General features: G+C 37.9%; 2 protein-coding genes across 2 annotated transcripts; one reads left to right on the forward strand and one right to left on the reverse strand.

Annotated features, from left to right (window-relative positions):
* Window positions 1-11,871: 11,871 nt before the first annotated feature.
* Window positions 11,872-36,556, reverse strand: LOC135623907 (uncharacterized). Its single transcript, XM_065127369.1, has 7 exons — window positions 36,451-36,556; window positions 34,538-34,639; window positions 33,693-33,827; window positions 33,524-33,613; window positions 32,784-32,933; window positions 13,017-14,644; window positions 11,872-12,910 (listed from the first exon to the last, which is right to left on the reverse strand). The coding sequence occupies exons 1-7, from the start codon at window positions 36,511-36,513 to the stop codon at window positions 12,019-12,021; spliced, it is 3,060 nt and encodes a 1,019-aa protein (XP_064983441.1). The 5' UTR covers window positions 36,514-36,556; the 3' UTR covers window positions 11,872-12,018.
* Window positions 36,557-37,421: 865 nt separating this feature from the next.
* On the forward strand, window positions 37,422-38,255 carry LOC135622022 (mannose-specific lectin 3-like). Its single transcript, XM_065123653.1, has one exon. It carries the CDS (start codon window positions 37,422-37,424, stop codon window positions 38,253-38,255), a length of 834 nt encoding a protein of 277 aa, XP_064979725.1.
* Window positions 38,256-72,089: the final 33,834 nt, after the last annotated feature.

Here is a 72,089-nt window from a genome sequence, read left to right on the forward strand (position 1 = left end):
AAATTGTTATATTGAAATATTAATGTAATTATGAATGGTGATATGATATCATGCATGTAATACTTCAAGTTATGATAATGATGCATGCAATGATAAAATATTCATGATGAAAAATTGTCTTGACATTCATAACTTGATTATCCATCATTTGTCATGATTTTGAAATCGTTCTAAAAGGAAAAGAGAACTACAAAACTGTATTCTCTCTTTCATTTTTACAATGACAAAGGGGGAGATAGCTAGCTTGTACAAGTCAAGAAGATGCAAAAACTTGATTGCTAGCTTACCTATTTTAAGAAGCAAAGATTGCTAACTTGCTTATTTCAAGAAGAAAAATTGTCTTCTTGAACATCACTATCTTGAATATCTCAAGAAGCAAAACTTGCAATTTGCACATTGCAATAGGACGCAAGAATCATGAGCTTACACAAGAAATTTATCTTGCATTTGCTTTCGAAATATTTGCTAGCTTATATATTGTGAAACTTGTATATCATAAAAATTGCTAGCTTGTTGGTCTAAAGAGAAGCAAAAAGTTGCTATCTCAAAAGAAACAAATGTGCTATCTTGCCTATCTCAAGAGGCAAAAATGCTAACTTGCGCATCTAGCAAAGTGAGCAAAATTTTCAAGAAGCAAGAGTTGCCTTCTTGAACATCTCTAATTTGCTAGCTTGCATGATATAGAACTTGCTATCTTGAACATTACCAAAAGTGCTATCTTATATGTTATAAAACTTGAATATCTAAAACTTGATAGCATGAATGTTCTAAGCATGATGTAACACTTGCTAAATCTTCTAGCTCCATGATTGCATGATGATAAAACTTGATATTATGATTTTCATGCAAAGAGTTGAACCAATATCACACACAAACACTTGATTGTGATACTTCTCCTTTTTGTTGATGACAAAGGGGGAGAAGTATGTTGATGAAAGTATGTTGATGACATGACATGTGACGCATAAGTTTATGCATATGTTCATGTTGACGTATTGCAAGTATTCATGATGAATATTGCAATGACTTGAATTCAGTTTGAATTCAAGGTTCTATCAATATGGCATATTGATAGGGGGAGTTTGTTTAAACTCCGGGAGTTAAGTTTAACTCCGTCATCAAGTGGTTGTCATCAACAAAAAGGGGGAGATTGTTGAATCTCGTATTTTGATGATGAAACTACTTGATATATATTTATGATTTAATCTGCGTTTTGAGTGACGCAGGATGCTTTGATCAGGATGAGACAATTAAAGCAGGAAAATCATGTTGTGCCGAAGGAACGTGTCAGAAGATTGGACGTCGGGCCGGTGGATCGGTCGACGTCTCGACAGAAGGCTTTGGGCCGTGGACTCGGGCATCGGGCCAAGAAGAGCGGGTATTGTGCCAAGGATATCGGAGTTGCGGAGTCAACTGGCCGATTGGGCAATAGGCTGCACGAGAGGACGATGCGCCGAAGAATCGGACGAAGCGTCGAGGGACCAATGACATGTCGGACAACTTGGTTAATTGCTTAGGATTAATTGTCTCGATCGAAGTTTTGTTTTGTTGTGCAGGATTAACTACGATGAGAGTAAGACAAGCAGCAGGTGTTGCGCCGGAGTCAAGATCATGATCACGTTGGGAGTTCGAGAGTTCGACGGAAGTTCGGACGGTCGTCGGAGGTTCAGCGAGAACAGAGCCGAGAAGTCCAGAAGCTTGCCAAGCGAAGCTCGTCGGAACTCGCCAAGTGGATCGTCGCAAAGTCCAGGAGTATGCCGGATGTCCGCAGAAGGATCACGAAGGGTTTATCGGATGATCGACGGAAGTTCGCCGGAAACTCGCCGGAAGAAGCGATTGACGCATCGGAGCAAAGCTGCAGAAGTTGTCTTAGAGTTAATCGTAGTTAGCACGATGATTAAGCTTGATAATGGGAGGTGATCCCATTAGCTTAATCTTGGGGCAATTGGGCCCCTGAAAAGATTCAAATTGGGTCGAATGGAGCGAACCATTCGGACCCTGATTGCACCAGGCGGTGCAACCGCCCCAGCCAGGAGGTGCAACCGCCAGGGCTGCGAGGCTGGGCGGTGCAACCGCCCAGAGCTCAGTCTTCGAGCTAGACTGGGCGGTGCAACCTCCTCTGTCAAGAGGTAGCACCGCCAGAGCTCAAGTTTCGAGCTCTGCCAGGCGGTGCAACCACCGAGCTCAGTCTTCGAGCTCTGGCAGAGAGGTGCATCAGCCTGAGCTCAGTCTCGAGCTCTGCCAGGTGATGCAACCACCGAGCTCAGTCTTCGAGCTCTGGCAGAGAGGTGCATCAGCCTGAGCTCAGTTTCGAGCTCTGCCAGGTGATGCAACCACCGAGCTCAGACTTCGAGCTCTGCCAGGCGGTGCAACCACCGAGCTCAGTCTTCGAGCTCTGCCAGGCGGTGCAACCATCGAGCTCAGTCTTCGAGCTCTGCCAGAGAGGTGCAATCGCCTGAGCTCAATCGTCGAGCTCTGCCAGGCGGTGCCACCTCTCCAGTCAAGAGGTGCAACCGCCTGATCCCAGAATTCTGGGATTTGATCGATTTGATCGTTTTGAGCTCCAAATTTGAATTGGGTTGGGGCCTATAAATACCCCACCCATTCAACACTGAAAGGATACAGATCCACACCGAATTCTTGATCTTTTCAGTGATTCTAAGAGCTCAAATTTGTGTAAAGTCCTAAAGTTCTCCTCCTTCTGTTCTTTAAGTATTGAGTTGTAAAGAGAGGAGAGAAAGGATCTGTAAAGGTTGTCTCCTAAGCCTGTCAAAAGGAGAGAAACTGTAAAAGGGCAGTTAGCCTTCGCCCATTGAAGGAAGGCAGCTAGTTGACGTCGGTGACCTCGTCGGAGGAGGAAGCCAAAAGTGGAGTAGGTCAAGACTGACCGAACCACTCTAAATCTCTGGTTTGCTTTTACCTTGAGCACTTTATCATTACTGCAAACCTCCTACATTGCTACTGCCCTCTGCGCCTTTACGAACGAGTTTCTAAGCTCTGATCTTTCAGAATCTGCATTCAAACGTAAATCGTGTTTTCGTACGATCTTCACACTGCAGTTTACGCTTACATTCGGATTCCATTTATAACTGCAAATTGCTTTCTACGTAAAACGCTTTTCAAGGTTCAAAACTGCTTTTAGACGCAAAACTACATTTAGACGTAAAATTACGTTTAGACGTAAAACTGCGTTTAGACGCAAAACTGCGTTTAGACGTAAAACTGCGTTTAGACGTAAAACTGCGTTTAGACGCAAAACTGCGTTTAGACGTAAAACTGCGTTTAGACGTAAAACTGCGTTTTGACGTAAAACTGCGTTTGGACGTAAAACTGAGTTTAGACGCAAACTGCGCTTAGACGCAAACTGCGCTTAGACGCAAACTGTGTTTAGACGCAAACTGCGCTTAGACGCAAAACTGCGCTTAGACGCAAACTGCACTGTGATTCTGCTTTTATATCGAAATCATTTTTTATCGGACGAACGCAGCTTTAGCTTTTAAATTGCTGTAAGATTTCCGCTGCACTAATTCACCCCCCCCCCCTCTTAGTGCTCTCGATCCTAACAGCACATTGGAACTCGCCAAGATCAAAGCGTGAAGTTTAGGAGCTTGCCGGGAGTCTGTAGTATGGTTTCCAAGAGTTCGTCGGAAGACTGTCGGAAGTTCGCCGGAAGCTCGCCAGAAAAAGTGTTGACTTGCGGACTTTGTAATAACTTAGAAAATATCTTTAAATTTATAGTTAACACGTTAATTAGGGTTAGGATTAGGCATTAATCCTATAACTCAAGTAGGGGCCAATTGGGCCCGAGTTCGGACTGGTTTGGGCCAAGTTTGGCGCCCAACCAGTGAGCTGAAATAATGTAGGCGGTGGCACCACCTAGAACTCGAGAACCAAGCGGTGGCATTGCTTGGCTGGGCGGTGGCACCGCTTGCATCGAGAACCAAAGAGAATTCAAATTTTGGAGCCCAAATTTGAATCCTCTTGAGGCCTATAAATACCCCTCAATTCTCAGCAGAGAACACAACCTTTTAAGGAGTAAGAGATTGAGATAAAAGTCTTAGCAAAGTCTTTAGCAAGTTTTTATTTTCAATTGCTTGAGTGTTCACCTCCTTCTTTCTCTTTGAAAATTTGTAAAAGAGTGAACCACTTGTAAAAGGTTGTGAGAGGGGTATTTGTCCTTACCCTTCAAATTGATTTGCTAGTGGAAGTTGGGAGCCTCATCGAAGAAGCCTTCGTAAGTGGATGTAGGTCGCATGACCGAACCACTATAAATCGGTTTGCGTTTATCTTATTGTCATTTATATTACTGCAAACCATCTTTACTTTGATGCTCTACTTCTTTGTCTCCTTCTTACGTATCCATTCAAGTTAAAATGCAATCGAAACGGTTTCAAACAAAACGTTGCTTTTATCGTACGAAGTTTCCGAAAGTGTTAAAATCGTCAAAAGTTTATCGTACTTTACCGCTGCACTAATTCACCCCCCCCCCCCCCCCCCCCCCCCCTCTTAGTGCCGCTCCAATCTTAACAATTGGTATCAGAGTACGGTATTTCTCATTTCGGATTTACACCCGAGAGAAATGACTCTTCATGGCTTTCAAGAGGGCTTAACGGTTGTTCGTCCACCGTTGTTTAACGGATTAGACTACACTTATTGGAAAACTCGAATGAGAGTTTTCTTGATTTCTATGAATTTGGATTTATGGAATATCGTTGAAAACGGTTTTCAACTTCCCTCTAAACCGATGAATGAATGGTTGGATTTGGAGAAGACATATTTTTCTTTAAACGCAAAGGTTGTGAATGCCTTATTTTGTGCTTTGGATAAAAATGAGTTCAATCAGATTTCTACATACGAAACGGCTTTTAATATTTGGCGAACACTTGAAATCACACACGAGGGAACTAGTATAGTCAAAGACTCGAAAGTTAACACTTTATTGCATGATTTTGAGCTTTTTCGAATGCAACCAAGCGAGACTATAGGCGACATGTACACCCGTTTCACGGATGTCGTCAATAATCTAAGAGTTCTTGGTAAATCTTTTTCAAATTTTGATCTTGTAAACAAGATCTTAAGATCCCTTCCAAAAAGGTGGGATCCTAAAATAACCGCAATACAAGAAACAAAAGATTTAAATATTTTTTCACTTGAAGAACTAATTGGATCGTTGATGACATATGAAATGGTGCACAATACACATGATGAACATGTTGAACGAAATCACCTTCCAAAGACCATGAAGGATTTGGAACTCCGGACAAATGAATACCACTTGAGCGATGACTCAAGTGATGAGGACAATGATGAACTTGAACTTCGAACACTAAATCTTAATAAGTTTATTAAACAAAAATCTAAAATAAACAATGAACTTGAACGGAGGAAGAGGCCAAAGAAGAGGAAGGCAATCAAGGATGAATCAAAAACTTCCAAAGACTATAAGGTAAACGGCGAATTGGGCTTTGATGGGCTTCGACTATAAGGTAAGTAACTCAACTCTCTTGAATTATTTTGAAATTACTTGAAGTTTTTCATGAGTGCTTAATTTAGATAGTAGGAATAAGAAATAAAAAATTATTTTTCAAAAATTATATCATGTTTTTCTTTTTAGCATCTTTGAAAAATTTTAAAAATTGATCATGAAAAGTATATTGCTAAGGTTTCTTGCATGTTATGTTTTGAAATGTTGAATGATGTATGCAACATTAGGGATGATAATTATATGATATGTGATAATGCTTAGGATTAATCTATGCATGTGTATCTTGATGATTTTATGTCATGCATGAGTTTTTGAAGTAAATGTTGATTTGAAACTCTCATTTTAGATTAACATGTTTTTGGTCTAATCATTTTTATGATAAATTAAGATAACATTCTTATGATATATTAAGATGACATAGTGCATGTACATCTATGTATGAATTTCTTGATAGTCTTTTGATGATAGATGTGATATTATGATGTGTTTGGTCTTTGACGGGTTCATGACAAAACTTATATTTTGATTTTAAATAATGATACATGTTTTCACAAAAGACTTGAATACCCTCACATGAAATCAATTGTATGAAATAGAAATGAATTTTCTATCCTATTGAAATTAATGAATTTATTTTACCAATCTTGTGAATCTCATGAAAATAAACATGATGAATATTTTGAAAATAAATGAGTGTTTCATGCATTTGGTCTTAATGATTTCTCTTGAACATACTTTTTGAAATCATACTTGATGATAAATATCAAGATATTAAAAGGATATTATCATGGAATCATGCTTTATGATTTGTTTTACGAAATTTACCTTTCCGTCTTAAATGTTGACACTTGTTTTATTAAAGGTAAAGACATGTTTATAAGAAGCAAATCACATGAATAGAAATTTATAAAAATAAAATGCGATCGTCTATCTTATCGACTTTTCAATAAATCTATGCTTGTCATGTATGAATTTATTGAATGTGACTTTCAGGATGATTTTGGATTTCACAAATGCTTGATTCATACTTATGACATGAGACACATTTTAAATATGAATCATGTTCAATTCTTCAATCATGTTATATCTCCCTTAATTCATTTTGTTCTCATAGATTTATTTACCAAAGAGGAGAATCTTCCAAAAATGAAATGATACAAATGAATCACTTATCGATATGTCTTTTTGAAATATCTTTTTAATGTGATGTTGATAATTTGAGATGCCTATTGGAATTCATGACATGAGATAATTGAATTCTTGACTTACTCTAGCTTGAAAATAGATGTTTAAAATCTTGCTTGATGAGTTGTTTTATAAGATTTTGCCTTTACGTCTTGAACTTTCATGCTTATCTTGATTTGACATATAATGACTAAGGCATGCTTAGATGAAAAAGAATCACTTAAAAAATACTTTTCCCATATGATCGAGATTAATGATTTCATGATATTTTGTGAATCTCAAAATTAATTTTGATGACTTGATTATGAATTTCAAGTTAACAATTTGATTTGAATGAGTTTTATCTAAATCATAATCTTGATCTTGCAAAATTGGAATCACAAATAATATCTTTTGGTATTCATGAATTGATACTCACAATATGAAAGTTTTGATATTCATGACTTGAATCTTCCTTTCTTTTTGCCAATGACAAAGGGAGAGAAATAGTTGCTAATGTGCTATCTTGAATTGATGTAAAAGGTCATCTCAAAGAGAAATTAGCTACCTTGCACATGTCAAGAAAATGTAAAAACTTGCTTACTCTCTTGCACATCTAAAGAAAAGATACAAATGTAACACTTGCCAAATTGTTTGCTTGCCTCATGTAAAACATGGTCCCTTGCTAGTTTGGTATTTTGCAAAGGAAGCAAAAATGACACTTCTCAAAAGAGAAGAAAGAGCTGGCTTTCTTGAACATCTTTAATTTGCTAGCTAGCATGATGTACAATTTGCTATCTTGAACATTACAAATAAATACTATCATGCACATTGCAAAGAAAAGCAAATATACCAACTTGCACATCTTTAAATTTGCTATCGTAAAAGTTGCTAGCTTGTAGAGAAGCAAAGAATTGCTATCTCAAAAGAAGCAAAAAATGTAAAACTTAGAAAACTTGCAATATAATTGCTCTTGCCATGCTTTGTATCAAAAATAGGTTGATATCCTTAAAAGCATCGCATTAAATTTTTTAGTATCCGCAATGTATCACATATATCGCAAATTGAAATTTTTGAGACTATTATTATATCATGTTTAACAATTGATGTCTTTGATGATATGATTTCTTTACATTTTTGTCTTGCATATATCATGTGATGATTGAAATATTGATTGATGCAAATTCATAATTTATGTAAAAGTCTAAATCATTGATTCCTCTCCTTCTTTTCGACAATGACATAGGTGGAGAAAGATTGCTAGCTTAGGGCAAATGCTAGCTAGCTTGTACTCTTCCCTTCTTTTCGACAAAAACAAAGGGGAGAAAGCTTTTGCTAGTTAGAACATGCAAAGAAAAGCAAAGTGCAATCTTGCACAAAAATTCAAGTGTTGAATTGCCATGAACTTAAGAATCTTGCTATGCTTTTGTGCTTATATGTTGTGATCTAGCTTCATGTTGCAAAAATTTGCATATCTTTAAAAATAGTTAGAGCTACTTCTCCTTTTTGTTGATGACATAGGGGGAGAAGTATATTAATGACTTCATGCATTGAATTAAATATTTTATATATATTTGCATGACGGTTTCAATATTTTTCATAATATGTGATGAATGTTAGTTGGATTTGGGATAATCCAAGTGTTCTATCAATGGCATATTGATAGGGGGAGTTTGGTTAAACACCGGGAAGTTAAGGTTAACTCCGTTAGTCATCAATTAGTTGTCATCATCAAAAAGGGGGAGATTGTTGAATCTCGGATTTTGATGATGAAACTAATTGATTATGTTTAGATGTTTAACTACATTTTGAGTGATGCAGGTCTACTCGATCAGGATTAGACAGTTAATGCAGGAGGAATTGACGTTGTGCCGGAGGAGATCACGTTAGGATATTGGATGGCAGAAGGCTTCGGACGTTGGGCATCGGGCCAAGAGCAGAATTGCGCCAAGAATATCGGGGTTGCAGAGGTCAACCGTCGATTGGGCTACAAGCCGCAAGAGAGGACGATGCGCCGAAGAATCGGACGAAGCGCCAACCAATGTCGTGCCGGGCAACAGAATGTCAATTTGCTTTGTAATAATTGTCTAGATTGGAGTAGAGTTTTGGCTTGTGTGTGCAGGATTAACTACGATAACGATGAAGACATAAAGCGAAACAAAGTGTCGGAGTCAAATGCGAAGGATTTGTTGTGAGTTCGAGAGTTTGATGAAAGTCCGAAGGTTCGTCGGGAATGCTGCTGGAACTAGCCGAGAATGAGTAGGGAGCTTGCCGAAGGGTTTTTCGGAAGCTCGCCGGAAGGTTCGTTGGAAGTTCGTGGAGCTCGCCATGAAAGATCGGAGCTCGCCGTGAAAGATCGGAGCTTGCCGGGAGTCCATAGAATGGTTTCCGAGAGTTCATCGGAAGATTGTCGGAAGTTCATCGGAAGCTCGCCGAAAAAAGTCTTGACTTGCGGACTTTGTAATAGCTTAGAAAATATCTTTAAATTCGTAGTTAGCACGTTAATTAGGGTTAGGGTTAGGTGCTAATCCTATAACACAAGTAGGGGCCAATTGGGCCCGAGTTCGGACTAGTTTGGGCCAAGTTTGGAGCCCAACCAATGAGCTAAAATAGTGTAGGCAGTGGCACCGCTAGATTAAGCAGTGGCACCGCTAGATTAAGCGGTGGCACCGCCTAGAACCCGAGAACCAAGCGGTGGCACCGCTTGGCTGGGCAGTGGCACCGCCCAGCACCCGAGAGCTAGGCAGTGGCACCGCCAGTACACTATTAGTGTCAGACACTAACAAGCGGTGACACCGCCAGCATCGGGAACTAAAGAGAATTCAAATTTTGGAGCCCAAATTTGAATCCTCTTGAGACCTATAAATACCCCTCAATTCTCAACAGATAACACAACCTTTTGAGGAGTAAGAGATTGAGATAAAAGTCTTAGCAAAGTCTTTAGCAAGTTTTTATTTTCAATTGCTTGAGTGTTCAACTCCTTCTTTCTCTTTGAAAATTTGTAAGAGAGTGAACCACTTGTAAAAGGTTGTAAGAGGGGTATTTGTCCTTCCCCTTCAAAGTGATTTGCTAGTGGAAGTTGGGAGCCTCATCGAAGAAGGCTTCGCAAGTGGATGTAGGTCGCATGACCGAACCACTATAAATCGGTTTGCGTTTATCTTATTATCATTTATATTACTACAAACCATCTTCACTTTGATGCTCTACTTCTTTGTCTCCTTCTTACGTATCCCTTCAAGTTAAAACGCAATTGAAACGGTTTTAAACGAAACGTTGCTTTTATCGTACGAAGTTTCCAAAAGTTTTTAAATCGTCAAAAGTTTATCGTACTATACCGCTGCACTAATTCACCCCCCCTCCTCTCTTAGTGCCGCTCCGATCCTAACAGGACTCTCCTAATTACTTATACTCTTTCTCCCCCATATATAAATAGATATGACCTCTTACGGACTTAGAGTAGATGTGTCAATACATGATATTATTGAGAGATTACAAATCTTCTATCATCTTCCTTTAGTTACGTGATTCATTAATTAAGAAATTATAGATATTCTCACATCTCCCCTTGTACCTAATTTATCGCTCATAACGGTGTTGTGAAGGATAAAAAGAGAGAAAAAAACAAATATACTTCTCCTTGCATCGAACTATGACTTTCGGATCCAATAAGGATGCCGCTACAAATCAAATAAAGATTTTCTGGATGACATCGAAAGATACGCATCATAAATTTAATATGTTATTATTTAATTTTAATTTTAACATTAAAATTTTTCATATAACAGAATGTATTATATTTTTTAATGCTTACAACTTAAAATTCAATCAAGTACAATGAGGATATGCAGGTTTTACCCATCCTGTGCTATTCATTCTCTACGTTCTTCTCTTCTGATGTGAAAGAAGATCACAGTAGCGGTGACATGATTAAGGCGATCAACGAGATGCTTACTTGGTTAATTTCTCTCATAAAATTGTTGTGGCTTTGTTTATTTTCATTCTACGAGGGCCATAAGAGACGCAAATCCTGTGAGAAACATACTATTACTCTTAATCAAAGTTGGTGATTTGCGCTTCAATACTGGCTTTTTCTGGTTTGTGTCCATCTGTAGTTGAAATTTCAAGTTGGTACTCAGACCCGTTTAGAGTGACACTTTTTAAGATAACCCACCTATTATCAAAATTAAAGACAAAAACATTATCTCTCAATCATTCTCTTTTGTTTCTTTGATGAAATATCTCAATCACTTTTCGTGCACTGAACAACGTTTTGCAATAGCCCTTGCAGTGCCTCTTTTATATGTATCTTAGTGCCTCTTATATATATAAGTGCAAGGACCTGGACTGGACTGGACTTGAATCCCATGTTTGTCACTTGTCTTTTTGAGAGAGAGAGAGAGAGAGAGAGAGAGAGAGAGAGAGAGAGGAGGGGGAGAATCTTTTATTTCTATTATAATTATCATTATCATTTAGCTTCCATATGAGTTCATCACATCTATAGAGTTGAGAATCTCTGTATGCTTCTGCTCCCAACGCTGCAACTGGGGAGGGAGTTTGCAAACCTAATTCATGTTTCCATCTTGAACGCCAACATAGGGTGCTCAGTTTATTCTCAGAGAATCTTATAATTTGCGATGGAGAACTAGTCAAAACTCCCTTAGATGGATGAACTAAGCTAGATATCACATTATTCCCTAAACTAATAAGGTGGCCTTTCAATTTTCTACTGAAGTTTCACTTTTGACCAACAAATGCAAGTCCCGTTGAATTTGGTCTCTAACAGTATAATGTACTTTTAAATACACCCTAAAGGCAATTGAGCAATTCATCAAACCAAATTATTCAGCTTCCAAGAGAAAAGAAAAGGAACATTAGGAAGGATGATATTGAGAACATAGTATTAGAAAGAAAGAAAAATCAAGACAATATATTATGACAGTATTGTGTGATTTCATGATGTTAAGAATATCATGATTATCATTATTCTCTTAATCATATGAATTATAAAATATGTTTTCAAGATTCTCAACCATAAAAATTATGTTGACATTTTATCATAATTCTCTCAAATCATAGGAACCATGATAATAATCTTATTGTGATTTCCTTGATCATGAAATGATTTGAATGAATATTTCACGTTTATTATTGATTAAGAAAATTATATAATTATCCTATTTTGTAATCTCTGGGTGAATAAATTCATACACATTGTCCTCGAAAATTCTATCTAATCATTTCTTTGGAGAGGAAGCAAACCTGAAACAGCATGTCAAACTTTTGTCAACAATATTGATTCTGTTTATTCAGGTCACCATCCCAAGTTTTGGAGTTGCTCTTTGTCAGGCATTATAGACAAAATCAAATACTCATACCTGATTTGTTGAACCGACCAAATGAGAAATCACATCCTCGAGGCACAAGATATGTGATGATAATGTGTCTTTCAAATCTGTGGCATCAGATTGAGCTAGAGCATCGTTCATTACCTTCACACCGCTCTGCAGTAATTCCATTCCTTCACAAATTCTGTCCAGAAGCTTCCTCTTCCTATTCTTGACAGAGTTTTTGTCATCGTTCACAAGTTGCTTAGAACCAGAAACTTTTGAATTATTACATGCTCCTTTGACTAGGTTTCTCAGCACAATCCCTTCTTGTAAGAGATATAACTGCTCTTTGGATGGAGTCACATCACACAATGCTACTTCCTTTTCAAGAACACATTTTAACTCCGACATAAATCGGTCTTCATTGGCCTCAGTTCCTGTGTTGGTATCAAATGAGAGAGTTGCATCATGAGGAACAAATCTCCAAAGCTGAGTACAAGATGTACGGGCAGCAAAATAACCAAAAGCAACTATAACTAGATGAACAATTGCCCAATGCCGTTCCCTCAGTAACATGTGATAAAGATCCCATACTGCAGTACAAAGTGTCTGCCCTTCACCTTCTGCTATTTCCATGTGACTGAGGCTAGCCATGAAATATGCAAGAGAAGGCTTGCATTGATACAACATACCATCAGCATCAGTGGGACATTGCATGAAAAGGGTATGTAGCTCCACAATTAGTTTTTCCATTTCAGCAGAACCGTAAAAATTCCTCATGTTTGAAATGATAACCAATGTTGCGCTTAGAAGTGTGGCAAAGATGTCTTTCTTACGATCAACGGCACTTTTATATCCATGAATAACGACAACTGCAAAGTTCACAACGTGTGCCATATTCTTGTCACCAGCAATATCAGAATCCTTAACCTGACTGAAGAATGTAAGAAACGGTTAGCCACAATTTTCTCAAATAGCCACATGATTCATTTGAGAAAATTGATGTCATTATGATATATTTTGAGCAATGAGTTGCTTACCGACACTGTAGAGCAGATGAGAGTGCATGCACTGGTAGTCCAACAAAACTGGAGTAACCAAATTCTGTGGACTTAAGTAGTACAAGTTCCTGTTCTTTAGCTTTGTTCTCTGTGAAATGATAAAATGAAGTAACTAATTTGCGAATAGCAAGCATTTTACTCTCATCAGGTAATGATTCCAATGGGAAACCCTCTACAAGTGGTGCTAAATACATTATCTGTGACAAATTAGGCTCATCCTCACTTTCCACAAGATTGTAAAATCTGTCAACCGCAGCAGGACACACATAAGAAAGTGAAACACATACTAGTCTTGATGTCTTTCTTAAAGTGTCGAGAGGTCTGAGATCTGGTTCTGAGGATGCTACAAATTTCAGTACTGAACAAAGTTTATCAAGAATGTAATTGGTCATATTTGTTTCCCCATGACGCAAAAGGAAGCAATACATTTCTGTAATAATTTCCAGACAAAGAAAGTGAGGATGGCAGATGTTCCGGAGTAAGAAGAATTCCACCTCCATCCAAGCTGGACCTGAAGAAGCAGCAACAATCATGAAAGTTTTCAAGGAATGCAAGATGAAATAGAACATCAGTTGCCAAGCTACTCCAGAGTTTGGTCCAACAACACAATTAACAGGTATCTCCAAACCAAGAGCCAAAGAGTAGACTTCTTCATGCATCATCATATGCAAAAGACTATCCAGCTTCCCCGAGATTCCAATAACTATTTCTTCCCTCAAAACTGGAGAAGTCTTCAGAAGATTCAAGAAAAGCATAAGTCGTCCAAGTAATACAGCTCTCGCCATTGGGACATCATCACAATTCACAAGAAATATGCTTCCCAGAGAAGTTGAACCTGAGGAGCTATCAGCATTCTCTACCACAACAGTTGATTTAGAATCATTTTCATAACTTAATAACCAATCTAAAATCAGGAGTCTTGACTCGAGATTTATATTTGCTGTATTCAGTAGTGTATGCAGTAGAAGTGATGATGTTGGTTCCAAGAACTCTGCCAGAGCTTCACTTGCAGCTCTCAGTTTGGTCTCCTTGCTAAATAAAATTCCTAAAGATGAGATCAGCAAAGCACAGCGAGTTAACTCCCTGTACACATCAATGGCTTCATATGGGTACTCGGATGAGATCCGTACAGCATTTATCAAGTAAAACTTTATTGGGAGAAAGATCCTTTTAGCTTCAGCACCAGTAAGTGTTTCCTGTAATGTCATACACCATGCTTCAGAGGCACTTCTGAGGGACTCAATGGCCAGAGAAACAAGGTTCAGAATAATATCAGCGACGTTTACTTTTTTGGTTAAAAACCCTTTACCAAGCTGCAGCAAAGAAACAACACCTTTCCATGACACATTTAGTAGTGTAACCAGACTTCCTCCGCCAGCAGCTGCAAACATTCCTAGTTCATACAAATACTTTGTGGTGCATGCTGTTATGTTGACCACATGACTAGCAAGATCTACACCTACCTCAGCCATTTCTTTGTTTCTGTCAGCGTTCATCTCATAAAAGTCCCACTTAACAGCTTGACAATAAATTCTGCATAGCTTTACCGCAGCATCCACTATGACTTGTGTCAACTTAACAACTTCTGAAGCAATTGAGGGAATTTTCTGTTTGATAAATTTTTAATGAACAAATGGAAAGGATAGATGATGCCAATAATTGGCAAGATAATTATAGTACATAGTATACATCAAAGCAACAAAGCATTAACAACAAGAAAGAAATAATACATAAGATTTTTCTGTAGATACCATGTACATTTCTTTCATATATACAGACCATATACATAAGGAATATTTAGTCTGATCTTTAGAACTTCTAAAGATGGTATGATGGAGAACCATTATAAGGGATTTCAGAAAACATTATTCTAGGCAAATAAATCAGCAAAAAATCATCAATTAATTGGCCTAGAGACTTTAAGAGATGTGAAAAATTGAAAAGTATTTGGGTCTTTCTAGGTGTTAAACCTTGAAACTCTATTTTTATATTAAGTGCACTCTTTACTTCTCAGCTATGATAAATTCCTTTAAATCTATTTAGGCAACCTAGAAGCCACATTTTGAGTTTCTAGTAGGTATATAAGTTCCCTTGGAGATTACTCTTGGAAATTATTGCCTTCATTGATTATACTAAGGCTCCTAAACCCCCATAAATAGTGGTGATTGTCAATAGATGAATCACTTCATATTTGAATGAAAAAAAAAATGCATCCTCTCTTCTAGCCTCCTTCACTCCTCTCTAATCTCTAATCGCACTCCTCTCTTTCTCACCTCTCTAATCTCTAACCTCAATCCTCTCTTTCTCTCCTCTCTAATCTCTAATCTCACTCCTTTTTTCTCCTCTCTTGTTCTCTATTTCTTTACCCTATTCTACATTAGTTGATATCAAAGCTTATCAAGAAATCTGTCATGTACCTCATTTGGTCCAAACTGGCAACAAAGCTTTGACCAACACTCACAGATCTTTGCACCTCCAATGTCAACCCCTTGTGTGTGAAGTTAGACTTTGAGGTGACTATCCTTACGGACTTGGTTTTTATCATTTTTTTCTCCCTTGCTTTCTCTTGTTTTTCTATTTATCACCCTCTCTCACCCCTTTAACTACAACTAGGGTTTGTTGTACCACCCAAAATGGTATGGTAAGAGCAACACATATCGATCTGACAGGTGATCAACACACAGACCACCCCGTTCCAGGTGATTATACATTAGGGACCCCATATCGAAAGATACAAGGTATATACCAAGTGGAACTGTCGAAACTCGACCGTTACCGACTTATACCGATCGATAATGGTTGGATTTTAATCGAGACTGATCAAGGGCTATGATATACCTATTTCTAACGATCAATTCTTTTTTGTTGGAACCAGTTCAAAAGATTTTAAAATCCTTCCCACTCCCTTTTTCAACCCCTTTCACTCTCTCCAATTCTTCGACTCTCTCAAACTCATTCTCACTCATATCTCTCTCTCATTCTTACATTTTCACTCTTAAATTCAACAAGGCTACAATTTGTGGATTGGATCAAATTTGGGAGAATTAACACTTAAGTTAGAGTAATATCACTCTAATTAAGATGTATGTAACTATGTATTCCCTTACAGTCAACAGTAGTACAATGATAGTTGGTCATTCTTTTCCGAAACTGATCGATCTTATAATACAGAGCAACAAGTTAATGTCGAAAATAGAAGTTATGGAGTTCTACAACCTCCCCACCAATACATGCCACAATCAAATTTGCCTCAAGAGTCGCCTCGAACTCGTGTGATTCACGACATTTATACTATAACCATCACTACATTGATGCACCAATGGCATACGATGTATCAGTATACCAGATCGTAGGAGCAATTCTAAGATTAAATCCGACAAACATACCATATTGACATACAAATCCATATGATCAAGGACCCCGATTCACTGCCTATGGAGTCCCGTCATTCTTTTAAGCGATAGGACCAAGTATATCTATCGATTGATCCATTTATTACTTGATTCATTTAAATCTTAAAGCTTAACTCATAATCTAACAATTCAAGTCATATCTTTGTAGGTAATTCAATATCAACAGAAGAATAGCTCCAAACATGCCGCAACATTGCTCTTCAAAACTTGAAAAAGATGTGTCACTATTCCTTCCTAATTTAAAAGATTTTTGATTAAATTATACTAAACTTACATTTGTTCCAAATAAAAAAAATCCTAATTTAAGTTTTTTTTCTATTTTTCAAGTATTTTTTGAGGTTTTTTGGGCATTTTATTGTGTCATCGACATGCCCTACTGTATCGACACCATCGATACGAAGCAACACGTGTCGTGCCGTCGATTTAGATCGATAAGTCGAATCCTGACTATAACTATAGAACCATTAAGATTTAAAACCTTGAAAGTTGTCCAAAACATGAGAGAACCACTTGAATCATTACACCTCTAAATTATACATTGTAGTAATTAACGACATCATTATCCAAAGGTAATTTGTTGATAGCATTAAAATCATGACTAGATGAGGTGAAAATCAATCCAATTCTAATGAATCCCAAAACCAACAAAGTGAGATAAACACCCTTAGGACGAAACTAAAATATCCTGACATAATATAGAACCAATTATGCGATCAAATGATCCAAAGCCTAAGAGCTCTCCAACACCTTAACAAATGAGCCATGAATGAGGAAATTGATAAGTCGGTTAAGTAACATGACCATTCTCCATAATCTATAGCTTTAAATCAAGGAATTTTTCCTACTCCCTAAGTTCCAGTTTGAATAAATCTTAAGTCTAACTATGGGCACCTGTTTAAAATTATGCTCCAACAATTCCTGATAATCAAACTTTTGACTTTAACAATGAATTCTTAGAACCTACTAGAAATCCACAAACTTAAGTAATGGGCCAACGAGTTTGATTTGCTGACAATATAGGAGAAATAGCTAGAAGAGTCAAAGTGGATGTGCTCGACTTTGATAGTATGTTTGACCCAAATGTGTTTGTTGACTGGTTAAATAGCATGGAGGACTACTTTGAGTGGTATGGAATGATTATTATTAAATAGATACGGTTTGAAAAGCTGAAACTGGCAAGGTCCACTAGGAAGTATTGGCAACATGTCTAACATAATCTTAAACACCGTCGGGGGCCTTTAATCACTCAATAGGAAGTCATGAAACAAAAACTGAAGTAAAAATATCTGCCAACCTACTTTCAAAGCTAACTAATTAAACAATTGTTAAATCTTAAAAAGTTAAATCCTAGTACAACTAGGTATTTGGCCTAATTTGATGAACTTTTACTCAGATGTGAAATTGATGACTAAATCAACACTATCTAAAAATTTATTAATGGGAAGTCTCTTTTAGTTTTTCCGGCACCATGGAGGAAGCCTCCCGATAAGCCCTTGGGATTGAGAAGTACACCAAACTTTATCCAACTCATCGAGCATCTTTTTATTCTCTCGACAATAGAACTATTTCTCAATCTACCCCAAGAGTGGCTCTATCAAGCCAAACATCCCCACTACTAGCGACACCCCTAGCCCAACCATGAATCATCCAACTCATTCAATCATTGATTCTCAAACTAGTTCGTCTTTATTCCAATATCACTACTACCATAATAAAGGTCACATTGTCTCTCATTGTCCTCAATGTACCCATACCTTAAAAGAACTAGATGATCCAATCGAGGAAGTAGACCAATTAGTTGAACCCAAAACTTACTTAGGTGATGAAAATAAAATAGAATTTAAAGATGCCCATGCCAATATTGTTCATATCTTTTTTTCTACTATTAGTGTTTTTTATGAATGGAAGAAGACAAATATCTTCTATATTATTCGAAGCTAAGAAATAGCTTAGTAGTTGGTTATAGATGGGAATAGCACTATGAATATAGTCACAAAATCTACTATCGAAAGACTAAATCTTAAGGTAAAATCACATTTGACACCATTCAAGGTAGCCTAGGTTGACAAAGCCACTTTACCTGTGATTGAAAGATGCTTGGTACCAATCAAAATGAGCGATTACCAAGATGAGATTTAGTGTAACTTCTACCAATAAACGTTGCCTACATTTCTTTAGGTCAACATTGGTTGTATGACCTCAATATTACCGCCTCCTCGTCTGAGGCGACGAGGCCTCGACGACTTCTCATCCGCGCGGGGAGAGAAGAAGCCTCGACGACGTTGCGGGGAGAAGCGGCTTCTTCTCCCCACACAGGTAGAAGGACTGAGGCTTTTTTTTTTTTTACTTTTTTTGCGTGGGGAGAAGAACGGTTTCTTCTCCCCACGCGGGCAAAAACCGAGCGACGTCACCAAGGCAACGTCACCTTTCTTTTTTTTTTTCGTGCGGGGAGAAGGAAACAGTTTCTTCTCCCCACGCAGGCAAAAATCGAGTGACGTCGCTTTTCTTTTTTTTTTCACACGGGTAAACTGGGCAACGTCGCCTTTCTCTTTTATTTTTTCGCACGAGGAAACCGAGTGACGTCGCCTTTCTCCTTTTTTTTTTTGCACGAGGAAACCGGGCGACGTCGCCACCTTTTGCTTTTTTTTTCTCGCGCAGGGAAACCAAGCGACGTCACCTTTCTCTTTTTTTTTTCTGCGCAAGGAAACCAAGCGACATCGCCTTTCTCTTCTTCTTTTTTCCGCGTGGTGAAACCAGGCGACGTCGCCTCTCTTTTTTTTCGCGCAGGGAAACCGGGAGACGTCGCCTCAACAACATCGCCTTTCTCTTTTTTTTTTTGCGCAGAGAGAAGGAAACGGTTTCTTCTCCCCACGAGGGCAAAAACTGAGCAACGTCGCTTTTCTTTTTTTTTCGTGCAAGGAGAAGGAAACCTCCTCACGCGAGTAGAGCACGAAGAGTATCAAGGTGACATAGATTTTGTTATATATATATATATATATATATATATATATATATATATATATATATATATATATACTGAGTGGTATATCGAAACGTACCGCTCGATATAGTTATATCGTACTATACTAAGCTGAGTTCGAAACTCCGGTACAGTACAAAATTATGAACCTTGGTCCCAACCACTAAAGGACTTCACTTATTGAATCCTAAGTCTTTTGAAGTCTTAAACTTAAACCAGGGGATTAAATAGATGCTTGGGCGCTCACCTAGGCGCTCAGGTGAGGTGAGGCAAGGCCCGAGTGCCCCACAGATTCACCAGGTGACACACTTCAATGAAACGTCGCTTGGGCGCTCGCCTGAACCCAAGCGTCGGGCGCCTCGAGCGAGTGCCCGTTGAAACCATGCAACCCTAGAACCTATAATTCAGTTGAACAATAGCTAATTGGTTCGATTAAACCAACAAAGCTACATAAAGTTATTTTACTTGCAAAACCCACCCCATGCAGCCTCGCACGACCCTGAGCAACCCTAGCACAACCTCTGCCTCCGTAACGTCTCTGCCATTGCCTCCGCTACCGATGCACAAGACCAACGCTTCCTCTGTCGCTGCCTCCGCCGTCAATGCATAAGACCGACGCTTCATCTGCTGTCAACGAATGAGTCTAAAGGTGTAGCTTTCGTGCGCAGTTCCCTTCAACGCTACTGCTTCCGTGTGTAGCTCCTTCCACCGTCGAGGGAGAGGACCTTAATTTCCTCCGCCACCGATGGACACATATGAAGCTTCCTCTGCCTATGACGTCGTCATCTGCAACTTCCGACGCTATTGCTATCATTCGTAGCTTCCTCCACTAGTACCGTCATCGTCCAAAAGTTCCTCCGTCACTACCGCCCTCTCCTTCCCCACTTTTGTTAGGACTCTAGCTAGTCGAGTCCTAATTGAGAGGGGCAATCATGTTAACCTACCTAGCCGACCCCTATTAAAGAGGTGAAGAGGCCAGCTACGGTTAGGAGGTTATTTCTTAGAGAAGCATTAGGAGTTGTAAAGGAATATGAGTCTTGAGTAGGAGTCCTATTATGAGTTGTTCTTAGAAAAGCATTAGGAGTTGTAAAAGAATAGGAGTCTTGAGTAGGAGTCCTATTAGGAGTTAGGGTTTAGAAGCCCTATAAATAGCCATGTATTCATCCTCTTTTAACAAGCAATAGATGAATCTTTTCTACAGCCTTTGAGCAGCAATTTGGAAGAAGGAACCCTTATAGAGTTCAAAGGAGGCCGATCCCCTAAAGAGATCAAACCCAAGCTTAGAATCTGCAAGGGTTCTAACATCTGGTATCAGAGCAGCGTTCTTGGCATCTCGCTGCCCTTCCACAGCCATCCATCAGCCCTCCACAGTCGCCCAAAGCAATTCCCACAATTGCTTAAAAGATCATCGCTGAATTCCGCCGTCATCTCCACCACCGCGGATCATCCTTTGATCTCCTCGTGAATTGCAACAGGTTCTGGTTTCCTACCTTACTGCTGCTGCAATTTAGTTATCCTTATTCGAAAATTCAAAAAAAAATTGTTCCTATATTCCTACAAATTCCTTTCGTCGCAAAAGTTATCATCTTTACGAACAAAGGATTGCTGCAAAAAATTACAGCCGCATATTGTTGCCTTAACCGATCTATTTGCAACCCTCTTTGAACGAAATTTCTTATACACTTCATAGATCATCTTGGGAGTACTGAAGCCCTCACTACTGTCAACCGAGCCCCTGCACCAAAAAGGTTGTCAAGAGAAGAGCTTCGGGAGCAATCTGCGAAGGGGTTATGTTGGCACTGCGACGAGCCGTGGAGTCGCGAGTATCGCTGTAAAAAAAGGAGACTTCTTGTGATTAAACTAATAGAATAAGAGGTCATTGAATATCCGGAAGATAGCCTTGAACATAAAGAAGAAGATGTAGAAGAAGAGCCACAACCGACCGAGTTTACGGTACACGCACTAGCCGACTACTTAAACCCACAAACGATGAAAGTTGGAGGCCTTCTCAAACAACAACCGATCACTGTTCTCATCAACACAGGCAGCACTAATAACTTCCTAAACAGTAAGGTTGCTGCTCGGATGACACTCCACATCGAAGGTTGCAGCAAGTTCGACGTAAAGGTCGCCAACGGAAGAATCCTAAAGTGCGACCAAAGATGTCCGCAAGTGAAACTATTACTACAAGACTAAGAAATTATCACTGACTTCTTCCTCCTACCAATTGATGACTATGAGGTCGTACTTGGCATAGAATGGCTGACGACGCTAGGTGATGTCTCTTGAAACTTCTCCAAATTAATTATGAAATTCTACTGCAAAGGCAAGCAAATCATCCTACGCGAGAAGCACGGAAGCAACGTAACCACCGTTTTGACCCAACGAATGGAGAAAGTTTTGCACAAGGTAAATGGTGGCTTTTTGATGCATCTCCAACAGCAACCAGAGGGGAAGAAAATAGAAATTAAAGATCAAAATCTCACCAAATTGCTTGCTGAATTTGTCGACATTTTTGCCGAGCCGCGCGGTCTTCCTCCTACTTGGCAATATGACCATCGAATTCCAATCCTTCCGGGCAAGCCACCAGCGAACACTCGGTCGTACCGACATCCTCACCTCCAGAAGGATGAAATTGAAAAGATCGTAAAGGAGATGCTTGAAACAGGGGTGATTCGGCCAAGTTGCAGCCCCTATTCCTCACCGATGCTACTTGTACGCAAGAAGGACGAAACTTGGCGAATGTGCATCGACTATCGAGTTTTAAATGGCATCACCGTCAAGGACAAGTACCCAATACCAGTGGTGGATGAACTTCTTGATGAGTTAAAAGGAGCTCGAGTCTTCACGAAGTTGGACCTCCGATCCGGTTACCACCAAATTCGGGTATGTGAAGACGATATTCCAAAAACTGCATTCCGCATACATAACGGCCATTATGAATTCTTGGTAATGCCTTTTGGACTCATTAATGCTCCTTCAACCTTCCAAAGTCTCATGAACGATATTTTTCGGAGCTTTCTTCATAAATTTGTGCTGGTATTTTTTGATGATATTCTCATTTATAGCCCTTCTCTTTAGACTTACTTTTAGCATTTATGGGTTGTTTTAACGATCCTTCGAGAGAATACTATTTTTGTTAAGCAGTCAAAGTGCAGCTTTCTCCAACAAAAAGTAGAGTACCTTGGGCACATAATATCAGAAGGAGTAGCGGTAGACCCAACAAAAATTGAAGCAATACAAGGCTGGCCGAAACCTACAAACGTGAAATTACTACGCGGGTTCCTTGGACTAACGGGCTACTACCGAAAATTTGTTAAGGACTATGGGAAGATTAGCGCACCCCTCATTTCTCTACTGAAAAAAGATACCTTCCAATGGTCGGACAAAACCTCCGTTGCTTTCGACAAACTTAAGGCAGCCATGACGACAACGACGTCGGTGCTAACGCTACCAGATTTCAACCGACCCTTCATCATTGAGGCCGACGCATCTGGAGTCGAAATTGGAGTCGTTCTCATGCAAGATGGTCGACCACTCGCATACACCAGTAAGGCATTATCTCCCTCCCATCAAAATATGTCAATATATGATAAGGAGATTGTTAGGACTCTAGCTAGAAGAGTCTTAATAAAGAGGGGCATTCACGTAAAACCTATCTAAGCTGACCCCTATTAAAGAGGTGAAGAGGCCAGCTAGGGTTAAGAGATTGTTTCTTAGAGAAGAATTAGGAGTTGTAAAGGAATAGGAGTCTTGAGTAGGAGTCCTATTAGGAGTTGGTTAGAAGTAGGAGTCTTGAGTAGGAGTCCTATTAGGAGTTAGGGTTTAGAAGCCCTATAAATAGTTATATATTCCTCCTCTTTTCATAGGCAATAGATGAACCTTTTCTGCAGCCTTTAAGCAGTAATTTGGAGAAAGGAACCCCTATAGAGTTCCAAGGAAGTCGATCCCCTAAAAAGATCAACCCCAAGCTTAGAATCTACAAGGGTTCTAACACCTGGTATCATAGCAGCGTTCTTGGCGTCTCGCTGCCCTTCCACAGTCATCCATCAGCCCTCCACAGCCGCCTAAAGCAATTCTCACAATTGCTTAAAAGATCGTCGCCAAATTCCGCCGTCATCTCCACCACCGCGGATCATCCTTTAATCTCCCCGTGAATTGCAACACTTGAAAATCTGTGCTGCAGAAAATTGCAGCCGCATATTGTTGCCTTAACCGATCTATTTGCAATCCTTTTTGAACGAAATTTCTTATACACTTCATAGATCATCTTGGCTTTCATCTAAGATTGATCTATTGAGGAATTCATCTCTAAAAACGTTCTTGTGTTGCTGTAAATTTTCGTCGCAAACCACTGAAATTTTTCAACGAGAATTCTGCTATCGCAACTTGCACCAATTTCCTTGCTATTATACTATCGAAATTTTCTTGATTGAATTGGGCATCCTTGCGGTCATATAAAGTGAGATTTTTCTGTTAATTCCCTCCTCAAATCTCTCAAGTTTTTTGTGGAAATTTCGTCGAAAAACTACTGTTTCTTCGACGACAATTCTGCTCTTACAAGACAACACATACCTACAGCAACTTCCACTGATTTCTATCAAACCCTTGTTGCCATATACCACAGATTTAAAATTTTCATCCACAGCCCTAAAACTCCATCAAACCACACCCTCAAACTGCACCCAAAACAGCCACAAAACAAGCCTAAACCGCAGCCTCAATCCACCAATCCACCAACCCTATCGACCATCAAAAGAGAGATCTTAATATCACAGATTTAGAGGCATATACTATGGCATCTGAGGAGGCAATCAATGCTAAATTCGAAGCCTTAAATGCGCGAATGAAAGATAAGATTCGGACGCTCTTTATCCAACTCAGATTGGGCCGACCACAAAGCCCGAAGAGATGACTTCCAAGGGAGGGGAGGCTCTATGACCGACCCCAACTATCCACGCATGAGGGTGGACTTCCCTAGATGGGAAGAAGGAGACCCGATTGGTTGGATCTCGCGCGCGAAGCGATATTTTTGGTACCACAAAACTGCAGACGTAACTATGGTAGAAATTGCAGCTATACATCTTAAAGGGAATGTCATACAGTGGTTTGACTGGTTTGAACACACTCATGGAGTCCTCCCATAGCGACAATTCAAAGAAGGACTGCTGATCCACTTCGGACCAACCTATTACAAGAACATTGACGGACAACTAGCAAAGATCCGACAAACCTCCACCATTCAGGAGTACCAAACCAGGTTTGAAAGATTATCTAATCAAACTCGTGATTGGTCTGAAAAACAACTATTGGGGACCTTCATTGAGGGCTTAAAGCCGGAGATCCGAGGAGAAGTTAAAGCATGACACCCGTACACGTTTATGGCAGCCATCTCTTTCGCACGATTTCAAGAGGAGCGATTGAACCATGAAGCCCGAAAGGCTAGGGTCGCTCCCCGAACAGTAATACTGAAGCCCTCAGCCCCCCCCTACTGTCAACCGAGTCCCTGCACCAAAAAGATTGACAAGAGAAGAGCTTCGGGAGCGATCTGCGAAGGGGTTATGTTGCCACTGCGACGAGCCGTGAAGCCGCGAGCATCGTTATAGAAAAGGGAGACTTCTTATGATTGAACCAATAGAAGAAGAGATCATTGAACATCTGGAAGAGAGTCTTGAACATGAAGAAGACGATACGGAAGAAGAGCCACAACCGACCGACGTTACGGTACACGCACTAGCTGGCTACTCAAACCCGTAAACGATGAAAGTTGAAAGCCTTCTCAAACAACAACCGATCACTGTTCTCATCGACACAGGCAGCACTAATAACTTCCTAAACAGTAAGGTTACTACTCGGATAGCACTCCACATCGAAGGTTGCAGCAAGTTCGATGTAAAGGTCGCCGACAGAAGAATCCTAAAGTACGACCAAAGATGTCCGTAGGTGAAACTATTACTGTAAGACCAAGAAATTATCACCGACTTCTTCCTCCTACCAATTGATAACTATGAGGTCGTACTTGGCATAGAATGGCTGACGACGCTAGGTGATGTCTCTTGGAACTTCTCCAAATTAATTATGAAATTCTACTGCAAAGGCAAACAGATCATCCTACGCGGAAAGCGCGGAAGCAACATAACCACCGTTTCGACCCAACGAATGGAGAAAGTTTTACACAAGGTAAATGGTGGCTTTTTGATGCATCTCCAGCAACAACTAGAGGGGAAGAAAATAGAAATTGAAGATCAAAATCTTGCCCAATTGCTTACTAAATCTGCCAACATTTTTGCTAAGCCGCGCTGTCTTCCTCCTACACGGCAACATGACAATCGGATTTCAATCCTTCTGGGCAAGCCACCAGCGAACACTCGGCCGTACTGATATCCTCACCTCCAGAAGGATGAAATTGAAAAGATCGTAAAGGAGATGCTTGAAACATGGGTGGTTCGGCCAAGTTGCAGCCCTTATTCCTCACCAGTGCTACTTGTACTCAAGAAGGACGGAACTTGACGGATGTGCATCGACTACTGAGCTTTAAATGGCATCACCGTCAAGGACAAATACCTTATTCCAGTAGTAGATGAATTTCTAGATGAAAGGGAGCACGAATCTTCACAAAGCTGGACCTTTGATCCGGGTATCATCAAATACGAGTGTGTAAAGAAGACATATCGAAAACCACCTTTCAAACACATAACGGCCACTACGAATTTTTGCTTTCTTTAACAGAAGGTGGAATATCTTGGGCATATCATATCAGAGGAAGGTGTGGCGGTGGACCCCTCCATAATTGAAGCAATGCAGAACTGGCCGACCCCAAGGAACATAAAATTGCTACATGGCTTTCTGGGTTTAACAGGCTACTACCGCAAGTTCGTAAAAAACTATGGAAAGATCAGTGCACCACTTACTTCCTTGTTAAAAAAAGATGCTTTCCAATGGTCGGACAAAGCCACCACCACCTTCGACGAACTTAAAGCCGCAATGACAATAGCGCCCGACTTCGACAAGACTTTTGTTATTGAAGCTGATGCCTCCGGAGTCGGAATTGGTGATGTACTAATGCAAGATGGCCGCCCCCTCACTTATACCAGTAAGGCATTATCTCCTTCCCATCTCAAGATGACTATTTACGACAAGGAGATGCTTGTGATTGTGCATGCTGGCCAAGTGAAGACCGTACTTGATCAGACGACGCTTTCAAATCAAAGCCAACCATAAAAGCCTTAAGTACTTTTTGGAGCAAAAGATATCATCCCCTGAGCAGCAAAAATGGGTAACCAAACTTCTTAGATTTTATTATGAAATTATTTACAAAAATAGAAAAGAAAAGTTGCAGATGCACTCTTACGGCTACTTGAACAAGCTAAGGTTTCAGCCATCTCCCTTCCTACCACCAGCTTCCTCGAGGACAATAAGGAAGAATGGAAGAAGGATCCAGAGATCAGCAACATCATAAAAAAATTGGAGGAGGATCCAAGTGCAATAGCCCTCTACACTTGGAATTCGAGGGATCTACGCTACAAAGGTCGCATTGTGCTTATACCTGACTCCCCTTGCATCAAAATCATCCTGCATGAAATGCACTCCACACCTTCAACAGGACACTCCGGATTCCTGAGAACCTACAAAAGAGTGAAGCAAAATTTTTATTGGAGAGAGATAAAAAAAATTATTGTTGAATATCTGGCACAATGTGATGTATGTCAATAGCACAAGGGTGAAATAGTGGCAAGTCTAGGGAGGCTACAACCACTACCCATACCGAACTCGGTGTGGACTGACATCCATGGACTTCATCGAAGGGCTGCCACCTTCCAAAGGTAAAAGCATAATTCTCGTGGTGGTTGATCGGCTTACGAAATATGCTCATTTTTGTGCTGTGCGAAATCCCTACACTGCTGCTAGTATTGCCCATATTTTCATAGAAAATATTGTTAAACTGCATGAGATGCCAAGGTCCATTGTAAGTAATCGTGACAGGATATTCACCAGTAAATTTTGGACCGAGTTATTTCAGTTACAAGGCACCAAACTTAAGATGAGCACAACGTATCATCCACAAACTGACGGCCAAATAGAGGTGGTAAACAGGTGTTTAGAGACGTACCTTCGGTGTTTCGCCAGCGACCGGCCAAAGGAGTGGCCGAAATGGCTTCCCTAGGCCGAATGGTGGTATAATACTATATATCATTCATCTACCAAATGTACCCCTTATGAAGCACTGTCTGGTCGGCCGGCCCTTGTGATTCCAAAGTATGTAATTGGCTCGGCCAAGGTAGATCAGGTTGACCAAGAATTGATTGACAGGGACAAACTCCTACAACTGTTAAAGGATAATCTCTCTATCGCTCAAGCTAGAATGAAGTAGCAAGCCAACACACAACGAAGCGAAAGAGAATTTTCAATAGGAGATTGGGTTTATCTTCGCCTACAGCCATACAAGCAACTCTCCATCAACACTCGAGCCTCCATAAAGCTATCCCCATGTTTTTATAGGCCCTATCATATCACAGAGTGTATTGGAGCCATGGCATATAAACTTAAATTGTCTGAGGATACCAAAATTCACCCTGTCTTCCATGTGTCATGCCTGAAGCCCAAGTTGAGAGAACACGAGTCACCCCAGATCCAACTGCCCAACATCACTGAGGATGAAGTTATTCAAGACCAACCATAAGCCATCCTCGACCGCAGGATCGTGATGCGTCGCCGACATCCCTTTACTTAAGTACTAGTACATTGGAATAATTTACCACTTGAAGACGTCACATGGAAATCATATGAAGAGCTGAAGACCCGATTCCTTGAGTTCATGGAATCCCAACCTCGAGGACAAAGCTGATTTGAAGAAGGCGGGTCTGTTAGGACTCTAGCTAGGAAAGTCCTAATTGAGAGGGGCATTCATGTTAACATACCTAGCCGACTCCTATTAAAGAGGTGAAGAGGTCAGCTAGGGTTAGGAGGTTATTTCTTAGAGAAGCATTAGGAGTTGTAAAGGAATAGGAGTCTTGAGTATGAGTCCTATTATGAGTTATTCTTAGAGAAGCATTAGGAGTTGTAAAGGAATAGGAGTCTTGAGTAGAAGTCTTATTAGGAGTTAGGGTTTAGAAGCTCTATAAATAGTCATGTATTCATCCTCTTTTAATAATAATAGATGAATCTTTTCTGCAGTCTTTGAGCAACAATTTGGAAGAAGGAACCCTTATAGAGTTCCAAGGAGGCCGATCCCCTAAAAAGATCAATCCCAAGCTTAGAATCTGCAAGGGTTCTAACAACTTTCCACTATCGGTGATTCTTGGTGATTCTTCTCCTCTATAACTACTATTAGTAGTAGATTAAATATTAAATATTATTAACTACTATTATCATATAATAGTCCCTATTTAGATTTTAACACTGTTAATCTATATTTATCAATTATATTATATATTTTTTATATTTTAATATTTCATAGCGTCTCGTCTCGCTCGGGCTTGAGTATTTTAGGACCTTGGCACCTAACGCTTTTCAAATCACTAGCCTAGATAACAAATTTTGTGTTGCCATCACTACTAGAAAAATATCTAGCCTTTGCACAAATCCTAACTTAACTCCTGAGGTTCCCTTGTTAGATGAATTTTTTAATGTTATAACTTCAGAATAATCTAGTGAATTGCCAACCTAACAAGAAATCCAATATGCCATTGACCTTGTCCCAAAATCACAACCCCTAGATCTCTTACATTATAGGATAAATTCGAAGTCAAGAGCTGAGTTGAAAAGGCAAATTAAAAACCTTTTGGCTAACGGATATGTACGACAAAGCTTCAGCCCTTGCGTTGTCCCTACCTTATTAACCTTTAAGAAAGATAAGTCTTGGAAGATGTATATCAATAGACGAGCAACAAATAAAATAACAACTAAATATCGTTTTTTTGATTTCTCGACTTGAGGATATACTGGACCTTCTCCCTGAATCTAGTTGGTTTTTCAAACTTGACCTAAGAAGCAAATACCACCATATTCGTATTAGACCTGGAGATAAATATAACACTTTATAGAAACTATTTAGCATAATATTGAAGTTCTCTTTAACATTTCACCCCATACGAATGGTCAACTAAGGTTGTTAATCATTCCTTGGGAAATCACCTTATATGTTTAGCTAGGGAGAAAATGGGAAATTGGGACTTAACCTTATCGATGATAAAGTTTGTATACGATAACTCAATTAACCACTATACCAGAAAAAGCCCATTTGAAGTTTTCCTTGGCTATACTCCTCGCACACCCATTGACCTTACATCCTTCCACTTGACTATTGTACCTCAAAACCAACTCACTCAACATATCTATGATTTACATGCTAAGATTCAATATAAAATTAATTTAAGTAATGAAAGTTATAAACATGCTACTAATGCACATCGTAATAGTCAAGAGTTTCAAGTTGGTTGTAGTCAAGAGTTTCATGTTGATGATTATATCTTGGTTCACATTCGCCTTAAGGGATTCCCTAAAAACTCATTCAAAAAGTTACATACCGCAATTGGACCTTTACTTGTTATCGAAAGACTGAGAATACTAAGATCTAATGCATATATGCTCGATTTACCATCCAAATTAAATATCAGTTCAGTTTTTAATGTGGATGATTTAATCTCATATCATGATACTTTTGAGCCTCCTTTATCTACCAATGCTCGTACATGTAACAATTCTCTCAAAGCACTGACTCTCCTACAATATAAGGATATCGTAGAGGTCATTCTTGATGACCACCTTATTATGTCTGCCACTAGCATCACTCAACACTTTCTAGTTAAGTAGCGTGATTGTCCAGCTTCCGATACCACTTAGATTACTTTGGAGGAACTCCATGACTTTGCACCAAACTTATTGGACCAGTGCCTTGTAGATCATTCTCCGGGGTCAAATTCTTTTCCATCGGGACAAAATGATGGACGACCATCTAACTTTATAAAGGATTTTAGAAGAGTTTATTCTAGACAAAAAAAAATCCACATAAAGTCGTCAATTACTTGGCCTAGAAACTTTAGTGTTTTGGGTTTTTCTAGGTGTTAACCTTGGAACTCTACTTTTGCATTATATGCACTAATTACTTCTTAGTTGTGATAAGTTTCTTTAAAGCTATTTAGGTATCCTAGAAGTCACATTTTGGGTTTCTAAAAAGCATTAAAATTCTCTATGACATTGCTCTTGGGATTCATTGCCTTCATTGATTATGCTAAGGCTCCTAAACCCCTAAAAATAATGGAGCTTATCAATGGATGAATCACTTGAAATTTGAATGAAAAAGTATTGCATCTTCTCTCTTCTAGCCTCTTTCTCTCCTCTTTAATCTCTAATAGATCCTCTATATTCTCTTACCTCACTCCTCTTTCTCTCCGCTCTAATCTCTAATCTCTAATCCCACTCCTCTCTTGCTCTCTCTATTTCTCTTCCCTGTTCTACATCATGGTACCGGGAGAGAAACAGATCACTCATCCTCTAGTTATTATAAATTATCATCAGAGCCTCCATTAAATGAAAACCATCTATGAATCACAAGAGTAGAATGAAAATCATCTATGGATCACAAGAATTTGAAAAGACATTGGTTGTTGCCAGAAAAGTGATAAATCTGAAATCTGTTTCTGCTCATCATGTTGTATATCAGTTGATCATCAAAACATCCCTCTGGTCTTCTTTCTTGTAGCTCCTGAATTCTAAGCCCACTATTGTGGTTCACCAGCCAGAAAAGTTCTTGACAGAAAGGTCCATTCTAGACACTAATGCTTCCTCTTCTAAGACAAAGTAAAACTATCTGTACTAATCGAATCCAACAGTCAGGCTTACCCTACATTATAAAGTACATGATTTTTTGAAGCCCTCCTAACACATTAACCAGCCTTCCTACGATAGTTATGTTGTATGTAAACCAAACTCATGTGATCACTCTCCACTTAAGCTTTGACCATTTTGTACTGCAAGGGCACTGATATCTAGTTATTACAACTTTCAACATTCTCTTGCTTACAAAAATTGATGGGTCTCAACTATTTGGGATCAGCGACAGTTATCTTTTCTGGCCATTGAACACTTTTTAGAGGCAATACCATTATTCAAACTTAAAGCCAATAAATATTTTTTTGTTGTTTCTACTGAAGTTCTATTAGGTTTTCTTCTGCATCTCCCCACCAATGATCTAATTGGCTCACCTGATCTAATCGGAGCACCTCCAGGTCTCTAGATAGCATTCCATGGTAACAGAGTCTTCTGTTTATAGTCTTAAGATTCAGCTATCATCAGATTCAAATTTTATACTCCTAAGCACATGTAAATCAACAATCCAATAGCTGGATGTTCATATTCCTGTCGATTAGTCTAGTAATGTGCTTCAAAAGGAACAGGGAATCAAATAAATAAGCATAAATTTTCAACTTCATCTATGACATGAAAACATATCAACTTTCCTTTTAATTCGACAAAGTTTCAGAATCCAGACAAACAGATCAAATGTATCATGTTGATACAAATGATTTAAAACAATGTGTACTTGTGGCTTCTCTAAGCCAATCCGGAGAGAATCCAGCCAAACTCTGCTCATTGTTGATGCTAAGATTAGCTATACTAGTAGGCTAAGGAATGTCACAAATCCAATGTTCTGGGCATTTCAGATGTAGCAGATAAGTAATTCAGTTTTGCATGGCCATCTAAAATGCCATCATTGAAGTTTGGTAAACATTTCTCTTTTATCCTAAAATATGCTTTTCATATGTATATGGACTCAAAATTCTTGCAGCTTTGCTGTTACCACGTTGGTCCTTGGTTACTGCACACAGGATGCACACATCATGACTACGATGATATTCATAGGGTGATGGCTCATGGCACTCGTTCCTTGGTACCAGCATATTTTGGGAAGGATTGTTATGATATTCTTGAGTTTAAGGATATCTATGGAATTGTAAGTGTGCAACCAACTAACTAATAAATTGTGTGGAACAGACTCAACCACGAGGCTGAAAATGCCTAAATTGAGCTATTAGAATATGTAAGTCTATCATTTCAGTGCTTAAAATGTGGGAACACAAAGATACACTAATCATATTCCTTCATGAACACTGCACAGGATTGGCCAAGTCTTATATTGAAACTGTCAATTTTTCTAGGGATCAAGAGTGACTGATTTTTCGCTGTTCCTGCGGATCTAGGATGAAATCAATGATCCAGCTAGTTATCTATTGGTACCTGCTCATGCAACAGCATAACCTAAATGGCCCCCATTGCAAAAAACCAAACAAATAAATTTTGCAAGAATTTTCAAGCAACAATTGTGATACAAAGGATTTTTAGTAAGATTGTTACCTTTGTCTCCACTACTGAAGTTTTTGTCAGGTTTAATAGATCCAAAATGAAATCTTCAATAATATTGACCACTTCCTTTTCCTCAAAAACAGGGGATCTTGTCAATGCAAAGATAACAGAAGAAGAGAGGCTTAAAGAATCCAAGATTATCTGTTGCAAAAAAAAGAAATGAGTCCATGATTGTCCACTATATATACATAAATGAAAAGTTAATTCTGCAAATAGTGCCTAGCTAAGTGATTATCATACTTGGATTAAACAAAATAAAGACAGATGGACTGGGAGTTTCAGTGAAAATAAAATAAAAAATTTGGTGTAATGTAAATTAAAAGCATATTTTAAAATACCTGTCAAACTACATGACTATCATAATCTACATCTCGTCTCATTTTTATTTTCACATTTAAAGAACTGTATTACAATAATTTGAAAATGTTGATAAGGAAAGGCAGACCAGAATAGTTAAAAATCAACAAAGATGATAATTTTAAGGTGAACTAGTACAATAACTGGAGGAATACTTAAATATAATAAACAACTCAGAAAGTTTTAAAAGAAAACTTTTCTGATAAATCATTTAACATGTGCATGATAAGATGGAGATGTTTTTTTCATTTTTCAAAGGGTATGTAGTAAAAACAGGACTCGATCAAAGTCTTAACAGACTAATCTAGTTGGCATCCTCAAGATTATACTTTTGAACCCCCAAAGGCAGGAGACTCACCAAGATGTATTCATACCTGATAAAATATGCTGGAGCAGTTTTCATCGTGAGATTCACCAATTGAATTAATTGTTATTTCGAGATGCCTTTCACACCATTTGATTGCCTAGAACATGACTCTCGCCAAATTATCCACTAAATGACATTAGCACTAATAGAATAGACTTCATATGAGTTCAAATTACCTTTGTTCCGAGAACAAGAAATTTACTGAGACAATTATGCATATCTGATTCCAAGTATTTTGAAGCAACGCTCAAAATTGTTTTGTTTAACATGCACTGTGGCATGCCCAAGCATGTTGCCTCCTCCCAAAATTCCTACGACTTTGTTAAGATAACCAAATGAGAATTAACTATCCCCAGTCAACTAGAATATTTCTCCATGATTCTTGGGCCATGTTGGTCAAGAAGCTATAAGCACTATAAAAGCTAGTTATGGAAACAAAGTATCATCAGGACTTATTTTATAACTCAAAAATACTAGAAGAACAATATAATATTTCCCAAACTGGAGGTTTGCAGTTGCTTACTAAAAAAGCCTATAGGAAAGGTAGGTAGAACCTTTTCCCATAAAATTAATAATGCAAAAGAGTATCTGAAAATATCTTAAGTAATGCATTAGGAACTTTGCAAACATTGAGATTTGGGGTCCTGAAACTAAATGTCCAAGACTTATCACAAAGTTATGACAAATAGAACACCATTCTGCATTACACAAAAGCATGTCCCTTTTACTAGAAAAATAAAATGCAATTCCAAGGCACATAGTCCTTTAGGCAAACTGCAAAAGAAGAAAGCACATGGCTTTGTTTACTTGAAATAAAAAACAATTTCCTGATCAATCAATATTCAGGACTTATGGCTTCTGCCTTCTAACCAAAATTTGATCCAAGATAACTTCAGAACAAGAAAAAAATAAAGTTCAATGTAAAACAATGGCACCATAAGATCTGGATATAGAAAAGTTTCTCTAGGGTCAGATCGATTAGATCACAATAAAATGGAGAACACACTAGAAAATAGGATACAGCAAGGTATTCAAGTAGAAGGGCCTGAAAAGATGATCCAGATTGGTTGAAATCATTGACATTTCCCAGCTGACTGATTAGAGAAATTCGACACTCCAAAACCTGCAAGAAAGTTATCGATAAGAAACTAGAGACAAAATGGTAGCTACAACTTACTAGATTCATGACCTAGGAAAATGAGTTCCATAAAATAGAGAAATTAAACCATGCAGAAAAGATGCAATTGTTGAAAGCACATGTTCAATATATGATACAAGGGCTGTGACAGCTAAGCGGCATTTTTTTCTATCTTTAATCATATTATTAAGTGATTCAATTTTTTATAGAGCCACATAATATTGAACACTATAGAATAGACTGATTTGAAGAAAAATCACAAATGTCTCCATTGCTGAACGGGCAGTTAAACGAAAAAGAAGAGAAAAAAATTGAATTGTGCCTTTATGGAAATGTACATCGAAAGGAAAGCTTATACAAGTTATATCTTGGTATCCTAGCAGATTAAACTCCTTCCACATTTATGTTTGTATCCAAATAGTCCATGATAATTCCAAAATCTACTTGTACTTCCGTGGCAAATTTATCTTGTCCCCCGTAGCAAAGATCATTTCTTAATGACTCACATAGTATGGTTAGATATCAAGCAAAATTAGATCTAGTTCTGTTGATTCATAACAGAAAAGGAAGAGAAAGGTTCATAATAAAAAAGAAGAGTAGAAGAAAGATAATACTTAAACTAAGGCCTTTTGAGAAACTTATCCGGGTGGTTTCAATACTCAGGACTGTTGTGTAAACTTGTTCCTTGGATGAAAAAGTAAAGGCTCCTTCAATGTTTCAAACGTTTATAGACATTTTCATTTGCATTTTGAACATGACAAGTAACTGTTACATTAAAGTACCCCACAATATTAATTCTTAAAAAAATTTATCAATAAAAATTGATTGATTCTTTTTCTTGTATTTAAACCCATGAAATATTTTTGTTTTTCCCTCACCTCTCAACATAACAACATATAATTATAAAATGTTATTAGTCAGACTTGATTTATTCTTTTTCCTGTATGTGACCTTGCAGAATCAATTTCTGTCTCACTTCTCAACATTATAACATTAATTTAAAAAAGGATATGCATAGCCTCTCATGTGTAACACAGAGCAGAGCCTACCAACTCGAAATAAAAGAAGATACCAATATCAAGAGAATAATCAGATTAGTAGATAGTTGTAAACCATAACAAGCCTCGCTTCATGGTTGAAGATTTGAAGTATTGCATTGTAAAAATCAAATTACTTTCTTAAGGTGATAATACTTGTGTTTCTTTAATTAGTTAAACCCACAATCCCCAGGTACCAGTATTTTAGGTACGATTCATCTCTCCATCAGGAGCAGATTTGAGCAGGGCTATAATTGGAAGGAAAATATCCTCTCTCTTTTTCCCTAAATCTGATTAGCTCCAGAAAAAATATAAGAGCCAGCTTTTAACTTTTTATTGATATCAAATATAACAATTACATTCTAAGCCCATCTGCCTTGAAATAATCGAAACTTCAATCTGCCACCCATCAGGTTCATATACCTCGAACCCATCCAAATTCAGTCTGCCCCCCACCCTCAACTGCAAACAAATTCCACGAAGGAAGACAAAAACGTTATCGTTCAAAATTTTCATAGTTGACAGCGAATAATCAATCAAACCCTAAAATCAGGCGACCAGATTGATTCTATCATGCAACAATAACTAAAGACCCGACTTGAATCCGAAGATACCAGCAAAATCACCGAATTAAAGTATATTGTACCCAGAATATGCTATCATCGCACAGATCCAAAGCAAAGAAGGATCAAATAGGGGAGAGGACGAAAGAAAAGAAGACCAGAAAAACTCTTTGCCACGACAGAAAAGACCCCTTACATTTGATCCTTTTATGGCTTCAATCAAGCTTTCCAACTCATTCCTCTTCGTCTCGCCTTCCATCTTTCTCTCGAAGCGTACCTCACAGTGTTCTGTGTTTCCCGCCTTTCTGGCCCATAAAAATGCAAATAAAGGGTAGACGAAACCTAAGGTGAGGATTCCCTCCAACCACACCTGTGAAGCGGAACCTTCAAATTCGGACATTACAGTCGTCCACATGTATGAGCCCCACCCGCCCGTGTTGCTCTAGTGGGGCACGGGTTGAATAAGGGCATACGATGTCGAGCAAACTTGGACCTTGGTTTGATAATATTAGTTGTGACGGATCAAGTAAAAACAAAAAATGTCTATCCTTTTATATAATTTATTGATCGTTACAATGTGATTTAATTAAAAATTATTATTATATATATATATATATATATATATATATATATATATTTGAGTTCATGGAAAGCGAAGACGTCGAGTCTTAGATATTGGCCAACATAATCTGACAATAAAAATGATATATTTTCTTGATCAACCTATCCGGTCTATGCATCGGTCTACCGTCTTGCAGCCTTTGTGCCAAAAGAGTTGGATGAGTCACGATGTTACACAAAATCATTAGAAAGTATTGCAATGTGAGAATCAAAGGTTCAAAAGAAATTTTCTTGAGATGATGAAAAAAAATGGACATATTGACATTATCAAGACGTCTTGGGAACTTAGAAATATATATTATATTTTATATATTATTTATTTATATTTACTTATTTATTTTCCTTGGATCACCTAACAATTCCATGGTGAGAGGGATAAGGTTTCCCGAATCCTGCGTGCACACTAATTTCATTGCTTTATCCCCACAACCAATACGATGGGCAAGTTGATCACACCAAAAGCGAGGCTTTGGTTTCCGTGGATGCCTCTATCACATACAAAAGTTATAAAAAGACACGGGGACGCTGGTCGGTGAGAGTGGGATAATGGCAATCCCCAGTGCATCTTGTCTCCTCTTCCTCCTCTCGTCCATACTCTTCCTTCTCACACCCCCTTCCATTGCCAATGATAATAACATTATGCTCACCGGCGATGTCCTCGGCCCCGACGACGAGCTCTCCTACCTCGATACTACCCTTACTATGCAAATTGACTGCAACCTCGTTTTGTATCATTACAAGGGTACTCCGGCCTTCGATTCCAGCACGTACGACCGGGGTGTCGTTAACTGCAGCGTCGCCCTCAACGAGCACGGTCAGTTTGTCATCTCAGACCCGAACGGCAATCCCATATGGGTCTCCGGGAGACCCGGCCGGAAAGGCACGTACGCGGCCGTGCTCCAACCCGACAAACAGGTGGGCATATATGGCCCGGTTGTCTGGTCCACCTCTAACCTGGGATCCACCAAATATGCTATGGTAGACGACGAAGACGAGGCTATTCCGACGGTGAAGAACACTTTGTTCTCATCCGAGATCATCGCTGATGGCGCGGAGCTCACCACCAGGGATTACCGATTCATTATGGATGAAAGCTGCAGTTTGGAGCTGCGCAAAAGTGACTTGTACATCTGGGTATCCGGAACGGTAGGCCGAGGCCAGCACTGCTTTCTACGGCTTAATCGCAGGGGGCAGCTCACCATCAAAGACGACATGTATAAGACCATATGGTCCACTGATCCATCACCAGATGGCGTTGGTGACTACGTGTTAATCCTCCAATATAACGGTCAGGCTGCCGTCTATGGACCGTTAATTTGGTCCACCGGCGATGATGGCCAAATCATCTATCCTGCCGTCTCTCCTGCTCCAACCTATTGACTCTTAGGCCGCATGTAATAAGAAGATTTGGATGTCTTCAAGTGATTCAGCCTCTGGTTGCTAATTGTATTGCCACAACGGTTAACTGCATCATATGTCTACTTGGAACGTAGTTTAAGCAAATAAACCAAAAGACAAAACAAGCCGTGGAGTCATAAGAAACAGATTCCCAATGAAGGGAAAAAAAAATTGTTTCAGCCAAAAGTACACCCACATCTCTTTTATTGTCAATTTTTTGAAAAAAAAAAAAAAACAAATATCATAAGTTGTTTCGACTGTTGATAATAAAAGAGAAAGTGAGATGAACGATGTCATGAAATTTAAGGTAATATTTTATAATCTTTTGGAGAGCTTTTAAGAGTTATCTTAATTATAAGTTATACGATAGAGAGAGTAGTAGCAGAAATTTTGAATAGATGGGCTGACAGAGTTTTAATGCAATTAAATTAATGTGAGTATGAGGATAAGATAATCTTATCCTAATTTAAGTTGTCATAATACGTCTATAAATAGACATAAAATATATATTTGTATAGATTATCTAAGTTTAAGGTATCTAGAGTCAAAGTCAAAATCTCATAAGTAGTTTCACAAGTTCAATAAAATCTTTTTATTTATTTTCCGTTTGGTTTCTTCTCTTTTCTCATTTTAGATTTTGGACTAATAATAAATACTATGTGATCCTTTATTTCTTCACACGAGAGTAGTGATCTACAGTTTCAAGTTGTTTTTGATAGAAAAAAGATTAATTTATTTTTACTATGGATTATAATAATCAAGATAGTATGCTTCGTATGAAATTTCTCAAATAATATAATCACAATATTGAAAAGACTCGTATGAAGTCTATCTAATAAAGTCGTATCTCATAGGTGAAGATGAGGTGCTTGATGGCAATGCAACAATGGCTTCAAATGATATAGATGAAAATTCATGAAACATATCTTTGGTTCTAAGTTTGCTTCAAATATTGGGTTACTATTGATGTATGGCTCAGGTCCAATATTTGAAGAATAAAGATTATTTCATCATAAAATAGATGCTTGAACGAATTATTAATACCATAGAGTTCAAGATCAAGTATAATGTCGAAGTAAATTAGTATTAATCTTCAAAATTATTCTTCAAAAAAGTGTGAAAGTTTAAAAGGACTATATTTTGAAAAGCTTTGAAAGAGTCCAAGTAAATAAAACAAAGTTGTTGGCATTTTGATTGGATGGGATGTGAGAGTTTTAATAAAACCAAATAAATATGAATATGATAAGATAAGATAATTTTATCCTAGTTTTAAGCATCATACTACGTCTATAAATAGATACTTAGCTATATAGATTAACCTAAGTCCAGAATATACATGTCTAGAGGATATTAAGTCCAAAATAGTCAAGTTTAGAGTTAAAAGCTCAAGATCTTGTAAATATTTTAAGAAGTTCAATAGAGTTTTTTTTTAATTTTTTATTTCCACTATCTTTTATAGCTTTGGATCTTTGGTTAATAGTACTCTATTACTACTATTTAAGGAAAGGTTGCACTTTTGTACAATCTTCCTTTTTTCATACATGATTTACGGGTTGTGAAAAATATTTTTAAGCTTTAGAATTTGCATCCCTACTCTTTTCAATGTAAAACCCTAAAACACCACATTAGTGACAAATAATGGTTCCCATATTTAGTTTTGATTTGTATAAAATACTTATGTTCATATACCAAAATCCATAACATGAGTTCAGCATGTCAAGGAAAGCTTGCAGTTTCTAAGTTATTGTTATCTTAGAATCTTAGATTGCCACAAAGGGAAAAAGAAATTATTTTTGACCATAAAACATATTTACGTTAAAGTATAAATTTTTACAATGAAAGAGAATTATGTAAAACAATTATAGATATGTGCTCCTAGAAAATCACAAAATGACAAATAAAAACATAGCAAAAATGTACATTTGTATTTCAACGTGTACATGTAGATACAATTATAAATGGATAGGTTTAAAAAAAATGATATTTTTTATACTTGTTTTAAATCACAGTCAATGATATTATTTATTATCGAGTCAGGTATGACAATGTCAAGGGCATCTAAAATACATGTAATCAAACTTCTACAGAAAAGTATCATGTTTTTCTCATACATATTAATTGTATTTTCATAAATTAAATAAACAAAACATAAGGAATTTACTTCATTAAGATGAAATTATTTAAAAAGTAAAACATTAGTCAACATATGATGAAGTTGCTTATTATTTAAGGGAAAAGGATGTTCACAAATCTTACAAAGATAACACGGGTTTTAGTAGGTTTTAGCATCCAAATATTATGTCAATAGTCTTATGATAGGTAGCCCCAATAGTCCTAACATCCACTGACATTTAGGAAACCATTCTTGACTTCATTTACCGATGCCTAAGACACCACATGTCATATGTTAGAAAATAAAATCTCAAAATTGTGCCTTATTTTTTATGTGAATGACAATGTCATATGTCTCACATGTCAATGTCATATGTTGATAAATAAACTTTTGCATTCCTTATTTTTTAAGAAAATTGTGCCTCATTAAGTATAGATAGAATGATCAACTTTTGGTTCAATATTATACATCTAAAGTGCAATTACCGATAGGGAAAGCATCGTCAATTCCACCACTCAAATACTTAAGTAGGAATACTCTTTCAATTTGTATTGAGATTCTTCGTGTTAGAATAAGAATAAGCATTAGAATTACTTTGTGATTCCTTCAATATCTATTTATAGCTTAAGAGTTTACAATATCATAATTCATGCAAACATAAGTAGATGATATGTTATTTTCACTAATATGTATATTATTAAATGGCACCCCTTAACTTTATCTTATTAAATGTGGAAATAATATTTTATGTCAGGATTTAAATCAAATAATTAGATGTAGTTTAACGATGTGTATCTTTAAATGTCAAAAAGAAATCTCTGTTTGATATGCAACGGTATCGTCTTTAGATCCAAGATCACTGTCAATCTACAAATGAGAAGTAGATCATTCTCCTCTCTTCCTATCATTTCACAATACTGTCTAGATTAATTATTAGAGAGAAGAATAAGGAGAGATACTATAATCCATCAACTATAATCTCTATGAGATGTCAACTCTTCTTATTGTATTCAGTTCCTAAAGCTCTTGTCTATATATAAACGAGAGCAGAGGGTCTAGGATAAGTTATTATGAGAGTTTCTCCCATCAAGATTATCTCATAAGGAATCCTACTTTAAGTGGGCTTTATTTCTATTGGCCAATATATTTCATCAAAATCTAATTAGTTATATTATATATATCTTATCCAATTATAAGGGTCACAAAATCTAACATTCTCCCACTTGTCTATTAATTGATAAAATATAAAAGAGATATTTAAAATCAAAATAAATAAAATAAAAAAATATTTGAAAATAAATTTTACCTAATTAAATTTTAAAGAATTTTATACATGACCATGAATTTTAAAACAAGCCAATAAGTCCAATAAACATAATAATACTATATTAAGTCCAACTATCAATGCGAGTTATAGTGGTTGTATATTATCAATGTCATATTCCCTTCTATATACCACAACATTATTAGTTTTTTCTAATATAGTCCATAATGACTCCTGTAATTTGTCTTGTCAAGATAATCATATTGTTACATTCAATTATAATATACATAAACATAAATATAAATATGATATAAAAAATAAATAACTTTAATTAAGCCAAAAATGTCAGTAATAGCATTCACTTAAACATGCATCATCATATCTTTTATGACTTGCTCACAAATCTAATTCTAAGAACATGTTCTTTAAATATTTTATATTATAAAGTTTTTGTCAATGGATCAACAATCATCATAGTGGTGCTTAGGTTTTCAATTGACACTTGATGTTTCTGGACTCTTTCTCTAATCACCAAGTACTTTATCTCAATGTGTTTGAAACCACTGGAGTAATTGTCATTCTTAGAGAAGAAAACTACTGCGATGTTATCACAAAATATCTTCAATGGCCAGGCAATTAAGTCGACCACACCAAGTCCTGAGATGAAATTTCGTAGCCATAAAGTTTGATTTGTGGCTTAGCATGCCACAATTTTATTTTTCATTATTGATAATGTAATAAGCGATTGCTTTATACTTTTTTAAGAAATTACCCCACCAGCTAACATGAATACAAATCCTGAAGTGGACTTTTTACTGTTGAGGCAATTTGCAAAATCAACATCTGAGTATCCGGTCACTTCAAGCTGATCCGATCTCCTGTATGTGAGTATATATTCTTTCATCCATTATAGATATCTCATTACTTTCTTTGTAGCTTTCCAATATTTAATTCTTGGGTTGCTTTGGTATCTTCCCAGCATTGCAACTGTAAAACTAATATCTGGTCTTGTATAGGTTTAAGCATATAATAGACTTCCAACTACGCACCCATAAGGAATATTCTTTATTTGATTCTTTTCTAAGTCATTTGTCGGGCACTGATTTTGACTGAATTTTTCACCTCTAGTAATAGGTATATCATTGGCTGAACCAAGCTGCATATTAAATCTATCCAAGATACGATTAATATATCCTTTTTTAGATAATCCTAATAATCCTTAAGATCTACCCTTGAATATCTCAATGTCAATAACATAGGCTGTCTGATTCATATCAACCATTTTAAAGTTCTTGTTGAGAAATATCTTGGTTTCGGGTAATAAACCAAGATCACTACTAGCAAGTAAAATATCATCCACATATAAGACCAATATAATAAACTTGCTTCCACTTACCTTCAGGTATATATATTGATCAATATATTTTCCTTAAATCCAAAGGAAGTAATGGTATTATGAAACTTTATATACCATTGTCTAAAAGCTTATTTAAGGCCATAAATGAATTTCTTAAGTTTACAAGCTCAACCTTCTTTTCCCGTTTCTATGAATCCTTCGGGTTGTTCCATATAGATTTTCTCATCCAGATCCTCATTCAGAAATATTATTTTTACACCCATTTGATGTAACTCAAAATCATAATGAGCTACTAATGTCATGATAATTCTCAATGAGTCTTTTTTAAAAACTAAAAAAAAAGTCTCGTTATAATCGATGCCTTCTTTCTGAGAAAAACCTTTGACCACAAGTTTGGCTTTATATCATTTGATATTATCTATTGAGTCACGTTTTTTTCTAAAGACCCATTTACAACTAACTTTTTTATAATTATTGGGTAATTCAACGAGATCCTAAACATCATTCTAGACCATTGATTTTAACTCTTCTTTCATTGCATCATATCTATTTTTCAGAATCGTTACTTTTTATGGCTTGTGAAAATGATAAGAGGTCTCGTTTTATTCCTATATCATAATTTGATTCTTGTAAATATACCATATAATCATCAGAAATGATATGTTTCATTTTTCTTTAAGATATTCTCAAAGATGTCAATTATGATTGTTCTATAAGATCATTAGCGATGACATCAACATCATGTGAGAGTTCTTCGATGTTATTTTGTTGTTCACCCTCGCCAATGCTCTCATTAATTTAAAGAAAAATAATCTCTTGAATAGGAGATGATATGAGAGAATTAACCTGAATCTCCTCAATATCAAAATTGATTCTTCGAGATTTTTCACTCCCACTTATTTCGTCATTTTTTAGGAATTTTGTATTACCAGATTCTACTATCCTCGTACTATGATTAGGGCAATAAAATATGTATCCCTTGGATTTTTCTGGATAACCAATAAAATATCCTAAAATAGTTCTTGGATCCAATTTCTTTTTATGTGGATTGAATACTCTTATCTCTTCAAGATACCCCATAATATGTAAATATCTTAGACTAGGCTTCCTACTATTTCATAACTCAAATGGAGTTGATAAAACTGACTTACTAGGAACCATGTTCAAGATGTACATAGCTGTCCTAAGAGCTTCACCATTCTTCTAACCATATCCATAAGAGTACGATTTCATCTTTCAGTAACACCATTCTACTGTAGCACACCGTAATACATATTGAGCATAAATACCCTGTTGTTCTAAGAATCTAGCAAAAGGACAAATGTTCTGACCAGATCTATCATATACGCCATAAAATTCACCACCCTTATCAAATATGACAATTTTAACTTTTCTATCTAATTGTCTCTCGACCTCATTTATGTACATTTCAAGAGTATCAACGACTCGAGACTTTTCATTATTAGATAAACATAGCCATATTTGGAAAGGTCATTTATAAATATGATGAAATATCTTTCTCCACTAAAATAAGGAATATGGAGTGGTCCGCAAATATAGTATGAATAATCTCAAGGAGTTTACTTCTTGTGGCATTTTTCTTTATATGTTTAGTTTGCTTTCCCTTAATGCAATCTATACAAACATCAAAATTAGTGAAGTCTAAATATTCTAAAATATTATTCTTCACTAATTTTTTAATTCTTTCCTTGGAGATATGCTCCAATCGTTTGTGCCACAATATAGAATATCTTTTATTATTGAAACTATATTTCAATCCAACATTTGATTATAGGGTCAATAATGTCTTTGCAAACTCAAGATCCAAACTAACTATGTACAAACCATTACCTATAATTCTAGAACCAACTTTTATTGAATCATAAAATATATTGAGTTTATCATTACTAAAAGAAAGATAATATCCTAACTCATCAATTCTAGATAGAGAAACTAAATTTCTAGAAATAGTAGGAATATAACATATGTTAACAAGATCCATCAAATGACCCGTCTCTTAGATGATAAGTTTCCACTGATATCACTTTCGCTTTATGACGATTTCCTATAATGATGAATCTTTCATGTTATTTTGGTTTCCGGATTGAAAAAAATCCCTATATATTATTGGTAACATGAGTTGAAGCATCAGAATCAATCCACCAAGTGTTAAAAGGAACTTTTGTAATATTTGATTCGAAACATATTAAGGTCGAGTTAATACCTTTCTTTTTGAACCAAGTCTTACGTTTAATACAGTCCTTCTTCACATATCCTTTCTTGTCACAAAAGAAGCATTTTACCATAAAATATTTCTTTTCACTAGTTTGTTTAACATTTTCAAACCCAACAAATTTTCTTTGATGGATAATGCTTCAATTTTCTTTTCTTATTATCAGCTTCTTGAGTAGCAGTCATGACATTATATGAACTTTCTTGCTTTAATCTCAATTCTTACTGAATACACATACTAGTTAACTCATTCAAATCCTACTTATCACATTCAAATCTCACTTATCCTTATTTGTGTTATAGTGAATCTTGAATGGGCCAAATTGAGAAGGAAGAGAATTGAGAATGAATTGCACGAGGAAAGACTCATCAACATTCATGCCTAATGCTTTAAGTTTTGCAGCTTTATCAGCCATATTAAGGATATGATTCTGAATTCCTCGAGTGCCATCATACTGAGCCATAGTCAGTTCTTTCATTAGTGTGCCAGCCAATGACTTATCAGTAGATTTAAATATGTCTTCAATAATATTTAAATATTCATGTGCGCTAGTTATAATTGGTAATGAAGTCTTTATGTTATTTGTAATCATCATTCTTATGAACATTAAACTAAGCCTATCAGATCTTTCTCAAGCCTTCATTTCATTAACTTGTTCTATAGTACTTTCATTAGTCAAGTCTACAGGTTTTTCAACAAGTAATGCTAAATCAAGATCTAATACACCCAGTGTAAATTTCTAATGCTCTAACCATTATGAATAATTTGATCCAGAGAGTACAGGGACACTAGAAGCATAAGAATGTATGGGCCGAAGTACCATTACAAAATATAAAATAATATTAATACTTTGAGTTTGTCAAAAAATTTGATGAACTATTGATATCATATATATTACACCTTTGGGTAAAATATTGGCATATCTAGTGTTCACTTAAAATCATCAATAGAGGACTGATACCATCCTTGTGGAATAGCATGGTTACCTTTGGGTATATAACATAAACTACAAGGATATCCAAAACAGTATCATCCTACCCCATCACATAATTATTTAAAGTAGATTCTCCTTTGAGATTATCTAAATCTCCTAATTATGTGTGACATTATGAATATTATTTCCTTAATGTTATTTAGGACTGATTCCTTAATATTATTTTATAAGTTATTGGTCTAGGTCACTTTGTTGGCTATAAGACCAATACAATAATATAAAATAAAATTTAAAATATCCTATAAATGATAAAACTTTTATTGTAATTCATATCACAAAAGCCTATCATCCCAAGCCACTTTGGCAACTGCAAGTTGGATAAAACTTAAGGAGATGAATTACAAATAATATTCATCAAATTTCTTCAATTTAAATTATGCTAAGCAATTCAATAATGAAATGACAACCATAATAATTTTTGAATATTAATCAGCAAAAGAAAACTCATATGATAATCATGATAACATATAAATTATGCCTTCATGTGAAAGATAAATATTATTTTATAATTTTAAATATATACATGTGAATAACCAAATAAATATCCAAGAACAATAATTGGATTTTATTTATCATATGTAAAAACATAATCAATAATTCAATGAGAAAAACTATAAAAGTGAACCATAATTTATATTTTTTTAATTAAATCCAATCAAATAATAAAAAATATAATCACGATTAAATTCAATCATAATTATAATCATATTTATCAATTTTATAATTAAGAATATAAATTAAAAAATTTTAATTTCATAATGGTAAAACTATAAATATTTGATAGGATATAAACCGAAAATATACGATTTATGAAAGGCAGAATTATAATTTGATAAAACCTAGACTCGAGAGCAAAACCATAATTTTGCCAAAAAACCTAATATGCAGCGCCGTTGCTACCTGTGTGCATGGTCGCTGCCACCTGCGCATGCGGTGTTACGACTGCTGGCCACCTACGCTTGCGGCGCTACCGCCGCCGGCTACAGTGTTACCGTTGCCCGCGTGCGACCGCCGCTTGGGCGTGGCCTACCCACGCGCGGTCGATGCTTATGCATCGCTCTTGCTTGTGCGTGGCCGTTGCCGGGGCTGACTACCTTGGTGCGGCCTGCCCGCGAGCAGCCGCAGTCGGGGCTAGCTGCCTTCGTGCTGTCGCCTGCTACGCTCACTTCCAAACACAGCCTTTGCAGTGAACAGATTCACAGCAAGGTCGACGGTGACCATTACTGCTTCGCGATCATTGGAGAATAGGAATCATTTATGCATCGTAAACAAAAATAATAGATCTAATGTATTTGATCTTAAGAACTTACGCTTCGATACCAATTGTAAGCATAAAATCTGTAATATTCTGTATTAAATATGAAAATAATCTTTTATGCCATGATTGAAATTAAATAATTAGATCTAGTTTAACGATGCGTACCTTTTGATATCATTTGAAAAAGAGATCTCTGTTTGATCTACAACGACACTATCTTTATATCCAAGATCGCTGTCAATCTGCAAAGGGAACTAGATCCTTCTCCTCTCTTCCTATCCTTTCACAAGACTATCTAGATTGATGGTTAGGGAGAAAAGTTGAGAGAGATATTGTAATCTCTCAATTATAATCTCTGTGAGATGTCAACTCTTCTTATTGTATTCAGTTCCTAGAGGTCCTATCTATATATAGGCGCGAGCAAATGGTCTAGGATGAGTTATTATGAGAGTTCCTCACATCAAGGTTATCTCCTAAGGAATCCTACTTTAAGTGAACTTCTTTTCTATTGGCTAATATATTTCATCAGAATCTAATTAATTATATTATATATATCTTATTCAATTATAAGGGTCACAAAATCTAACATCTTGGGGATGGAAGAGAAGAGAGGAGGATGAGATATTTAGAAGGAGGATTAGGAGAGTAATAATGAGAGGAGGTTCGGAGGGAAGAGAGGTTGTAGAAGGAAGATGTGGGCCAAGGGTGAGAGGAGGTTTAGAGGGAAGAAGGGTTATAGAAGAAAGAAGTGGCTAAGAGTTTTAAAAGGGGTGTGTTGGGAAATTTAGAATAGTATCACATGTGTAGCAGAAAAATAAAAATTAAAATTTTAAAATTTTTTATGAAAAAAAGGTTTTATCGTCATGTGAAGATTGGTATGCAAAAATCTGTAAAACGAAAACTACGCGTATAAGAAAGATGTGTCACTTAGAGAGCTCGTATATCCTTGAAAATCTGTAAATCTGTGGATCTGTGGGAGAGGATAAAGGAGGTCAGCTATCCTCCTCTTTAGCAGTGATCCGCATGGCAACGATTATGAAGATGCTCCTCAAATCACTGCTTAAATCTCCTCGCAACATGCACCATGCAATCAAGAAGGGCTCGGCCCTTCTTGCTATCCACATGCCCCAAATAGGAGAATAGAAGGAGAGTGAGAGAGTGAGAGAGGAGAATCGAAGGTGGCAGCCAAACGGGGTCTAGCTTATAACCCTTTGATTCCCTTCTATTTATAGAGGTCCCTTCTCAATTTAACCCTAATGGATTTTGCTTTATTGGGTACTAAATCTCCATCCTATTGAATCTCGAATTTTGATGATGAAACCAATTAATAGAGTTTATGATCTAATCTATGTTTTGAGTGATGCAGGACTAGCTTCGATTATGAAGAGACATTTAAAGCAGGAAGAATCTAGTTGGGCTAGAATGGAACATGTCAGAAGATTGGATATCGGACCAGAAGAAGGTCTATTGAATCTCGGATTTTGATGATAAAACCAATTAATAGTGTTTATGATCTAATCTATATTTTGAGTGATGTAGGAAGCTTCAATCAGGGAGAGATAATTAAAGCAGGAAGAATCATGTTGGGCCGGAGTGGAACATGTCAGAAGATTGGACATCAAGCCGGAGGATCGGTCGACGTATCAGCAAAAGGCTTCAAGCTATGGGTTCGGGCATTAGGCCAATAAGAGCAAAAATTATGTCAAGGAAATCGAAGTTGCAGAGGTTAACTGGCCGATTGGGCAATAGGTCACAAGAGAGGATAATGCACCGAAGAATCGGACGAAGTGTCGATGAACCAATGACATGCCGGACAATATTTGATTCAAGTTTTGTAATAATTATCTAGATCGAAGTAGGTTTTAGGCGTAATTGGGTTGGAATTGGGTCAACTCAATTAGGGTCTAATTGGGCCCAAGTTTGGGTTATGTTGGGCCAAGTGAAAGGCCCAAATAATGACCCAACAGGTGAAACCATCGATGGCATAGCCTCTGAGACAATGTCAGGCGATGGTACCACCCAGACTCAGTCTCCGAGACTATCAAGCAGTGGTATCGCCCAGACACAGTCTCCCAAGCGATGGTACCATTGAGTGTCAGTGCTACATACGGTAGTACCGCCCAATATAGGCGGTGGTACTGCTAGTACCTTGAAAACCGGGGATGAGACTCTTTTAGGCTTCAGGTTTGAATCCATTTGGAGCCTATAAATATCCATCTCATCCCTGCTCAGATTACACAAGAACTGAGAGCAAAAAGAAAGAAAAAAATGCTGTTGTAATATTTTGAGAACCCCTCTCAAAGCTCTAAGTGTTGGTGACGTTTAAGAGAGGAGGTAGTGGGGGTGTAAAGGTTGTCTTCTGAGCATGTCAAAAGGAGAATATAGTTGTAAGAAGGTGGTTGGTCTTCACCTATTGAAAGAAGATCGCTAGTAGATATTGGTGGCCTCGACGGAAGAGGAATCGGAAGTGGATATAGGTCACGATAACCAAACCACTAATAAAAATCTGGTTTGCATTTACTTTAAGTTTTTTATTTTAATTTCAAATTGCCTTACTTGCTACACTCTTCCATACACTTTCAAGTTAAATTTACATTTCTATTATCGGTTTTATCGAAACAAAGATTTTTCAAAATCGATATTTTTATCCATTGCACTAATTCACCCCCCCCTCTTAGTGCTGAATTGATCCTAACAGTTGGTATTAGAGCCATGTTTTTTCTCATTTGGTTTAAAAACCAAGAAAAATGACTCTTTTCGGTTTTCAAGAGGGCCACTATATTATTCGTCCTCCTATATTCAATGGGACGAACTACATATATTGGAAAACTCAAATAAGAGTTTTCTTGCTTTCTTTGGATTTAAATTTATGGAGTATTATAGAAAACGACTTTCAAAAGTCTTCTCTTTCAATGAACGATTAAAATGAGTTGGAGAAGAAGACTTTCTCTTTAAATGCCAAGGCTATAAATGCCTTATTTTGCGTTTTAGATAAAAATGAGTTCAATCAAGTATCTATTTGTGAAACGACTTTCGATATTTGGCACACATTCGAAATCACTCATGAAGGCACTAGTAGAGTTAAAGATTCAAAAATTAATCTTTTGATACATGATTTTGAATTATTTCATATGAAACCAAGTAAAACTATTAGAGACATGTACACCCGTTTTACGGATGTCATCAATGGTTTAAAAGCTCTTGGCAAATATTTTTTGAATTTTGAACTTGTTAATAAAGTTTTACGATCATTTTCTAAAAATTCAGATTCGAAAATAACGACAATATAAGAATCAAAGAACTTAAACTATTTTCCACTCGAAAAACTTATTGGATCTTTAATGACTTATGAAATGAGTTGTATAGCACAAAACGAACATGAGAATAACCTTCTAAAGAATATAAAGGATTTGACACTTCGAACAATAGAAGTGATAACTTTGAACTTCTCACTATAAAATTTAAAAAGTTCATGAAACAATAATTAAAAAATAAAAATAAACTTAAATTGGATAAAACAACTTGCTATAGATGCAATCAGCCGGGACACTTCAAAAGTGAATATCCACAAATAAAGAAGCTACAAAAGAAGAAAAAGACACTCAAGGTGATAGTGGAGGATGAAACGAGTGCATCCAAAGACAACATTGTGAATCATGCTTTGGTGGCTTTCAACAACGAGGTAAACAACTCAAACGAAACTCCTTTACTTTATTTTGAAATTATTTGATGCATTTAATATGTTATTTTAAATTAGTATATAAAATATAAATAAATAAATAAATAAATAAAAGAGGATCATGCTTTTCTCTTTAATATTTTTAAAAAATTTAAAAAATTGATCATGACAATTGTATTTCTTTATGATAAAGAAACAAAATGTTAAATTTAAATCTAATGTTTGTACACCTAATAAGATTAATCCTATGTATGTTTTTTAAGAAGCAATAAGGTGTATCTTGATAATTTCCGTATTGCTTTTTGATTTTGATTGAAGATGCCTTATGTTCAATAAAATCATGTTTAATGAGTTTATATTTCAAAATTATGTATGATGATTTTTGTGATTTATGGATTATTGATCTTTGTCATAATAAAAGTTACATTTTTAGTTTTAAACAAGATGGATGGTTTTCATATGAAAAACTTGAGTATACTTATATGAAATCAATCACATAAAATGAAACACATAAAAAGAAAAATGTATTATCATTGGAATTAAAATGATAAATCAAATCTCTTGTTCAAAGAAGCCTTATGTTTAATGTGTTATATTTTTTGTCATGATGATTTTGATGATAAAATTTATTTTTCGGTCTTCAACACTCGGCGGGGCAGCACCGCTTGCGGGCGCTACCCTACGGGCAAAATTGCTTGCGGAGGCAGCGATGCCCACAAGGGCGCCCACCCGCGTGGGCAGCGCCATCAACAGGGGTGCCCTCCCATGGGGGCAACGCCACCCGCATAGGCGCCCATCTGTAGGGGCGACACCGCTAGCGGGCGTGCTGCCCATAGGCAGGGGCAACGCCCCTGCCCTCCACTGCATAGGCTGTCGCCAGTAGGATGGTGGTGCGATGGCAGAAGCAAGGGAAAGAGAGAAAGAGGGTTAGGGTTTTTGGGAAAAAAAATAGTTTTGCCCCTGTGAATTTGAGAAATTCCCGTACTATCAATTTTATTATTATCTAGTAGTCCTATATGATGATGATTTATATATGTGATGTATAATGTGTGGACAGATGATCATGGACCGTGTGATGTGTATATTTCTCGTTTATTGTCGGGCCTGTGTGCCTATGATTAAGTTGTAATCACACGAGGAGACATAGCGGGAGCGTGGATGCGATAACGGGACCCACGAGACGGATGATCGCAATGCATGGAGATGCGTTGAGATGCCGACGGAACTGACGAGGACAAGATGGACGATCACAGGGCATGGAGATGCACTACTACACGCATAGATCTTGATGTGAGTGATCAAACCTACTTGCTCGGGCTTGATCACATTAGGTTGTTATCCATGATCATTTGGTGTAATTGCTCATGTTATATGTGATTGTTTATACACCTAATATATATATATATATATATATATATATATATATATATATATATATATATATATATATATATATATATATATATATACATGTGATATAGATATATATTAAATATATATATGTGTGACATGTCATATTAGGATACCAAATCAAAGAAACCCCTCTCTCGACAATATTAAGTCGGTAAACGTGAGGCAATTAGATTAACTCACGTGACCTTCTATCGTTATAGGTAGGGACCAATTCTCGATGTAGGTTGAGTTGGTCGAGTCCCTCGAGGCTTACCTATATCGTGATTCGCTATCTTACCTACGACATAGAGATGTCACCGGTGACCTGAGAACATGATAAGCTTGATCGAGTCCCTCGAGGGTATATCATCAAATCAGACTCATCTTGTAACGATGGCGTTGACTTAACCGAACATCATGATTGGTCAAGTCCCTCAAGACCATGGTGATTTGGAGGTCGAACAGGATGAGAATCATAAGGAGTTATGATCGGCAAAAGTTGTCTACCTTTCGGGTTTAGTGTGATTGGTCGAGTCCTTCGAGGTTACACTAAGACGCTGATTGGATCTTGATCTCCACTAAAAGTCTGCCGGAGACTTCCATTTCATATGCTGAGGGTGTCGCATGACTCGTAAATAAAATAGTGGGAGCATATTAAGATAGAAGTCCATATCTTTATTGTTTATTTTTTTATAAAATCTATATGTTATTTATTTCTACTGCATCTTTATTTTAAGAAAATGTCACTTTCAAATCCCTTACGTGGCATACTTGATGTCAACCGTATCACTGGTCTAAATTATATGGATCGACTCTGCAACTTGAGAATATTCTCATAGCGGAGAAAATCACGTACGTCCTTGATACAGTGATGCCTATTATCACGCCCCCCCGAATCGATAATATTATAATTTAAATCAACAATCCATTCTAGGATCTAAACACACATTTGAGAACACTAAGAAAATATTCAAGTCATTCACATCCATAATTCCATAATTTATAAAAGCTTGTGCAGTTTAAAATCATATACCACATTACTCGATGAATTATATAATCTAAAACCAACTCACCAAGGCAATAACCACCTCATAAATCCGCAAGCGTGGTATTCTATATAATCACAAAAACCAATGTTTATCATATGTTCACATTATTACACAAATTAAACATAATACTCCAAAATCCTAACCAAGAGAGGTTTTTTAAACTTTTACAAAACTCATAAGTTCAGATTTACCATCAAACATTCCATTAGACACCAAGTGTATTTATACAACAAAAACATATCATCCACAAAAGGTCTGCCCAAAGTCTTCTAGTTCTCTACTGCCTCAGCCCAATTTAAACATTTTAGCGAGTGATAAGCTATTATAAAAAAATTATATAACAACGGGGTGAGCATATAAAGCTCAGCAAGTGACTAATATATGTTAGAATTGGAGCGGCACTAAGAGGGGGGGGGGGGGGGGGGTGAATTAGTGTAGTGGATTAAAACGTTGGTTTCGATAAATCTTTCATACAATAAAAACCGAACTTGAAAAGCTTAACTTGAACACGTGTTCGTAAAGGTGTGCAGCAAAGGTAATGAGGAAATAAAGTACGTAAGAAGGTTTGTAGTAATGTAAATAGCAATAAGAAAATGCAAACTAGAGATCACGCCAATTTTAAAGTGGTTCGGTTAAATGACCTACATCCACTTGCGAGGCCCTCTTCGATGAGGCTCCCACATTCCACTAGCAAATCTCTTGAAGAGGACGGACAAATACCCCTCTTACAACCTTTTACAAGCGGTTCACACTCTTACAAATTTTCAGCAAGAAAGAAGGAGGTGAACACTCTAGAAAATTGAAAACAAGACTTGCTAAGACTTTTCTAAGACCTTTTTCTCAATCTATTGCTTTTCAAAAAGTTGTTATCTCAGCTGAGAATTGAGGGGTATTTATAGGCCTCAAGAGGATTCAAATTTGGGCTCCAAAATTTGAATTCTCTTTGGTTCCCGATGCTGGCGGTGCCACCGCCTGTCAGTGTCTGACACTGACAGTGTATTGGCGGTGCCACCGCCTGGCTCTCGGGTGCTGGGCGGTGCCACCGCTAGACCCTTCGGTTCACTGGTTGGGCTTTAAATTTAGCCCAAACCAAGTCTAGTTTTGGGCCCAATTGGCTCCTAACCAGGGTTATAGGATTAACACCTAATCCTAACCCTAATTAACGTGCTAACTATGAATTTAAAGACATTTCCTAAGCTATTACAAAGTCCGCAAGTCAAGACTTTTTCCGGCGAGCTTCCGGTGGTCTTCCGACGAACTCTCAGAAACCATTCTGCGGACTCCCAGCAAGCTCCTAGACTTCACGATTTGATCTTGGCGAGTTCCAACGAGCTTCTTCGGCAAGCTCCGATCTTTTTCAGTGAGCTCCGTGAACTTCCAACGAACCTTCCGGCGAGCTTCCGAAAAACCCTTCGGCAAGCTCCCTACTCATTCTCGGCTAGTTCCAGCAGCATTCCCGTCGAACCTTCGGACTTTCGTCGAACTCTCGAACTCGCAACAAATCCTTCGCGCTTGACTCCGACACTTTGTTTCGCTTTATGTCTTCATCGTTATCGTAGTTAATCCTGCACACACAAGCCAAAACTCTACTCCGATCTAGACAATTATTACAACGCGAATTGACATTTTGTTGCCCGGCATGTCATTGGTTGGCCCGATGCCTGACGTCTGAAGCCTTCTGCTATCTAATATCCTAACGTGATCTCTTCCGGCGCAACGTCAATTTCTCCTGCATTAACTGTCTAATCCTGATCGAGTAGACCTGCATCACTCAAAATGTAGATTAAATCATAAACACATATCAAGTGGTTTCATCATCAAAATACGAGATTCAACAATATATCCATGGCGAAAGAGGATAGTTTCAAATAAATAAAGTATCAAATACAAGGCATGGATACAAGAGTTCATAGATAACCACTCAACGAATGCAAAATTATAATATCATTTCATTCGAAGCATGCTTTGTTTATAATAAGGGAGTAAAGACTAATTAGAGCAAATCATTGATGTAAGGAGCATTTCGGGGTATATCAATAGCATATGAAATGTTTCGGAATATATAAAATATTTCGGAGCATATCAATGGCAGATGAAACATTTCGGAACATATCAATGACATATGAAATGTTTCGGAATATATCAATGGCATATGAAGCATTTCGAAGAATATCAAATGCATATGAAACATTTCAGAGCATATCAATGCTAGATGAAACATTTCATAACATATGAATAGCGGATGAAACATTTCGAAACATATCAATAGCAGATGAAATGCTTCGGAATATATCAATGATATATTAAGCATTTTGGAGTATATCAATGGCATAGGAAGCATTTCGGAGCATATCAATGGCGAATGAAATATTTCATAACATATCAATGGTAGATGAAACATTTTGGAATATATCAAGGACAAATACGAAACAGAAGCTCAAAAGTCGCATATGACGTTGTATACATTTTATTCTTATCCAAAGCACAAATAAAAGCATATAACCAAAGCTTTGAATATCATATCAAGCAAATGGAAAGTGAAATGAGATTATAACATAATATGATCTATCCATTTTTGAATGACCACTAAACATAATTTAGAGCACTGTAGGCTCTAAGCACATGCCCTTTACCATTTCTGACAAAGGTTCAGATAATCCTTTTACCATTTTTGGCAAAGGTCCATATAATTCCTTTACTATCTCTAGTAAAGGTCCAAATAATCCCACAAATACAAGAGTACAAAAGGGCATTGTGAACATTAAAGTTGGCATATATTGAAAACACATGCGGAACAACGAAATGCATGTGCCTATACGAAACATTGCGATACAAACATAAAGTTTACATAATAGATTCAGGTATATAAATATTTATAGGACAAGAGTATATAAAAATTTAAAGCAATAATGTAAAGCTGAACTGAAGTAAGGATATTGCTGAAATCAATTTCCAAAGAGATGAAACAATAATAGGTGAAATCGATATTTCTAATAGAATTTGAGAAGCATATTACATGAATTATTTAGATAATTAATTATGCTCCAAATTGTACAAAATGGGTCATTCAAAAGATGTATCAATCTATTTTAGATAACTCAAGTTTTGTAAGAATAGAAGTTTCCAACAAGGAGTTATGTTTATTTAGTAACCAAAGGTCAGAGAACATTATCTCTATTTTATAGAATTCATAGAGTTAATTAGAATAAATGATTCAATAGACATTTATGCTTCAAATCATTCAAATAAGATATAAACAGAAAGATTTATGAGTCTAGTTTCTAATAAATTATGTTTTACAAAAATTTGAGTTTTCAATAGAGAGTTATAAGCAAGAGGTACTAAAATGTCAAAACCGATAGTCTCTATTTTATAAATTTTATAGGGTCAATTGAAATAATAGTTTCGATAGGTAAATAGACTCTAAATTTATCAATCTTCGTATTAACAGAAAGATCTATGAGTCTATTTTTGGATTCATTTGGCTTTTCTAAAATCAAGAATCTATGTAGAAAGTAATGGCCTGAAAAATATAGAAAGGTCAAATCTCAAAAAATTCCAGATTCATAGTTTTATTCCCAAACGATAGAAATATCAAGTATGAAGACAAAATCTTCTAAAGTTTTCAGAATTAAGATGAAATCAGAGATCAAGATTCTATAGGAAAGGGTTAGAACACTTGCCTTAAATAAATTTGAGTCCCAAAGGTGTGGAATTGATGTAAAATCTCAAGTCAAAGCAAAGCTTTTTCTTCCTCTACTTCAATTCCTCTTGCTTCTCTTCTCAAACCCATGTTTGTTGTAGCTCTTAAGTTTTCCTTTAGTTTATTCTTTAATTACTTAGGTTTAGCTAACATAAAAAACATAGGCGACACTAACCTTAGGTTAGCTAGTGACACATATCTATCATTTTTTAAAAAACCTAATATGAATCTTTCACAAATCATATCATATTACTAATATTTATATTTATGTCCCTACATTACAAATAGGCCCTTACACAATTTTTAAAATTGAGGGATGTTACACCTACGCCAGAGGAAGTGGTAAGCGAGGATGAAATCGGTCGCTATATGAAGTACATTGATAACTCCACTCTTGCTCAGTGTTACATGTTGGGCTCCATGACTCCTGAGTTATAGAGATAACATGAAAAGATGGATGTTAGATCCATTCTCATACATGTCCGTAAATTGTTTGTGGAACAAGGAAGGACTCAACGATATGAGATATCCAAGAGCCTCTTTCATGCTAGGATGACTGAGGAGATAATGGTTCAGAACCATGTCCTAAAGATGATTGAGTGGATAGAAAAACTCACAATTCTAGGAATAGTCCTAAATGATAACCTATGTGTGAATTTTGTGCTTTAGTCTCTACTAGATTCTTTTTCACAATTCATAATGAATTTTAATATGACTAAGCTTGAGGTGACTCTCCCAGAGCTCCTCAATATGTTGAGGGAGGCAGAGAGCATTATCAAGAAAGAGAAGCCAGTTCTCTACACTAGTGAGACCAGAAAAGAAAGAAAAGCAGAAAAGTCCCTTTAGAAGGACAAGGGCAAGGGTAGACCAGGTAAAGCAAAGGTTGCTAAGAAAGACTCAACAAAGGACAAAGGCTGTGCTTCCACTGGGGAAAAGATGAGTACTGGAAAAGGAACTGCAAAGAATACCTTGCAAAGAGGGCAAAACAAAAGCATAGAGAAGCTTCATGTACATTCATGATCAATCTCCAATTGTCAGATTTTTGTGATAGTGCATTGGTATTGGATACCGGTATTGCTTATCACATCTGTAATTTATTGTAGATTCTGACAAAGTCGAGAGATTGATGAGAGGAATATTGTATAATAGTTTGTTTATGCTAGACACTGCTCAATATATCATGAATGTGAGTGTGTATAAGAGGAGACGAGATGAGATGAACACTGCATACCTATGACATTGTAGGCTAGTTCACATCTATGAGGGAAGAATTCAAAAGTTATGTTATGACCATTTTTCTAAGCTTTTGAATAATATTTATCGAGTCTGTTTAGTTCAGTTGTTTATTGAGTCGGTTTGGTTTAGTTAGAGTCAAGTAGAGGTTTATTTAATATTTATTTATTATTAGAGTTCAAGTCCTGATGGACTTTGGGTGGAACTCTATAAATAGTGATTTAACCCTTTCTTTAATCAATCAATCAATCAATAAAATGTTATTCCACTCTATGGACAAACTCTAGGAGGCCGATCCCCTCGAAGTGATCAAGGAGGGTCGATCCCCTCGAAGTGGGAAGTGATCAAGGAGGTCGATCCCCTCGAAGCGATCACTATCATTCCCATTTATTTCCTTTCTTCCACGACAAGACTTTAGGGTCTTATCATTTGGTATCAGAGCGACGATAAGACTTTAGAGTCCTATCAATTAGTATCAGAGTCACGATAATACTTTAGGGTCTAATCAATTGGTATCAGAGCGACGATAAGACTTTAGAGTCTTACTAATTGGTATCAGAGCAGCGATCATCGGCATTCTTGTTGCAGTTCATCATAAAAAAAAAAAGAAGAAAGAAAGAAAGAAAAAAAGAAGAGAGAAGAGAGAGAAGAAGAAAAAGCCACAGCCACGCACCCCTGCTTCCCTTGCTTGCGACCAGCCCACCACTGGCCATCGATGCTCTCCAGCTAGTGACCGACCCTGCCCCACTTCCAGCCAGAGTCCACTGTGGCCGTCACCTCCCACTCGAGTCACCACCGCTGCTAAGAGACGATGCTGCCAGCGTCTCATCCTACCGCAGCCTCGTTCCCCTTCTCAACCACCGCCGCAAGGCAACTTCTTCCCCACCGCCGCTGCTGCTTCCCGGCCGCTCCATCACTACCACCCACCTCTCGGTCGCAACCCTAACCAAGCCCCCCTGGGTCGCAGCCGCAACCCCTCGTTGTAGTGGTTGCAAAAACAGAGCTTCCTCTGTTGCCGTAGCCCCTCGTCGATCGTAGCCGCGCCTCGAGTGTCGTCGCCTTCCAGCCGACCCACCTTTGTTGCCAGCCACTGTGTGGCGACCATCGCTCGCCTCCCAGCCACCGCTTCCCCTGGCTCAGGCGAGAATGACTGCCGCCACTCCCCCTTGCTCTGCCCCCTTGGTGACCGAAACAGGGCAATCCTCTTGCTGCTGCGAAGCAGTCGTCGATCCTCTTGCTGCTATGAACGCCCGTTGCCACTACCGTCGCCACTATTGCCTAGCCAGTGACGATGCCGCTCGCCACCCAGCTTGCCACCGTCGATTCCTATTTTCCACTACAGCCTCAACCTCGGCAACGCCATCGTAGCCGCCCTCCAATAGCACACGCAACAAGCTCTTGTGCGACCGCTTCAACCTCGGCGACGTACGCACCGACTCCTCTTCTCAACCTCGGCCGTTTTAATGACACCGTCGTGTCCTCAACCGCACGTGATCCCTTGGCGTTACCAACGCCTCCTTCTGTAGTGCAGTAGAGACAGAGCAATGCTGCCTTCCATTCACACCATCGCAACCACCGCATCGACAGGCCCTTGGCGACGCTGCCCCCAGCCACACCACCATCGCTGCCTCCCAGCCCTCAACAATAACGATCCCTCCACGCAGCGACCACAGCAAGCATCATTGCCTCCCATACAGGGAACACAGCTACATCCCCGCATCCTCATAGCAACTCTTTATTCCAATAGTGCTACTACCGATTGCATCACAATAACAGCACCGAGTAGGGTAGTGATTTATGTCCAGTCTTGACACCATAAATAGGAGTTGAGATTACAGATTTGCAGTCTTATGAAATAGCCACCGATAACTCAGTGAAAGCATAAATGGAAGCGTTGGAAATTAGAATTAAGAACCGGTTGCAAGAAATACTTAATAATTTCAAAAAGGACTTACTGGGGAGCCTTAGTAAATTTTAACAAGGTGGGAGCTTAAGTTCTACATTGCACAGATATGGAAATACTAGAAAAGGGCTCCAAGATTGTGACACAATCTACTCATACATGAAGGTGGATGGACAACTCGCCAAAATTTGCTAAACTTCTACAGTGTTGGAATATCAGAGTAGGTTTGAAAGATTATCAAATCAAGCTAGAGATTGGTCGAAACGACAACTTCTGGATACATTTATTGAAGGGCTTATTCCAGAGATCCGGTGTGAAGTTAAGGTTCGTCAATCCCGCACTATGATAGCTATGATTTCATTCGCACATCTACATGAGAAAAAAATCAATAGAGAAAGTCATGGAAATAGAAGTGACAACAACCAAATGATCAATAAGCCACCCACCCCATCTATTCCCAACCAAAGCCTTGACACTCGAGGACTAACCCAAGAAGAACTCAAGAAAAATTTAGCAAAGGGTTTGTACTATGATGAAAAGTAGAGTATAGAGTATCGATGTAAACAAGGGCAACTTCTGACGATTGAGCCAATTGGAGAGGAACGGAAGCAAAAGAGTTGGACTCCGATTGTGAAGGTGTGAAAACTGATGAAGATATTAAAGCCTGTTAGGATCGGAGCGGCACTAAGAGGGGGGGGGTGAATTAGTGTAGTGGATTAAAACTTCGGTTTTAGAAAAATCTTTCGTACGATAAGAACGGAACTTGAAAAGCTTAACTTGAAAGCGTATTCTTAGAGTTGCGCAGTAAAGGTAATAAGGAACTAAAGCATGTAAGAAGGTTTGCAGTAATGTAAATAGCAATAATGAAATGCAAACCAGAGATTACGCCGATTTTAGAGTGGTTCGATCAAATGACCTACATCCACTTGCGAGGCCCCTCTTCGATGAGGCTCCCACCTTCCACTAGCAAATCTCTTGAAATGGAAGGGTAAGTACCCCTCTTACAACCTTTTACAAGTAGTTCAACCTCTTACAAGTTTTCAATAAGAAAGAAGGAGGAGAACTCTCTAGCAAATTGAAAACAAGACTTGCTAAGACTTTCTAAGACTTTTCTCTCAATCAAATGCTTCTCAAAAGTTGTAATCTCAACTGAGATTTGAGGGGTATTTATAGGCCTCAAGAGGATTCAAATTTGGGCTCCAAAATTTGGGCTCCAAAATTTGAATTCGCTTTGGGTTCCCGATGCTGGCGGTGCCACTGCCCAGCCAAGCGGTGCCACCGCCCAGCGCTCGGGTGCTGGACGGTGCAACCGCCCAGCCCAGGAGGTGTCACCGCCCAGCTCTCCGATTCGTTGGTTTGGCTTAATTTTAGCCCAAACCAAATCTGACTTTGGGCCCAGTTGGCCCCTAACCAGGATATAGGATTATCTCTTAATCCTAATCCTAATTACAAGTGAACTACATAACCAAAACACATCCTAAGCAAGTTTTCAACCGCGAACGTCGAGTCTTGTTCCGGCGAGCTTTCCGATGAACTTTCTTCCGATGGACTCCCATCAAGCTCCCGAACTTGTGATGACTTTAACGAGTAGCCGAGCCTTCTCGGTGATCTCCGTGAACCTCCGACAATCTCTTCGGCGAACTTCCGAAAATTCCGACAGGTTCCCGATTTCTTCTCGGTTGGTTCCGGCAGCATTTCCGACGATTCTTCAGACTCTTAAACGTCCATCGAACTTGACTCCGGTATCCTTGCTTTATGTTTTCTGGTTATCGTAGTTAATCTTGCACACTTAACTCAATAATATGGATTAGATCAATTAACCCACCAATTGATTATATCATCAAAATCCGAGATTCAACAAAGCCATCACACATATAGTGCATGCATTGGCTGGCTACACTAACTCACAAACTATGAAAATTAGAGGAACTTTGAAGCATCAACCTATTACTATTTTGATTGATATAGGTAGTACTAATAATTTTATGGACAGAAAAGTTGCAGCCCAACTAGCCCACCACATTGAAGGCTGTGACATATTTGACATAAAGATCATTAATGGACGGATTGAGGTTACACTATGACACTAATTGGATCCTGATCCCCACTAGAAGTCTGTCGGAGACTTCCGTTTCATGTGCTGAGGGTGTCGCGTGACTCGTAAGTAAAATAGTGGGAGCATATTAAGATAGAAGTCCATATCTTGATAGTTTATTTTTTTGCAAAATCTGCATATTATTCATTTCTGCTGCATCTTTATTTTCAGAAAATGTCGCTTTCGAATCCCTTACGTGGCATACTTGATGTCAACCGCCTCACTGGTCCAAATTATACCGATTGGCTCCGTAACTTGAGAATTATTCTCACAGCGGAGAAAATCGTGTACGTCCTTGATATAGTGATGCCTACGCCCGAAGAAAGGGCAAGCGAGGATGAGATCGCTCGCTACGTGAAGTACATTGATGACTCCACTCTTGCTTAGTGCTATATGTTGGGCTCTATGACTCCTGAGTTACAGAGACAACATGAAAAGATGGATGCCAGATCCATTCTCTACATGTCCGTAAATTGTTTGAGGAACAGGGAAGGATTCAACGATATGAGATATCCAAGAGCCTCTTCCGCACTAGGATGACTGAGGGGACACCAGTTCAGAACCATGTCCTAAAGATGATTGAGTGGATAGAGAAACTCACAGGTCTAGGAATGGTCCTAGAGGATAACTTGTGTGTGGACATTGTGCTTCAGTCCCTACCAGATTCCTTTTTATAGTTCATAATGAATTTTAATATGAACAAGCTTGAGGTGACTCTCCTAAAGCTCCTCAATATGTTGAGGGAGGTAGAGAGTACTATTAAGAAAGAGAAGCCAGTTCTCTACACTGGTGAGACCAGAAAGAAAAGGAAAGTAGAAAGGTCCCTTAAGAAGGGAAAGGGCAAGGGCAAACTAGGTAAAACAAAGGTTGCTAAGAAAGACCCAGCAAAGCACAAAGGCCAGTGCTTCCACTGTGGTAAAGATGGGCACTGGAAGAGGAACTGCAAATAGTACCTTGCAGAAAGGGCGAAATAGAAGCTTGAGAAGCTTCAGGTACATTCATGATCAATCTCTAATTGTCAGATTTTTGTGATAGTGCATTGGTATTGGATACCAGTATTGCTTATCACATCTACAATTTATTGTAAATTCTAGCAAAGCTGAGGAGAGATTGACGAGAGGAATATTGTATAAAGGTTTGTTTATGCAAGACACTACTCCACATATCATGAATGTAAGTGTCTAAGAGGAAACGAGATGAGGTGAACAGTGCATACCTATGGCATTGTAGGCTAGGTCATATCTATGAGGGAATGATTCAAAAGTTGCTAAATGATAGATATCTAGATCCATTCGACTATATGTCATATGCAACTTGTGAGCCTTGCCTTCGTGGAAAACTGACCAACTCTTCATTTAGTGGAACTAGAGAGAGAGCCACTAAGCTGTTGGAACTCATACATAGTGATGTATGTGGACCCATGTCAACTCATGCCATTGGTGGTTACTCCTACTTCATTACCTTTACTGATGATTTCTCAAGGTATGGATATGTGTACTTAATGAAGTACAAGTCCGAGGCTTTTGAGAAATTCAGAGAGTATAAGAATAAGGAGGAGAACCAGACTGGAAAGAGTATCAAAACTCTTCGATCAGATCGAGGAGGTGATATGGGATATTATCCCAATGGACACCTCCTTATACACCTCAGCTCAATGGTATCTCTGGAAGGAGAAATCGTACGCTATTAGATATGGTATGATCCATGATGAGTTTCGCTCACCTACCCATCTTATTCTAGGGATATGCCCTAGAGACCGTAGCTTACCTTCTGAACAGAGTTCCAACTAAGTCGGTAGTGTCTACACCATATGAGATATGGAAAGGGAAGAAGCCTGATCTTAAGGTTGTTAAGATTTGGGGTTGCCCTGCCCACATTAAAAGACACAACCTGATAAGTTAGCATCGAGGACAGAGTGATGTAAATTTGTGGGATACCCCAAGGAAACTTGTGGGTATTATTTCTATCATCTCGAGGACCAAAAGGTCTTTGTAGCTAAGAGAGCAGTGTTCCTTGAGAAGGAACACATTCTTGGAAGAGATAGTGGGAGCATGATAAAGTTGAGCGAGGTTGGAGAACCAAGCTTAAGCACCACTCTACAGCCCGAGTCTGTTCAGGTACCTAATACACAAGTTTCAACTTTACGTAGGTCTGATAGAGTATCCCATCCACGTGAGAGATATGTGGCACATATTAGAGGAGAGGATGTTGAGGATATTGATCCTTAGACCTATGAGGAGGCTATTATGAGTATAGACTCCGGGAAGTGGCAAGAAGCCATGAATTCTGAGATGAATTCTATGTACTCTAACAAGGTTTGGAACCTAGTTGATGTGCCCGAAGGTATTGTACCCATCGGTTGCAAGTGGATCTTTAAGAAAAAGATCGGAGTAGATGGAAAGGTAGAGACATATAAAGCAAGGCTAGTGGCTAAGGGGTATCGTCAAAGGCTATTGAATCTCGTATTTTGATGATGAAACTACTTGATATATGTTTATGATTTAATCTGCGTTTTGAGTGACGCAGGATGCTTCGATCAGGATGAGACAATTAAAGCAGGAAAATCATGTTGTGCTGAAGGAACATGTCAGAAGATTGGACGTCGGGCCGGTGGATCGGTCGACGTATCGACAGAAGGCTTCGGGCCGTGGAATCGGGCATCGGGCCAAGAAGAGCGGGTATTGTGCCAAGGATATCGGAGTTGCAGAGTCAAATGGCCGATTGGGCAATAGGCTGCAGGAGAGGACAATGCGCCGAAGAATCGGACGAAGCGTCGAGAGACCAATGACTGTTGAATCTCGTATTTTGATGATGAAACTACTTGATATATGTTTATGATTTAATCTGCGTTTTGAGTGACGCAGGATGCTTCGATCAGGATGAGACAATTAAAGCAGGAAAATCATGTTGTGCCGAAGGAACATGTCAGAAGATTGGACGTCGGGCCGGTGGATCGGTCGACGTATCGACAGAAGGCTTCGGGCCGTGAACTCGGGCATCGGGCCAAGAAGAGCGGGTATTGTGCCAAGGATATCGGAGTTGCGGAGTCAACTGGCCGATTGGGCAATAGGCTGCAGGAGAGGACGATGCGCCGAAGAATCGGACGAAGCGTCGAGGGACCAATGACATGTCGGACAACTTGGTTAATTGCTTAGGATTAATTGTCTCGATCGAAGTTTTGTTTTGTTGTGCAGGATTAACTATGATAACGATGAAGACATAAAGCGAAACAAAGTGTCGGAGTCAAGCGCGAAGGATTTGTTGCGAGTTCGAGAGTTCGACGGAAGTCCGAAGATTCGTTGGGAGTTCGCGGAGCTCGCCGAGAAAGATCGGAGCTTGTCGAAGAAGCTCGTTGGAACTCGCTAAGAACAAATCGTGAAGTCTAGGAGCTTGCCGGGAGTCCGCAGAATGGTTTCCGAGAGTTCATCGGAAGACCGCCGGAAGTTTGCCGGAAGCTCGCTAGAAGAAGTCTTGACTTGCGGACTTTGTAATAGCTTAGAAAAGGTCTTTAAATTCATAGTTAGCACGTTAATTAGGGTTAGGATTAGGTGTTAATCCTATAACCCAAGTAGGGGCCAATTAGGCCCAAGTTCGGACTGGTTTGGACCAAGTTTGGAGCCAAACCAAGTGAGCTGGAATAGTGAAAGAGGTGCCACCGCCAGGGTTGGAGGTAGCACCGCCCAGGCTATGTCTTCCTGCGAGGTTGGGAGGTGCAACCGCCCCAGCCAGGAGGTGCAACCGCCAGGGCTGCGAGGCTGGGAGGTGCAACCGCCCCAGCCAAGAGGTGCAACCGCCCAGAGCTCAGTCTTCGAGCTAGACTGGGCGGTGCAACCTCCTCTGCCAAGAGGTAGCACCGCCAGAGCTCAAGTTTCGAGCTCTGCTAGGCGATGCAACCACCGAGCTCAGTCTTCGAGCTCTGGTAGAGAGGTGCATCAGCCTGAGCTTAGTCTCGAGCTCTGCCAGGTGATGCAATCACCGAGCTCAGTCTTCGAGCTCTGGCAGAGAGGTGCATCAGCCTGAGCTCAGTTTCGAGCTCTGCCAGGTGATGCAACCACCGAGCTTAGTTTCGAGCTCTGCCAGGTGATGCAACCACCAAGCTCAGTCTTCGAGCTCTGCCAGGTGATGCAACCATCGAGCTCAGTCTTCGAGCTCTGGCAGAGAGAAGCAATCGCCTGAGCTCAGTCTTCGAGCTCTGCCAGGCGGTGCCACCTCTCCAGTCAAGAGGTGCAACCGCCTGATCCCAGAATTCTGGGATTTGATCGATTTGATCGTTTTGAGCTCGAATTTTGAATTGGGTTGGGGCCTATAAATACCCCACCCATTCAGCACTGAAAAGATACAGACCTACACCGAAATCTTGATCTTTTCTGTGATTCTAAGAGCTCAAAAGTGTTGTAAAACCTTTAAGTCTCCTCCTTCTGTTCTTCAAGTTTTTAGTTGTAAAGTGAGGAGAGAAAGGTCTGTAAAGGTTGTCTCCTAAGCCTGTCAAAAGGAGAGAAACTGTAAAAGGGCAGTTAGCCTTCGCCCATTGAAGGAAGGCACCTAGTTGACGTCGGCAACCTCGTCGGTGGAGGAAGCCAAAAGTGGAGTAGGTCAAGGCTGACCGAACCACTCTAAATCTCTGGTTTGCGTTTATTCTCGAGCACTTTATCATTACTGCAAACCTCCTTCATTACTACTGCTCTCTGCGCTTTCACGAACAAGTTCTAAGTGCTGTTCTTCCGAATCTGCATTCAGACGTAAATTCGTATTTTCATACATTACAGTTTACGTTTACGTTTGATTCTGCAGAACTGTCTTCCGTGCTTTTATGAACGAGCTTCTTTGCAGTTTACACTTACATTTTGATCCTATTGATAACTGCAAACTGTCCTCTACAATTTTACGAACGAGTTTCAACATTTAGACGTAAAACTGCATTCAGACGTAAATCGGCTTTCCTCGCACAATCATCAGATCTCAGTTCACGTTTACGTCTTGATTTCAACTGCATACTGCCTTCTGCGAGTATACAAACGAGTTTCAAAGTTTAGACGTAAATCTGCGTCTAGACGTAAAACTGCGTTTAGACGTAAATCTGCGTCTAGACGTAAAACTACGTTTAGACGTAAATCTGCATTTAGACATAAATCTGAGTTTAGACGTAAATCTGAGTTTAGACGTAAATCTGAGTTTAGACATAAATCTGCGTTTAGACGTAAAACTGTGTTTAGACGTAAATCTGCGTTTAGACGTAAATCTGCGTTTAGACGTAAAACTGCGTTTAGACATAAATCTGAGTTTAGACGTAAACTGCGCTTAGATGCAAAACTGCGCTTAGACGCAATCTGCGCTTAAACGCAAACTGCACTTAGATACAAACTGAGAATTAGCTTTTGCATCATAATAGTTTTTGAACGAACGCAGCTTTTGGTTTTTAATCGCTGTAAGATTTCCGCTGCACTAATTCACCCCCCCCCCTCTTAGTGCTCTCGATCCTAACAATTGGTATCAGAGCGGGGTATTTCTCATTTCGGATTTACACCCGAGAGAAATGACTTTTCAAGAGGGCTGTTCGGTCTTTCGTCCACCGTTCTTTAACGGACTGGACTACACTTATTGGAAAACTCGAATGAGAGTTTTCTTAATTTCTCTAAATCTGGATTTATGGAATATCATTGAAAACGGTTTTCAACTTCCCTCCAAACCGATGAACGATTGGTCGGATTTGGAGAAGAAGAATTTTTCTTTAAACGCAAAGGCTATGAATGCCTTATTTTGCGCATTGGACAAAAATGAGTTCAATCGGATTTCTACGTGTGAAACGGCTTTCGATATTTGGCGCATTCTTGAAATCACGCACGAGGGAACTAGTAGAGTCAAAGACTCGAAAGTTAATATTTTACTGCTTGATTTCGAGCTTTTTCATATGAAACCAAGCGAAACCGTTGTTGACATGTACACCCGTTTTACGGATGTCGTCAATGGTTTAAAATCACTTGGTAAAAGCTTTTCGGATTTTGAACTCGTTAACAAAGTTTTGCGCTCACTTTCTAAAACTTGGGATTCAAAAGTAACTGCTATTCAAGAATCGAAAAACTTGAACCATTTTCCACTTGAAGAACTAATTGGTTCATTGATCACATATGAAATGACGTGCAATGCACGTGAAGAACTTGAGAACCACCTTCCAAAGAACAGGAAGGATTTGGAACTCTGGACAAATGAATGCCACTTGAGCGATGACTCAAGTGATGAGGACAATGATGAACAAACCAACCTTCCAAAGAACAGGAAGGATTTGGGACATAGAACATTTGAAGACCACTCGAGCATAAGCTCAAGTGATGGTGAACTTAAACTACAAATGAAACGAAAATTAAAAAGCAAAAAGAATGGAACTACTTGCTTTAAACGCAAGAAGAAGAACAAAAATTGGGATGAATCAAGCTCATCTGAAGACGAGAAAGTCAACAAAAGCGAGGCGACAAAATACGCCTTACCAGCCTACGATGTTGAGGTAATTAAAATGCCTTTGGTTTATTTTGAAATTACTTGATGCTTTCATGATATATTTTCTTTTTAGTTTAGAATTAATTTTCTTGAAAATTACATGTTTAAAAATAAAAATACAGAAATTATGATCATGCTGATAATTTCAAAAATAATATTATGATAAACAAACAAGATGATTTTGATCATGGTTAAGAAGTAATAATGTGTATCATGTTTGATTAACATTGTTGAATGAAATCACGTTTGATTTAAAGTAATGCATAAAGATGTAATATGAAATTGTTATTAACAATTTTATGCATGTGATTTTAAGTTATCCATGATCAAGAGCTTGTTTGATCTTCTTGACTTAATTTCAAGATCTATAGCAAAAATCATGTTTGAATATATGAAAGTGTTAATTTCATTTTCGGATTCACTTAACAATTGGTATCCTAACAATCAGATTTTCTCATACACTTATGAAAAATATTTTTCTAAAATGGATTTGATGAAATGATTCCTGCTTATAAATTCCATCTTGAAATATGAATGATAGTGTTTTTTGCTTACAAAGATTTGTTTCACGTTCATATCTCCTATGATTCATGTGCAGAAAAAGAATCTCTTAAAAAAATGCTTTTCCCATCTGATCGAGATTAATGATTTCATGATATTTTATGAATCTCGAAATTAATTTTAATGACTTGATTATGAACTTCAAGTTAATGATTTAATTTGAATAAGTTTTATCTAAATCATAATCTTGATCTTGCAAAATTGAAGTCACAAATAATATCTCATGGTATTCATGAATTGATACTCACAATATGAAAGCATTGATATTCATGACTTGAATTGGATTGAAACATTGTATGCTTAATTTAATCATTCTCCTATATTTCAAAGATTCCTTAAATGCCTTATGTGATGATTGAAAACTAATCTGCTTTATGATGAATTACGAATCATGACTTGATCTATGATATAAATGCCTTGAAATGATTGAAATATTTAACACTTTTATGCTCTACCCCCTATTTTCTTCTTGTTTTCAATGATAAAATGGGGAGAAGTTTTGATCATGCATGGTAGGATATAATTTGACAAAATTGATACCATCATGATATGAAACATTTATGATGTACAATTATGCATGCAATACTTGTGCTTTCTAATTATGATGTGATGTATTGCATATCATGATTTAAAATGCTATGAGTGCCAAGTTACACATTTTGAGAAGAAATTGTTATATTGAAATATTAATGTAATTATGAATGGTGATATGATATCATGCATGTAATACTTCAATTTATGATAATGATGCATGCAATGATAAAATATTCATGATGAAAAATTGTCTTGACATTCATAACTTGATTATCCATCATTTGTCATGATTTTGAAATCGTTCTAAAAGGAAAAGAGAACTACAAAACTGTATTCTCTCTTTCTTTTTTTACAATGACAAAGGGGGAGATAGCTAGCTTGTACAAGTCAAGAAGATGCAAAAACTTGATTGCGAGCTTGCCTATTTTAAGAAGCAAAGATTGCTAACTTGCTTATTTCAAGAAGAAAAATTGTCTTCTTGAACATCACTATCTTGAATATCTCAAGAAGCAAAACTTGCAATTTGCACATTGTAATAGGAAGCAAGAATCATGAGCTTACACAAGAAATTTATCTTGCATTTTCTTTCGAAATTTTTGCTAGCCTATATATTGTGAAACTTGTATATCATAAAAATTGCTAGCTTGTTGGTCTAAAGAGAAGCAAAAAGTTGCTATCTCAAAAGAAGCAAATATGCTATCTTGCCTATCTCAAGAGGCAAAAATGCTAACTTGCGCATCTAGCAAAATGAGCTAAATTTTCAAGAAGCAAGAGTTGCCTTCTTGAACATCTCTAATTTGCTAGCTTGCATAATATAGAACTTGCTATCTTGAACATTACCAAAAGTGCTATCTTATATGCTATAAAACTTGCATATCTAAAACTTGATAGCATGAATGTTCTAAGCATGATGTAACACTTGCTAAATCTTCTAGCTCCAAGATTGCATGATGATAAAACTTGATATTATGATTTTAATGCAAAGAGTTGAACCAATATCACACACAAACACTTGATTGTGATACTTCTCCTTTTTGTTGATGACAAAGGGGGAGAAGTATGTTGATGAAAGTATGTTGATGACATGACATGTGATGCATAAGTTTATGCATATGTTCATGTTGATGTATTGCAAGTATTCATGATGAATATTGCAATGACTTGAATTCAGTTTGAATTCAAGGTTCTATCAATATGGCATATTGATAGGGGGAGTTTGTTTAAACTCCGGGAGTTAAGTTTAACTTCGTCATCAAGTGGTTGTCATCATAAAAAAGGGGGAGATTGTTGAATCTCGTATTTTGATGATGAAACTACTTGATATATGTTTATGATTTAATCTGCATTTTGAGTGACGCAGGATGCTTCGATCAGGATGAGACAATTAAAGCAGGAAAATCATGTTGTGCCGAAGGAACATGTCAGAAGATTGGACGTCGGGCCGGTGGATCGGTCGACGTATCGACAGAAGGCTTCGGGCCGTGAACTCGGGCATCGGGCCAAGAAGAGCGGGTATTGTGCCAAGGATATCGGAGTTGCGGAGTCAACTGGCCGATTGGGCAATAGGCTGCAGGAGAGGACGATGCGCCGAAGAATCGGACGAAGCGTCGAGGGACCAATGACATGTCGGACAACTTGGTTAATTGCTTAGGATTAATTGTCTCGATCGAAGTTTTGTTTTGTTGTGCAGGATTAACTATGATAACGATGAAGACATAAAGCGAAACAAAGTGTCGGAGTCAAGCGCGAAGGATTTGTTGCGAGTTCGAGAGTTCGACGGAAGTCCGAAGATTCGTTGGGAGTTCGCGGAGCTCGCCGAGAAAGATCGGAGCTTGTCGAAGAAGCTCGTTGGAACTCGCTAAGAACAAATCGTGAAGTCTAGGAGCTTGCCGGGAGTCCGCAGAATGGTTTCCGAAAGTTCATCGGAAGACCGCCGGAAGTTTGCCGGAAGCTCGC

Source organism: Musa acuminata, chromosome BXJ2-9, assembly GCF_036884655.1.
Source record: "Musa acuminata AAA Group cultivar baxijiao chromosome BXJ2-9, Cavendish_Baxijiao_AAA, whole genome shotgun sequence".
In the NCBI taxonomy this organism is placed as follows: domain Eukaryota; kingdom Viridiplantae; phylum Streptophyta; class Magnoliopsida; order Zingiberales; family Musaceae; genus Musa; species Musa acuminata.

What these genes read in the sequence shown, in the direction of transcription:
- LOC135622022 (XM_065123653.1), top strand. Translation starts at nt 37,422, where the DNA reads ATGGCAATCCCCAGTGCATCTTGTCTCCTCTTCCTCCTCTCGTCCATA.
- LOC135623907 (XM_065127369.1), bottom strand. Translation starts at nt 36,513, where the DNA reads ATGGAAGGCGAGACGAAGAGGAATGAGTTGGAAAGCTTGATTGAAGCC. An exon ending in AAGCCATAAAAGGATCAAAT is followed by an intron (nt 34,640 to 36,450) that starts GTAAGGGGTCTT and finishes ACTTTCTTGCAG; the next exon opens with GTTTTGGAGTGTCGAATTTC. An exon ending in TCATCTGCTCTACAGTGTCG is followed by an intron (nt 12,911 to 13,016) that starts GTAAGCAACTCA and finishes TACATTCTTCAG; the next exon opens with TCAGGTTAAGGATTCTGATA.